Source organism: Morus notabilis, unplaced genomic scaffold, assembly GCF_000414095.1.
Source record: "Morus notabilis unplaced genomic scaffold, ASM41409v2 Scaffold29, whole genome shotgun sequence".
NCBI classification, from domain to species: Eukaryota; Viridiplantae; Streptophyta; class Magnoliopsida; order Rosales; family Moraceae; genus Morus; species Morus notabilis.
This window is the reverse complement of record NW_010363504.1, coordinates 181,798-252,759: the sequence shown is the minus strand read 5'-3', so window position 1 is coordinate 252,759 and position 70,962 is coordinate 181,798. Positions and strand designations below refer to the sequence as shown.

The following is a 70,962-nucleotide window of genomic DNA, read 5'->3' as shown; positions in this document are numbered from 1 at the left end:
GTTGCAAATAGATCATCCTCTCATTTCTCTTTTTGATCCTTTCCTTTTGCCTCTGAAGGAATTGAACATAAGAAAATGAAGTTAGCTCTTATATCCCATTGTTTCGGAGATAAGGTAAGAAAATAAGTAAGGAAGAGAGAGTTACACTGTTTGCATCGGTCACAAATCTTCTGAGTTGACTTTCTAGCACCGGATGGCTCTCCTTCATCACTGTCCATCCTTCGGTAGCTGAAATAGATTTATAATTGTTAACGATTATACGTTGACAAAGTACACTAAGCCTAGCCGCATCACACAGCAATGCAAGTTGAAATATATCAACTACATTCTCTGTGGTGAGCAAACCGTCCTCTAGCCGCCGCTCACATTCTTGCTTCAAGTGCGGAACTACGTAGACATGCGAAAGTACCAGCAAGTGCAAGGCAAATTCCTCCATATCTTCCTTTTCAAAACTGCACAAGGAGAACCAATAACAGTCAAAGGCAAATTCATTTTTGAAAAAGTGGTTTTCTGTAGTTTTTGCAGGCCAATTTTCCTAGGCTGAAAGCATAATATTTGTGACATATGAGCTAGTTTGTATTTGCCATACAAAAGCAATTTATATTTGTACTTCATATCTATATTAATTTTCCATCAACAGTTAAGAGAATAAACCAATATAATATTACATACTAAGTTCTGAATTTTGATCTCAAGGCAAGTTCTAGGCATTTATTACAGGGCAGCAAAATTAGTGAAAGATAAAACTATAAGAACCTATCAAGGAAGAAACTTTTACCAGGAAGAGTATAAGAATCGAACGAAAACTTGAACCGCATCATATGGAACTCCTAATATCGAGATTGATTGTTGATGACCTCTCTTTCTTGATTGCTTTAACATGTCTCTCATCACAGGAGAAGCCATGCCCTGTCAGAAATAACAGCAAGCCTTCATTTGATTACTTTCTTTACTTTTAAAAAAAAAAAAAAAAAAAAAAACAGATATTTCTGGGTAGATCATATTTCTGTTTTCTGAAATCAGCTTAACTAAATGATGTTTAGCTAGTGAACTTACAAGAATGCTAGAATGCGCATAAATGATGCCACCATTCTCTGTTTGGATGAATACATCCGCTCTGTAACCTTCATCAAAGAGGCGATCCCACGAATCTTTCATCGCGGTAGGGACGCAGTATGATGATCTGTTCGTCACTGACCTCTTACAATAACCGGTTGATGCTCCAGACGGCGGTGGTGGAGGGAGAGGAATTTTCTCGGTAACAAGGTCATCAGATCCCCAAAAAACACTTTCCATCTTCATCACTTTTTCTGTGCCGCGATCTGGAAAAGTACAAGAAGAACAATCAAAATAGATTCTTATTCCCAACTTTAGCATATGAGAAATCTATATGACTTCACAAAGATTTAAGGATTGATCATTCAAGAAAATAAAAAAAAGTTAACCCTTTTATTTTCTTGTTAAGGTCATTTAAAAATCAAATGAAATTATATCTCAGAAAAGATGAATATGAAGACTTATATAAGAATGAAATGAAGAGCAACTTGCATAAGCATGATGAGATTTCAATTGCTAGTGCCTAGTATAATAATTAATGGACGTGCCACATACATTAACTGATTAAGATCTTCCAGATAAAAATGCACGGTTCATGACCTTTATGTGGGTCCTAGAAAAATATAAACAGGCTCTAAGAATCAATCAAAATGATTTCAGCTTTGTTTATGCTCGTCAATTTATGATGTCAATGAGCCGAAATTCAATCACGCAAGTTGGGAAAAATAGCGATGCAGCCTTCCCAAAATATCTACATCAGTCACTTTCATGGCTAGTTGTAACAAAATATACAAATAAAAGAAAAATTACTGTTTGAGACCATTTTCAATTCAACTTTGGCGACAGAAAAATGAACCAAGAACAAATATTGCTAATGAAATATTTAGAAGAAAACACTCTTTTGATATTACAAAGAGAGAAAACACAATCAATAATAAATAAATTGTAAGAGACAAAAAAAAAAAAAAGGAAATATCACATACCCTTTGTTGTGTTTATCAAGTGCAGGCCTGCAGACGAGAAGAGGAGAGATTTTGAGGTCAGAACTCAAAATCCTTATTACCCAATGCCAATGGCCAATTCTATATCCAAATGAACTACTAAAACCCGTTATATATATATGTATGTATATATATATAAATATATATCTGCAATAATCTCCTCCAAAAAACTCTTGACCCTTTTGTGGATAAGAAAAATTGAAAATGAAGATGAGGATGAATCAAAAAGAATCTTAATGGGATCTATTCAAATTCAATGTTTCTCTCTTTGGAATGGATTTGGTCGTTAAAAACGGAGCGGTTTGTGATGTTTGCTAATGTAAACAGAGATCTTCTTTTTCCTCTTGTTATTGTCTTTGTAATCTCTTTGCTTTATAATTATGTAGAAAATAGAACTGGTCTTCTTTTTCTGGCAAGAAAACAGAGCAGAAACAGCGTAGCATCTCGTTTTTGGTAAGAGTTTTGCTGAATCGGATCCACCTGAGAAAAAAGTTATCGCCTTTATCCCTTCTGCTTACGCGTTTCTCTTTCTTCTTTTTTGGGTCGGCAACTACCTCAACTGTCGTTTTGCATAATCCTCACGTTTTACACGTCATCGGATCCACCTGAGAAAAAAGTTATCGCCTTTATCCCTTCTGCTTACGCGTTTCTCTTTCTTCTTTTTTGGGTCGGCAACTACCTCAACTGTCGTTTTGCATAATCCTCACGTTTTACACGTCTTTTTTTTTTTTTTTTTTTGAGATTTTAAAATTTTCAGACAAATAAATGTTTTTTTTTTTTCATTTTTGAGATTTTAACATTTTCAGAGAAATACATTTTTTTTAATGGAAACCTCGATGGTGAACACCCATTTTTACTCCACCAGTAGAGTACTACATTTTTAATTTTTGAATTAATTTTTTAATAGTTTAATCTGTACATATTTGTATTAAAAATTTACAATACATCGTATATAATTATTTTTATTATAAATATGACAATTAAAAAAGTAATCTAACGGTCCACCGGTGGAGAAAAATTGGTGTTCCATCATAGAAGTTCCCTTTATTTATATATATATATATATATATATATATATATAACACGGGATTAAACCACAATAAATGTTTATTTTGTGTGTGTGTTCTTTTTATTGAAATAATATTTTTAATTTGTTAAAAGACGAAAATGCACGTGTAATTTTATATAACCAGGGACAGCTAAATACAAAATTAATAGATCGGAGAAAAGTTGACTTAAAACTAATAACTTAAAGGCGCATTTATAGAATAATAAGTAGTGACTTGTCTTTACTTTATTAGTATTTTAGATAGAAGGGGTGACGATTTAAATAGTTTAGTAGGTGAAATGATTTTTTTTTTTTAAAGTTTGGGGCAGTTAAACTAGAGTATATAATTCATGATCTAGAGTATATAATTCATGATGTATCTATAAATTAATTTTATTCAAAAATATAATGTAAAAATTTGAACTAAGAGAAAATACAAAGGATGCTTTTCAAAACAAAAAAAATACAAAGTATGTTTTTGGAAGTTTTTTTAACTTTTGGAGGGAGCCTTTAAACATACATAAGCTTTTTCCAAAGAAGAACAATAATATTTTTTTTAGATTTTTTTTATAGGCCTCTTTAACTATTAAATTTAATTAAATCACATTAAATTAAATATATATATAAAATAAATAATTTTTAATACAGATTTAAATCCTATGGAAGAAACTCATTAAAAAATATTGCTTTTTGTGTTTGGATATCATTGTTTTGCAGATCACGATCCAGCTAGTTTTGGCGTGGCATTTAATTTGCACATTATTTTAATGGGATTTTCTTTGTAACTGTTATTTCTTTTATATTGTTATTGTATTGTTAGAAGCAATGTCGTTCACACACTTGAAAAGAGATGGCATTTACAAAAAAGAAAAAAAAAATATATTGTGAATGGCTATTAACGTCTAAACACTTGTTGTTCACTTCCACCTATCTTACACGTCCTCAACTTGATTTGATTTTTTTTTTTTTTTTTTTTTTTTTTTTGGGATAAGTAATGTATTTTCTTGCTTTGGGCCTCTGGGAAAGTTTGATGAATTTTCTCGTATCTGAAAGGAATTAGGAAAGTATGGCTTGAACGTGTAGGAGCACAGATTAATAAATAAATAAATAAATAAATAAATAAATAAGAAGAACCTTGCACATTTGTCCTCTTAAATTTATAGGATTTTGACAACGTATCCCATGTATTTTTAATTTTGACAACTTAACCCCTTTTGAACTTACAAAATTATTGTAATGCGTTTCATTTTATCAATTTTACTCTTTTTTTTTTTTTTTGGTTAAATTAAGGGATTGAAAGTTGGAAATTGAGAGTATGTGTTATGGTTAGAATTCCTTTGTCACAAATTTAACACGATCATCATTAAAATGAAGTAAATTACAATAGTTTTACAAGTTTAAGTGTTAACTGTCAATTAAAAATTTAGGAAATAAATTGTCAAAACCTTACAAATTCAAAGGGCAAATGTACAAAATACTAAAAAAAAAAAAAAAAAAAAAAAAAAAAAAAAACAATTGTGCATCATCAATTCAAGTCTGTGTGCGTAGTGATTAATAGTTTCTTTTTATTAAGAGAAATTGGAGTCCCCTTTTTTTTTAGTAAAATAGATCCAAGCATTTTAAAAGAAGCACAAAATCAAGATGTTGAATTTCATTATTCATGTATTATCAACAATTCATGGACATACCTTGATTTATGATTCAGTTGTTACCTTCACCAAGAGAAATAATTGAGCCGCTTTTCTTTTTCGATCACTCAATAATTTGGTGGCCACATTATGTCTAATAAAAAAACTTTCAAAATACTTGTCCAATTAAGTATGATAAGATTATATGTATATAATGTATGAGATTATTTTTTTTTCTCAATTTATAAGATTATATTAAATCGATGACAATATCCTATCACATGAAAGATCTCAATCTTTTTTACGTTAAAATAAGGAGTGATTTTAGATTTCAAGTGATTGGTAAGTAGGGAGGGTGACAACGCTACTGATCCTTTTGTTTTCTTAGAAAATTAATCACTTTTTTATGTATTTTGCTGATGAGTACTTTTTAAGAGAATCTATAATACAATGTTATAATTGATGTGTTTATTACGAATTTAGTATTTAAGTGTAAAAGTACTTTTCAATACAATGCTATTTATTGTGTCAAAGATTTGTTATATGCTATATACTTTTGTGGCAAATTTTGCACCAATTATAACATGCAATAAATTTAAAATTTAATTGTTATTAATTTATATGTCTACTTTTTTATTTAACTATGGCAACTTTTGCAAGGACATGATATATTACACTAGGGGTGTGCAACAAACCATTCAAACTAAACCAATTAATAATCGGTTCAGTTTGGTTTAAATTTTTTAAAAATCAATTAAATTGGTTTGGTTTGTGATTTTATCCTTTGGTTTGTGATTTTAACCTTTAAAAAATCAAACCAATTCAATTTATATATATATTTTAAAAATTATATATATATATTTTAAATTATATATATTTTTAGATCTGTAACATATTCATATATAAAAATTACGTTTATTCCAATATTAAATGATTATAACCCTAGAAATTTCTATTATAAGAAATGTTTATCATACAAAATATTAGTATCAGTTACGATTAAAGAGGTTTGAGAAGAGGTTGTAAAATATTAATTCAAACCATTAGAAAAACCAAACCAAACCAATTACAATCGGTTTTGGTTTAGACCGGATTAGATCTCTTAATTGGTTTGTTTTGGTTTGAAAATCTCTAAACCAATTTGTAATTAGTTTGTTTTGGATTGAAAATCTCTATAATTGGTTTGTTTTGGTTTGAAAATCTCTAAACCAATTTGTAATTAGTTTGTTTTGGATTGAAAATCTCTATAATTGGTTTGGTTTGTATTTCACCTAAATAAACGGTTTGGTTAGTTTGCACACCCTTATGTAATGCTAATTCAAGTTTCTTACTATTACTATCAAGAATTCCAATTTCTTATCCTGGAAAAAAAAAAATTTGATTCTAATATTATTAACACCTTGCACAATTCTAAAATACCATCTGTCTTGAATACCCTAACACTCTTAAGATTTATACTGTTTCTTTATCTCAATAATAGGATCTGTTGTTTCTATTTTCATGTTTTATTGACTATTCTTTCATTGTTTATTTATCATGTTATTTAAATTTAACAATCTTACTACATGAATAAAAACTAAATATTAAAAATATTTAAATAATTTATGAGGTGTTAAAATTTAATTAAAAGACAATCATCGAGATAGAAAAAATAGGAGAACATATCTTGACTCTACTAATACTGCTTAGAGTTTGTCGCTTTCAAAATACTTGGAACCTTAGTTATGTGAGAGAGAGAGAGAGAGAGAGAGAGAGAGAGAGAGAGAGAGAGAGAGAGAGAGAGAGAGAGAGAGAGAGAGAGAGAGAGAGAGAGAGAGAGAGAGAGAATTACTGCTTAGAGTTTGTCGCTTTCAAATTTTTTACGTTTAGGGTTGTTAAAAATGGTATATGAGTGTATATTATAACTCTTAAAGAGAAAATTAGTAATAACAACTATTGTTTAGAAGCGTCATCTTATTGAAAATTGGTGTAAACTAAGTTAGGTACTACTTTTAAAGTCTAGTTATATATTTACATGTGTGATTTTTACGCATAATTAAGCTTAATTTCTTCACAACTATGATATATTTGTATGCAATTTTCTAAAACTACTATTCTTCTGAGGGTAATTAGCCATATTAGTCTTTGAATAGTGTATATTGTGTAATTTTGGTTCTCAAACTTCTAATTTTGCCAAGTAACTCTTTGAACTTTTGATTTTTGACCACTTTAGTCGTGCACACTAAAATTGACAAATGACCCCTGAAATTTCTTAAAGATAATCGCGTTGCAGAGCTATGGTAACTAAAATTTTAACAGAAATAATTACACTAAATTAAAAATTTTTTTTTTAATGATTTGTACTAACTGTGAAGAGAATATTTAGTATTTAACGTAACTATTATTTATCTGGGAGGTGACGATTTATCTCAAATTTCAAAAACCCATCATAAATTTTTTAAAAATAAAAAATTTAATAGTTAATTTTTCAGACTAAAGCGACAGAATCAACATAATAAATTAACTCATCTTCCCAGTCACCCCTTGAAACTTTGAGGGGTCCATCTAATTTGCCGTAAAGCCCAAGCTATTTTGGACGTGGAAAGATGAAAGCCCGAGTTTCTACTTGGACCTTACAATGAGGCCCTTCTATGCAGTCCAGGCTGACTGAAGGAATGCAGTTCCTTCTAACCAAATCAGATAAAGTTTTTTTTATCGAAAATAAGTAGAAAATATGCCAATACGAAAAGTTTAAAAAAATAAATAAGTTAATTTTTAGTTATAAAAATTAATATGCTATAACTTGTTAAGTTATGGTTCATAACCAGATAAGTTATAGACAAACTTGTTAAGTTATGGTTCATAGCCAGCAAGTTACGGACAAAAACCGTGAATTATGGACAATAACTTGTCAAGTTATGGTTCATAACCAGACAAGTTATGGACAAAAAGTAGTAATTTGACATATTTATTAACTTATGTAAACTATTGGCCTATTAATTTTAATTTATCTCAAATTTTGGCTTATTTCTCTCTTTCTCCCAAGATTTTATTTATATAAATCACGTCGATCAAACATCATTATTTTACAGAGATATATCAATAACCTATACTTAAAACGGTATCGACATATCAGTAAAATTGTTGATATATATTTTTGCTTATTTATATAGTAACTATTGAACTTCTATAATAAATTAGGGGTGTATTTACTTTACATTAAGGACTTATTTTATTTTATATCTAATTATATGTTTATTCAAATAACTAGTGGTGACGGCATAGCGGTAAAGAACGATTTATCACGCCTCTCTCACATAAGAATCAAGGATTGATTTTCATTGTATGCGGCAAGGTTGAAATTATACCTCTCATTGACCTGTTAAATATGCCTTGCGCTGAGATGATTTTGAACTATGGGTTCAGTTTCGTGTATGGTCTTAGTAAATTGTCAAGTGATCGGGTAGAAGCATGAAGGGGAGCATAAGGACACCGCTTATTCTCTTTTTTATTAGTAAAAAAAAAAATCAAGTGTCTACTTATAAAATCAATAATGAGAATTTAGTGGATAGGGATCCACTAAAAAATTAGAGATTGTTTTCTATTTCACCATTAAATAGACAAGTAACCCTAGAAAGGCAATCAATGATCGTCTATTTTAATGTCGCTTCGGAAAATCACTTGAGCTCTGATACACGTTGCATGCCATGGAGCTATTATGCTTTCTTCAAAGAATGCCCACTTCCAAGCCCACTTCCTGGTTGGCATCGTTCTATCACTTCCTTTTCTATTAAGTAATTGCTTAGCAACCTCAGCATATGATCTGAGTTGTTTCTCTCTCAACGTTGGATCTTAACACCCAAAAATTCGTTTGTACAAATGATCTAGGCCTATATTCGAAGTTTTCCCGGGGCAGCAGTGGCGGAACTAGCCTTTTACTTCAATAAAGGCGTACACTAAATTTTTTTTTAACAAATTATCTTAGTGGGAACATATAAGAAAATATATTTATTTTAGTGGGGGCTTAAGTGTAAAATTTTAAAATTTTTAAAAGTAATATTTTTTTTCAAAAAAATTTGAGTAGGAGAGTTGTACTTAAATCCGCCACTACAAGGCAGTAAGGTGAAATGGCTCCGCCCTAGTACATTGAGTACTCTATCTCAGGCCATCAACAACATATGCTATACTTAAATAGATTTTGCAGAAAACTAACTATATTCGATCTTGATCGACCTTTCAACCTCAATCACCAAGTCACCCCCGTATTTTGCCACACACACGGATTCAGTTATCCAACCCCAGTAGAGCTTTCTTCAATATGCTCATGGCTAGATCGATAAGTATTTAATCGAATAATCAGAATAATTAGGTCTGTGTTTGGTATGAGAATTCATGTCATAGTTCATGGCTCGCTACCGTATTTTCTCTCACAAAAAATACATGTAAACCGGAAATAGTTCTAAATCATGGTTCTGAATCTGTGAACTAAACATCCGATAGAAAATTCTAGTATCGAAAGAGCATACACTTAATGGCTTAAGCCGCATTACTTCACTTTTCCATTTAATCTCATTATCTTTTTTATTACATTCATTTATGGTGTGATGAACGCACTCTAATAGTCTTAGAGGTGGGTAGAGAAAGTTAAGTGCTTTGCCGGTTTTCTTGTACGCATATACGCCAACTAAGCTTGTATAACCTTTAAACCAACACCCCCAAATATATATATATTTTTTATTTTTTATTTTTCAAATTGTGTGACCCAAGCTAAAGTATAAAATTAGAAAAACGGGATATGACCAAGGGTTCTAGTGGTATCCTTTTTCCAAATTGTGTGATTCAAGCAAAAGTATAAAATTATGGGATTAAAGTGAACTTAAGTCTAAAATGGTTGTTATTGAAGTAAATAAGTCACACTAGGGCCTTATTTAAGAGCAAGCTACTTGTAATTTATGATATCCGATGTTTGAATCGCCTAACTTTTACATTCTTTGCAATATTGATGGAAAATAGAGTTCCAACTCCCTTGAATTGGTCAAAACCTCATTATGAAAAGTGGGATTTGAATTTCTTGTAGTTCTCTAACACTACACTTAAACAAACCATGTAAAGTGGGGATATTTCTTTGATAATTTTGCCCATAAAAGTAGCAAAAAAAAAAAAAAAAAAAAGATATCAATGTGTGAGACATAGAGGGAACCTTGACAGAGAAATTTATATTACCTAACATTCAAGTTTCAACAATGGCCCCCATTCAGCATCATATCTACAGTCTAGTGGAGAAGTAGACTTGTTTTGTAACATTAATTTTAGTAAGAGCGAATATTTGGCTAAGTTTATCATATTTGCAAACTAGACAGTTATATCTGAAACCAACTAAAGTACAAGACAATCTCAGCAGCAGCAAAAAAAAAAAAAAAAAAAAAACTATTTACAGTCTGACTTATGGAACCATCACAAAGGGTCTTTGTCTGATTAGTAGATTAATTAAAGAAAAGGAGTTCTGACTTTTTATCTCAAACGCAAACTAAACAATACGTAATGTTTATCTCACTTAGGGACTAAAACCTTGTTGTGCATTCGCGCTACCCTCCACCACTTGAAAATATGATATAAAAAATACTAGTAAAAAAAAAAAAAAAAAAAAAAGGCCAATCTGCAGTCTCATACTCATGAACCATTAAGATGGCTTAATTACATTTAATTTGCTAGATGATAGGTCTCAAGTTCGAGTCTTATAAAAGAGTTTGAGACTAATTTATAAGTTATTATACACCTTAAAAAAAAAAAAGATTAGATATTGACTCATGATAATAGAAGTAAAATGACACGCTTTGTCTCTGAAATCGATATAAGTAACTATGGCTTAATGTGAACATTTTTCAACATGTGAGACTCCTTTAGTCACACCGAAAAGAGATAATTTTGGCTAATCTCACTATTTCACACGCTTTTTTTTTTTTGCCCCCAAAAAAAAAAAAAAGAACTTGACAATCTCACGGCATAAATTTATAAAAGGCCATGGTCTTGAAACCATGATTTTCCCCACCAAGTCTCTGCATCTGTAAGCAATGGAAACAACATCATACAAACGGTCAAACCTAGCTTGCTGACCTTCTTGGGTTTAGCAGATTTATATTTCAGAGTCAAAGGTTCTTAAGTCCTAGCACCAAGACCCAAGCCCTTTGCCACCTACCAAACTTTGCTGACCCCAAATATTTATAGAGTGTTTGGTATAAGGATTCGTGTTCGAATTATGATTCATAACTCATTACAGTATTTTTTTTTATAAAAAATACATGTAAATTGATAATAATTTTGAACCATAATTCTGAATTTGTGAACCAAACGTCCATTTATTTATTTATTTATATCATTTCCACAGCTTATAATAATATTATTAGTAAAAAATAAAAAAAATAAATAATAATAATAAAAATATACTATTTTTATTATGAGTGGGTGGCAACTTTGGATAGAAGAGGAGCGTCTATTTCTCCTCACTCTTTGCTCTTCCTTTCATATCACAGACTGGAGTGGTCCAGCCTTTCACACGTGAAGACGCTCCTCCCTTCCCTTGCAATTATATTCACGTGTATTATCATACTCTTCATTAATCTTTTTTTTTTTGTTTTTTCCTTATTTTCTTCTTCCTCATTCTTTGGCTTTCTAATTATGGCCCAAAACCCTTTCTCTCCCAAAAATCACTTACAATTATGATAGGGACCTTATTGTATATATATGTAAATGGAGGAAGTAAAAATCTTTTTTGTTTTTTGCCATGGTTATTGCTTTTATCTTTTTCTGCCCAAAACTATCACTCAATTGGAAAGATACCCCTTGAAAAAAAAAAAAAAGGTTTAAAAAAAGTAGGGATTAAATTATTGTCATTTGTCATGTGTGTTTGCTTCCATTAGTTGGTGCAAATTCCCAAGTGATTAAGCTCTGAGTAATCGCAATGACTATGGACAATTTGAAGATATTCTAAGTCGTAGGCAATTACTTAAACTAATTAGCATAATTTTATGTGTTTAAATTAAGAGTTAAGCTGGGAGCATTTAAACCGATCTGAGAATAGATTTCATGTTCGGTGAACTTTGAAACAATGACAGATGATTAATCACAATTAACTATTAAATAAGTACCGTTGTTATGAGGATTAGATCCAAGTGACCTTTGATTAAAATTCATTAGTTACTAAAAAATTAGTGAAAGAATTAAAGGACAAGGCAAAAAGATTAACAAGAAATGAGTAAATAATTATCCATTAAGAGCGTAAGTCGCCATTTATTTGTCATAGTAATATATATTCTCATAACTTTTAACAGCTGTATTATATGTCACTTAACCATTTATATTGACAGGCCAGTTTTTGGATCTTGTGTCCTTAGCCAATTTTTTAAAATTATTAACAATTCTTTCAATTCAGTTTTCCCTCTTAAAGAAATATATTTGGGGCAGAAACTCCTGCCCCAGTAAAAGAGTGTTTCTTCATGCTTATTGGAACCTACATAATAAATTCACTAATAGAAATAGAGACTAAGCAAACCCAATTGTCTAACAAGTCAGAAACATAAAAGGGTGGAGTCTCAATGGCAAATAAAGTTGTATTTATTCTCAAAATCCAAGGTGACCAGAGAATCAGTAAATTAAAAGTATCCTTAACTAAAAAAGAACAAAAAGTTTGTTTAAAATAAAAAGGAGACTAGCACTATATTATCACGTTTGGACCACCACCCAAATTGCAAACGCATGTGTGCGAATATATACATGTACGCGTATACATACATGCTTAATAAAGTCTTTAAGTTTGTGTATTATAGTATACTTGCTTTGAATTTAAGGGGCAATTCATTTTAAACTGTTAAATCACGTCATAATCATATTAGATTAAAAAAAATCATAATTTAACGAAATTTGATGAAAATTTAACTATTTAAAACCGAGTCTATTAATCTTTTTTTTTTTCACTCTACCATACGCAAATATAATAAAATTTTATCTATATATATAATAAAAGCATACCCTTAAGGAATGAAACATATACTTTCAGCATTCTATTAAAATTCATGAAGTTCTCTCATATATGTCTCCAATCTTTTTAAGCAAAACCCATCAATAAATACGCTTATGCCATTTTCATGTTGGTGTAAAAATTGCATTGAAATCAAAACAAAACAAAGCAAACGAAATAAAATGGATAATAATGGAATGCAAAAGCAAGGGACAGTTGGAAACAACAGTGACCTATAACAATGCTAACTGCCAATTTTTCCATTACAATTATATACATGATTTCCCTTAGGGCATATCTAAACAATGATCATTAAATTGTTGAATTGGCTTAAACCAACAAGTGATACTATTTTTGCATAACAGTCCTTTATGCTTGACATAGTTAAAGATTTCCCCCAAACTCTACAACAGGTAACAACTCGGGTTCCGTTCATTTCGTTGATTCGAGTTATGCTACAGTAAAAAATTCTCATAAATAATCACATTTAATTTTTTTACTACAATAAAAAATTCTCACATAAAATTACATCTCAACTCGAATTAAAAATTCGAGTCAACCAACAACCCTCTATTTATTTTTATTTTTATTTTTATTTTTTGAGACAGAAAGAGAAAGAAGTGTAGACGGTGATGATAAAGACTACGACCGAAAATATGAGCCCCCTCTTAATCATATGGGACAAAACTTTACAATCCTACAGCTGTCCAAAGTTTGGGAACACCTAAAAGTAGTACAACACCGTGTATCCAATCATCTCCCACCCTGACTTTTTAAGAAATTAAAAATAATGAGAGAAAATCACCACACACACAGCACAAATATAATACTAATATACTATAATTATGTAAAAGAAAACAAATACGTTGCATTGAAACTTCTTTTCTAAACATGATAATAATATCATAACAATATCTTCTTCTTTTTTTACCCTCTAGAATCTATATAACATCTAATAATTGAGATACTGATCTCACATCCCACTAATGGACTGATGTAATCTTTTAGGTTGCTTTCAGAGTTTGATACTTCATAATTTCATTTTAAGAATTTTGTTTAATCAATGTATTGTACGACGTATGAAAACTTAGCTATTTTTTTGAGTAAAATTGAGTTAAGTTTCGTCCTAATGGTGGGCTCTGAAATTTCTAAAGTGACAAAAAAAAATGAAAGTAGTGCAGATTCTACATAGTCAAAGTGAGTTGTAATGTTCGACACCACTATTTCTATATTAAACAGCATTACTCATTAAAATAACAATTCCACTCGTTAAACATGGCATACATATGCATACGTTCTTTTTCATTATTATTATTATTCTTTATTCTTTTTTTTTTTTTAAGGAAGCATGAAATGTATTATTACTGTTTCCAAAACATTTGCAAAATGTTATGGGACGTGGACCACCTATACATACTGTTATACCGTATTTATAACATGTACGTATACTATGTAATATCGTAACCGCTAATTAACTCCCCCCTCTATATCTCATCCGCTTATTTTGGCGGCACCAAAAACGCTGCTACTTTCCCTCAACTTCTCACTCCCCAGATTCTACTCTATCTTTCCCTCTCCTTCTCTCTCTAGAATTTTGCTATTGCTAAAATCTCTCTCTCAGCGATTTAGCAGTTTAATTCCTCTAATACCCATATGCTGTTTTGCAAAGATTTCCATTTTTCTTCCTCATAGATGATGGATTAACAAGAATTGTAATGGGAGACTCCGAGACCAATCCGTTCTGTTTCTCTAGCCTCTTGTGCCAAGAAGATCACGAGTCTTGTTTTACCGAACAAGAAGAAGATGAAGAAAACACATATTGTTATAACACTAATGATAATAATAAGCCATTTTTTGTCTCCGAAGATGATGAAGAATTTGTACAAACCATGTTCAAGAGAGAAGAAGAAGAAAAAGCTTTTTTCGGATCCAAAGCCTCTTCTTCTCCTTCTTTAGCTTCGGATGATTGGAACAGTTCCAGTATAAGAACCCAAAGCTGGTTCAAATCTGCTCGCTTGAAGGCTTTGGAATGGATTTACAATGTTTGTTTCTCTATTTCTTGGTTGTCTTTTTTTTTTTTTTTCCTTCCAAATTTTTGTTTGCTTTGGTTCTGAAAAGTTTGCTCATTTTGTGATGTGAATCAGACAAGAGCACAATTTGGTTTCCACTTCAAAACAGCTTATCTTTCCGTCACTTACTTTGATCGGTTTCTCTCTAAACGATACATTGATGTAAGTCAATACTAAATAATAAACTAATTGGTTCCCAAGTTTTTTTTTTTTTTTTTTTCTTTTCAGTTTTTGTGATGGTAATTCTTGAATGTTGATATTTGTTGTTAGCAGAGTGGGAAGATGTGGGCTATTCGGTTATTATCCGTTGCCTGTTTATCGTTGGCGGCGAAAATGGAGGAATGCAATGTGCCAATGTTATCAGAATTTCGAGTCCAAGATTATAACTTTGAGAGCAAGGTGATTAAGAGAATGGAGCTATTGGTTTTAAGTGCCTTGGAATGGAAAATGGGGTCAATTACCCCTTTTGCTTATCTGAATTACTTCACCAATAAGTTCGGCGGCGAAAATTCGCAACGATTAGTAGTCTCTACTGCTGTGGAACTGATTCTGGCCATGATAGAAGGTAGCCAATTTGATTATATTTGCTAATTAAATCATTTTTTTTTTCTTTTTGGGTTAGTAGATTATATCTTTGTTAATCAATCTGTTTTCTTTGGTGTAGAGACTAATTTGATCGATATCCGACCGTCTATTATCGCTGCTTCTGCAGTATTAGTAGCTTCTGATGGCCAATTAACAGGAAAGACAATGGAGCTTAAGATGAATGTCATCTCATTCTGGCGATCAGAAGACAAAGTGAGTTTTTTTTTTTTTGCCCTTGTTATTATTATTCATTTGTTGCTTGAAAAGTTGACTACATTGAACTCAAACCATCATTGCAAGAAGAGAGCTTCCATACTTGTTATTATTCATTTACTTTCCAAGTTTTTACCTTTACTTTCCTAGTATAAATGGGGTTGACATAAGATATTTAACTTTTTTTTCCCCTCTTTCAAATTTGATTCACAACAGGAAGATATGTATTCCTGTTGTAATCTTTTCCAGGAAATAGAAAAAAGAAAAGTAAAGACACCATCAGAATTCTCATTTTCTTGGAAGAATTCATCCTTCAACTCTACTGAAAGCACCAAGAGAAGGCTTTCTTTCAATGAGCGTGATCATCAAACTAGCCCGGTAAAGAAAGTTCATCGGACATAAGAGGAAAAGATTTGTTCTTCTACAACAAAGATATATTGGGTTTTTAATAGTCTTGATTAGATTACAGGTTTCTTTTTCTTTTCCTTTTTTTCCATTGAAAATGATTTTTGGTACTAGGTGGATTTATAGTTTTAATCAGGGTTCATCACCACATGGCATGATTTGCAAAAAAATTGATGATAGGGGGTTACAATTTCCAATACAAACAAAAGTTTTCAGCCAGTGACAAAAGAAAAAAAAGAGGGTAGAAAAAAAAAGTGAGTGTGTGTAAATAAAAAGGGGATAACTTTAGCCTACAGTAAAGAAGTGAGAAGCTGACTGAAGTCTAAAGGCCATTATGTGAGTGAAGGCCAAGAGTGAGCCAGAAGGCCATTGACGACTTGTTTGTCTATATTGAGTGTTTAGTAGTATTTGCTTTCACAAATGCCACTTTCTTTTCTCTTCTTTTTAATATTTGTTTTATTCCTTTGTTTTTTTAATTATTATTACCACTTTCATGTAAGGAAGAGAGAACATTTTATTAGTCATGTATACATCACTTGCATTAACCCCCTACCTTTTGATGTGGGGAGGCTTGGGATGCTTCCTATGTGTCTTTCAAAAGGCTGAAAGCCATGAGGAATGAGGAATTTGTTTTAGTTTGATTTGATGTATCTGTGTTGCATTTGGTTGGGCCATTGAAAAGTATATAAAGTTGAACATGATTTTATTTTGCTGGGAATGTTGGAGTTTCAACTTTTCATGAGTGGGGTTGCTTCCCCTTTTCACTGTTAATGTTGCACTTTGAAAGGAGTTCATCAAACCACACTAAATATTGACAAAGAAAGAAGAGTGCTCCATTACTGCTGCTTAGGTGTTGCACCAGAAAAAGTGGATTCATTTTTTCCCACACTACTCATATTCTCCTAAATATCTAACTCCCACCTACTTACGACACTCTAATAGATAACTACATTCAGTAACCCGAATATCATTGCTATTAAAGGTAGTATGAATACATTGGTTGGACAGGAAATAAGAAAGAAAAATAGACGACACCCCAATGTCATTGTTATTAGAGGTAATATGAATACATTGGTTTGACAGGAAATTAGATACAAGAGTATTCGAGTTTCGGAATCTATTCTTCAAGTTAGCAAAACTGAAAGCATAATCAATTTAGGGCAATGTTTTGAAATGAGGTTAGCGATGATATTTGCATACACTCGGAGAAATTGTAGGACCCAAAACTATCATGATGGATCTAGCGACCCTTGTTCTGGGGTGGGGGGGTGGGATTCATGGCAAAATGGTGTCAGAAGGCTTTACCCTTCCACATGCCTTCTTAGGGGGTTTCATATCCAGTCTGGCATTATATGGTACAATCCATTTTTTTCAGTCAGTGGTAAGGCAATTACCATGCTGCCAACTCTTAATAACAAAACAGTCTCCCTATTTTATCTCTTATGTATGGCCTATTCTGCAGTGTTCCCTAGTTTAATATGTGTGTGTGTGTGTGTATATATATGTGTATATATATATATAAAAATATATGTACATATATGTGTGTCTGTGTATGAGAACATTGACCAGAGAGACAGATTGACTTGTCGAATACCATAATGTCGACAAGACTTTTAACAGAAATATTAGGAGGAAAGAGTTTTACTATGATCATTGGACGTGAATTTTATAATTCTAAAACTATATATGCTTGCATATTGCAGTTATTGCATTAGATCATTGGTCTTCTCTATTTACTTTGTGGGGGTGTGGTTTGTATTTGTTTAAGATGGAGATTAATGCTTCACTAAACTATTAGAGTTACAGATTATAAGAGAAGCCAAGGCTGCATATTATTAGTTCAGATTCATTAAAATAATATGCCTTAATTTATACTCCTCTGGAAATATTAGTATACTTAAGTCGAACAGAAGTCATAATTGTTTCAAGGAAAATTAAACAGCTACATTTTGATAAGTGATTTTCTAGCAAATTATGATTCTCATTTCTCAGAACCAACAAAGAGAAACTCCTCTGCAGATGCCAAAAGAGCTGCAACATAAGCATCTACTAAGAGTATCACGTTATGGAATTTCTTTTTGGATGCACTGTGGACCCAAATCTTAATCACTAAATATTAGAAAGAAACGACCTCAACCGTTCAATAAAAGGTTTTCAGCTTTTAGCAGAAAAATTTTAGTGACTCTGAATTATTTTCTTTTATCTTAACCGTTGAAACTGAGATGCATGGTGCATCTAAAAAGATGGAATGTAACATTTCTTCATTTTTTTTCCAACTCTTTTTAATATTCTTTTTCTTCATGTTTTAAAATTCCAAATAATAATCAGTCTCAGTTTGCATTTCTCACTTTTGGTATCTGATTACCGTTCAGTTTTTCACCCTTTTTCATTTAGGATAGTTCATTTTTCACTTTTATAATCTGATAGTTGATGGGAAATGTTGATCTTATCTTGCTGTTGATTAAATACGTTACTAGAATTGTTATCAATGCAATTAGAAATGGTGGTTTGATGAGAAGTAAGAGTACACTTAGAGTTCTCTGCTACTTAGCAAAATGATTATTGTCATACGTGAAATTTTTGGCATATTTTGTAAGCTCACGTAATTTTCATTAATAAGTTTCAAAAATTTTCCTGATTCTTGGATTCTCATGGATATGGATGGACCACAGTTTATATCCACATCAAACAGATATATTACTTGTAGATTTATGCTGCGAGAAACAATATTTCCCTTCTTTTGAGAGAAAATGACTATTTAAAGTGATTTTTAGCTATTAGGAAAAACGATGGAAAAAAAATATGAACCTTAGAGAGTCCTATCTTCAAAGAAACCAAAAAGTTACTTTGGCCGTGGAGTGGCATCATATTTATTGTATTCATGTATGATAAATCTCCATCAATCCATTTAGGAGTCATCAGAACCGTGGAATGTGGCATGATATTCATCACTCCATACTCCATGCAACCTATGCTATTCTTCTTTCGTAACTTAGATAGATAGATAAATGGTTTACTGATTTGAGTTTTGATACACTAAAAAGCTCTGAAAAACAGTCACATATAATTTTTTTGTTAATGTAAAAAGTTTTCACATAAAGTCACATATTAACTCAAATTAAAAACTCAAATCAGCGAACTAAATGGGCCTTAGATGTTTCAATTATTTTTTTGTTGGTTTTTAATTTAATATGTATAAATTAAATATTAGGGGATGTAATTCTAAAAAAATATATATATTAGGGGGTGTACAATGGTTGATCTGGGCCTTTTTTGAACAGTTTAATCAATTTTGTCAAGCACAAGACTAACCGACTATAAAATGATTAGCGGTTTTCAATTACTTATACCTTCATAATTTGAACTTTGAAGTTGGAGTGTAAATATTTGATCTGATGCCCTTGAGCATTCAATTTAAGTAATTTGATATTATTCCAATATTTATTTATAAATGAGTATTATTGTTTTCACCATAAAATATTGATTCAACAGTTAAAATAAGTTGATAGTTGATGAAAAAATTAATGATGATTAATGAAATTGGATTCTCCACGTCATCAAGTTTATATATTTGATGAGTACTACTATAAAAATGTAACCATTAAAAACTTAGCTGCATATATATTTGCAATTAAAGTTGACTTTTATTTAATATGTTATAGACATTCTAGAGAGATGAAAGTAGGTTGTTAGAGCAAATACAAATTGTCTAAAATTATGACATACTCTGTATCTTAATAATATATTTTGAAATACCAAAAAGTACGTATTGTACAGTGTTTAAAATTTCTTCTCTCACAAAGTTCCCACCAATAAATCTAAATTAGAATTTGAGTATACTTTCTAAACGAGTCTAAAGATTTCACTTCTTTCTCTCTACTAGTTGCTTGTGTTGCGACAAACTTATTGACTAACAATACAAAAGAAATAAAAATAAAATAAAATAAAAAATACACACTACGCTATATTCATTCCTTTAAAAATTTAAAAGAAAATAAATAAATACATTAAAAAATTTAGACGACGACCATTTGATACCCATCGATCACTAGTGATTGGTGCTACATTGTGAGGAAGGCATACCCATTTACCCAGCGACCAGATTTGCCCCTATAATTGTAAGTTTAGGCTGGGTTAAACGGACCAGCCTGATGTTCAACACTGTTAGCCTTGGTTTGGCCTGGCCCTAACTCTCGGTACAGGTCAGGTTTAGGTTTCAAGCTCGAAACCTTATTCGGGTCGGCCCGACTTGAACACATCTTTTTTTTATTTTCTTAAAAATACCTTGTAAAGTTCAGACCGGGCCAAGCCGACCCTCCTTCTTTTAGGGCTGACCCGGCCCGACCTGGTGAAAATAATGGGTAGGGCTAGCCCCACCCCAAAATTCCCATCCGGATCGTCAGGCTCGTGCCGGATACTCCGAACTTTCACCTCTACTCGCCCATAGCTTATGGTTAATTTCTTGATAAAAGAGAGATTCTTTTCAAAGCTGAGTATTTAAAAGTTATAAATCATTTTTGTTTTACTATAATGCTTTTAATAGTGAGAAAATATACTTATAATAGTAAGATTTTAAGGATGGTCATGTATTTTCATTATTTAAATTCAAATTTTTAATAGTTTTTTACCATTGGAGAGATTTTTATGTATATTGTAAAACTAAAGATTTATTTGTGAAATAAGGTATTTTACACATTTACCTCTGAATTTGTAAGGTTTTAATAATTTTCTCCTAAACTTTTAATTTTAGTACATTGCCTTCTCAACTTGTAAAATTCTTACAAAGTGCCCCATTTTAACGATGATTGTGTTAAATTAATGAATAAAAAGTAGGTTCGATAATTCAAACATCTCAATTCAAATATAACACAAATATTTTAATTTTTTAACTTTTAATCCTCTAAATCTAATAAAAAATTTGAGCAAATAATTTGAAATATTTAGGGCATAAGTTAGGGGGCGCAAAAAAAAAAAGGTTGGGGCCACGACTGTATCAAATTGGCGTTTAGGGGCGAAATTGTACAACTACAATATTTACGAGGGATATAGTGCGATTATTACAAAACAAAACCTCGCGCTAAAAATGTCTCTTCAAATTTCTCTTCAATATATTAAAGTGACGAGCATGTCTTTAATTTGGAAAAACACAGACTAATGGTATCTGAAAAAACATTCGAATCTATAGAATTTGACTTTCAAAACTTTTGCCTTCAGCGTCACAATATCTCACAGCCCGTGACGGTACCATTTCCCGTTGAAAGGAGCTGCCTCCTGTTTTCCCTCCCGTTTCGAAACCAAATAACACACACACACAACAAAAATAAAATAAAATAAAAAGTTTCAAAAAATCACCATTTCTGAAAAGAGATGGAGAAGCAACTTCGATTAAGCCTCCAATCCTCAGCCGAAGAATTCCTTTTATCCGCCACGAAATTTCCTCTCAAATCATCAAGATATGCTCTGAAAACCCTAATTCACCACATCGACGCCTCCTCCGACCTCTCCTCCTCCCTCCCCCTCTCTCTCCTCCGCTCCATTTCTCTCTCTATCCCCTCCTTCCACAACCCTACCTTGCCGGGATCGCCGCCGACCAAGCGCAACCGGAGATCCTCCCGGCTCTCCAATCGCGAGCCTTCCCGAGACCGAGACGACGACGAGAAGCGGAGGATCAGTCAGAGCCTCCAGGTCTTCGCTTATGTCACGCGGTTGTGCGTTTCGCACCCGAGGAATGTCTTTTCGGCGGCGGATTTGCTCGCCGGAGCCCAGTTGCTGCACGATAACCTGATCAGTTTCGAGTCGGACCCGGCGTTGTCGTCGGAGATCGCGAATTTGTGCGAGCAGTGGTGGAAGGAGGATCTTCCAGGGAGAGAATCGCTGATTTCTCAGTCCCTTCCTTTTTTCCTCTCGAGGTCGTTGACGTCGACGACGAAGCAGGATGTGCACAGAGTCTACGCCCTCCGCGGGGCCTTCGCTTTGTTTGATTTCGAGGACGAGAGCATTGAAGACCTCACGCTGTTGATAATCCGGTGCGTGGTCGCGCCGTTGTACATGAAGATGGAGGAAGGTCGGCGATTTGTGGCTTTCGCGTTCGGACTGAGCGGTCAGCTGCTGAAGGAGTTGCTGGCGATGATTCGGTCTCAAATACCGTTGGGAGGAAAATCGTTGCTTGAAGCTTATGGCGACGTCTTGTTTCGCGCTTGGAAGGTAGCCGACGAAAACTCCATAGACCAGATAGAGAATCGGTTTTTGCAGGAGTTGATTGATGGTGCCATCCATGCGAGAACAGAATCGCTGGCTGCTTCTGTTAGGAGGGTTTTAGGAGCGTTTATTAACCAGCGGACCACCATTGGCGTTGAGAAGCTCCTTTTCAGGATTTCTGAACCACTGATATTTCGGTCTCTACAGGTATTCGTTTTTTCTTGTTTGTCCGTTGATTAAAAACTATTCTTTAACTACGAAGCTTGGGATGATTGATTCATCTCTTGGAGAAAAAGAGTGGAAGAAAAGTATGATTCCTTTAAATTAGAGCAGCATCTATGAAGTATGAATTCATTATTGTCAGGCGGTCAGTAATTGTAGTTTCGATAAAGTTTCCTTTACGTTTAGTTCGTCACGTTTAGTTCGTCGATTCGAGTTTTCAATTTGAACTGAAATGTGACTTTATGTGAGGGTTTTTAACTATAACAGAAAAAGTTAGATGTAACTTTTTGTAAGAGTTTTTAATTTTAATAAAACTGAAATTAAAAACTTGAATCGGTAAACTAAACGAAACCGTGCCACCTTGTGGCTCCGTGAGCTAGCCCTCTGGGCCTTGCTGCCTAGATGCCTTGGGCCTAAAGAGAGTCTCGATAAAGGGATCCATTTGCTAAGTGAGCCAATGCAAAGTGTGCATGCGATTACGAGGGTGCCATGCGTCTCCATAAGTCAAGATGTCTTGTGGACAGTATTGGCCTATGGGGCCAATATTGCGGAGGCCTTACAGCGAGGAGGTTCAGCCATGTGCTTTTGGTCCGCGTGCGGAATCCCCCATGCGAGGCACACGGTGAGACATCTAAGGGCCCCGTGGTGCATCCTAGGCACATGAGGAGCCCAACGTGAATTGGCTCAAGGGTCGACCACACTCACGGGACTCGATAGTCAGCAAGACACGAAGGGAATGTAGGATACATGACCCGAGCGGCCTAGTTTGGGGCTGCAAAGTTGGAAATGAGTTGCTTGGACAAGATGCTTGCGCGTTTGGAGCTTGTTGGCCTAGGGGCTCGGCCTAAGGACTTGGGGGATCCTTAGGGCCGTGGTGCACAAGAGATGCGCTAAGGATCGAGACAGATTAGCTTAAAGACATATCAGTTGGCCTTGGGCCAAGATGTCATAGGTTGGCTAGTGTTGGAGGCGCTAGGCCTCAGCACATGAATGCAGCCATGCTGCTCATATGTGAGAGTTAGTTGTGAGCGATGCTCGTAGGTGTGAATCGGGATGCATGCACGCAAGAGCGCTTCAGCTTGGAAGATGGCTTGATTATGAGGAAGGCTGGCCTTGACTCGAGGAGTCTTGGCACTGCACGGTCCTATTCCGTAACCTTAAAATCCCAGACCGTGACAGTCTTCTCAGTAGTTCTCCTATCAGCTTAGTTAAGGAGACATGGCTAATAACAAGTTTAAAGCATCAAATGCAATTTCCGGGCTCGGTCAAGTCATGTCCATTGAAATGCTTCTTGCTTTGTCAAACAATTTAGCGGGATAAAATGCCATTTTGTCACTTTGTGTTAGTGTATGTGTATGAGTGCACTTATCAATGCCTATCTATTGTACTTTCAACTTTCAAGTTTATTAAACCAATCAATATTCTAGCAAAGAGGATCGATCTTAATCTCAAAATTCGTCTTGATTGCGAGAAGTTACACGATAATGTTCTGTTTATTTCAATTGCAGGTTGCAAACTCAAATGTTCGTCAAAATGCACTGCATTTGCTTCTGGACTTGTTCCCACTTGAAGATCCTGATTCCACGAAAGAGGTTAAAGATACATTGCTTGGTAAACAATTTTATTTGTTGGAGAAATTGCTTGTGGATGACTGTCCGGCTATAAGGGTTGTTGCAGTGGAAGGTTCTTGTCGCATCCTTCATTTATTTTGGGAAATCATCCCATCACAAACCATCACAAGGATGTTAACAAAAAATTTTAATGACATGTCTCATGATATGTCTAATGAAGTCAGGCTTTCTACATTGACCGGCGTTATATATTTACTCGGCAATCCACAATCTCATGAAATTCTTAAAGTGCTTCTACCCAGATTGAGGCATTTGATACTCGATAATGTCCTTTCAATACGAAGAGCTATGATGGATCTCCTCCTTGCCATACGGGATATTCAGAATTTCCAGTTTAATAAGGTATAGAAAGTTCCAAAGTTACACTCTCTATCATCATATCTTTCTATCTCTCTTATTGTTGCCTTGGTTGATGGGTTTTTTGTTTTTTTTGTTTTTTTGTTTATTTCATTTCTTACACAGGTGGTGGAGTTAGATGTGTTATTAGACGCACTTGCAAATGATCAACCTGAAATTGCTCAGAAAATTACAAGACTGCTTATGCCTTCTTATTTTCCTTCTAAGGCACCCACTGAGGAGGCTTGTAACCGCTGTCTTGCGCTTATAAAAAGGTCTCCAATGGCTGGAGCAAGGTTCTGTGAGTTCTCTGTGTTAGAAGGGGCATCTCTTAAGTCCCAAACAGAGCTTGTCAAAGCACTCATTAATTCGGCTGTGTCTCTTGATAAGTTGCATGGCAATCACGTTGATGGTTTACTTCTTGCTGCTGCCAACCTTTGCTGTGCGCTTGCCAGCGAGCCAAATTACAAGAGTGCTCTTAAAGAATTCTTTGTTGGCGAAAAGTTAAAATGTTTGTTTGCTAGGGCATCTACTAGGCATGCTCAGTCTTCCATATTCAAAATTGCATCCACCATATCTATCAAGGAGATTGCTGCGCTTCTTGATGGATGCATGGCTTTCATCACAAATTGTACTGGTTTATCTGGAGATGTAGAAAGGCAAGCTGAAGTGAGGTCCGCCCACCATTTATTGCTCTCCTGTGGCAAGCTTGATTGTATGTTTGAAGTCCTAACTTCACTTCTACAGAGAACTGTTGATAATTGTCAGATTCAATATGGTATTGAAGTACCAAAACAGGGTGTTTCTTCTGCTAAAAGAAAAGATAGCAAGTCCTCTAGCAAAATTTCAGCTAAATGGAAACAAGTTGGTGGAAAAAAGGCATCCAATTTTGAGGAGGACTATTCGGTTTGTGTAGGAATAGCCTGGCAAATTAAAGACTTGCTTAAGTTGGAGGATACTAGGAAGGCTATATTGGAATCCCAACATCTGGAATCACTATTGATGGCTTTAAAGGTTATCTCTGAGGTCAGCATTTTGCAGTCTTTGCATTGTGAATGTATAGACATCTCTCCAGTTTTGGCATATACAACTCTATCTTTGCACATGACTCTGGAAAATGTTAGTATAAGTGGTTCAAAAGATTGCAGTAGCAAGAGGAATGATGTGCCTGATTCTTCAGGATCAAACTCGAATGTAAGTGGTATTTCTCATAATTCTTTTCAACATAAATTCTTTGTTTATTCCTTCATGAGGTTAATTTAACAATAGATCTTGCATTTTAAATAATATAATGACGGATCTTACATTTGTTAGCTATTTGTTCTACAAGAAGATATGAATCTTATCTTATATGGAACTATGTTTCTCATGGTACTCTTTGTTTTTCTAAATCTATGCATTTTGAAAAAAAAATTGGAGAGCAATATATTGTATTGTACATTATACTCGGTGTAGCCGACAATCATGATCCCATATTCTTAATGACTTACAAATGAAATATCTCTAATTTTTCGTTGCTCTTAAACCTGTCTGGCTGGAAGTCAAGTAGACAATTCCTTGTGGTACTATTAACATCAGTAAATAATCAGTCAAATTTTTATTGGTTAGTGCATCACAGTAAGTGTTAATCAAAATCCTTAAGATCAAAGTGATGAATTTAAGCATTGCATTTCTGCATCTGTGTCCTGTGAGTGAAAATCATACAGATCTTTTGTCGTCAATCTGCTTGAACTTTTGCTATCCTGATTACTATGTACCTCTTTATGCTAACAACTACCAATTTTATTCTCTGTTCAGCAGACAGTTTTGGAACAGACACTGGTTCACATGCTCAACTGTTCAGAGAAACTATATGGAGCAGGTGACTCTAAAAAATCTGGGAAACCACAGTCAGAGTCTAAGCATTCTAAAAATACTCGTAGACCAAGGCTGAAGGAGCATAAAACAGATGCCACTGGTCAAAGTGATGCTGGTAAGTGTGAAGAAGTGACAAACGTACAACCCCATAATGCGTTTGCTTTATATTTCATTGAATGATGCTCCGAACACTTTTAATAGTACACTCACGCAAATTTTAAGTGAAATTTTGTCACCAGTGAATAATACTTGCGGTGCATTTATGCAGGGTTTGTTATGACTGAACCAAAACGGTTGTCAAATAAGGTGACAATGCTTACCACAGTTCTCCAATTCATGACTGATGCCACTATTATGGGTTTTATTTTTCATAATCACGAGTGGGGCTTAAAGTTCACGTCAGACTATTTTCGACATGTTGTATCCACTTTAAGGCAACAGCCTAATAACAGAGTTCATTTTGAAGATGAAGAAGTGAAGGATACGATTCTGTGTCTGAAGAGCTCTTTCACCTACGCAGCAAAATTACTCAGTTTAGCTTTAAAAGAGACCACAGAAGATTCTCCACCTCAAGCACAAGCTTTCGTTCTCGCTAACGATATGCTTGATATGATCACGTCAGTTGAACTATACTTGGGCACCAGTAACGCTGCGCGGCTTATGGCAGCAGTCAAGCCTTGGCTACCTGATTTGGTTTTGGCATTGGGATCTGGGCACATGAAACAGACTCGGGGAGAACTAGAACAGAATTCTTCAACTGATTACATCAGGCGTTATTTCCCATCATGGCTTTTGGTTTTATCAAAGACCGAGCTATCTGAGCTGAGCAAAATTGGCCTTGAAGAGGATGATGAAAGAGCTTCAGGACTAGAAGAATTTCCTGCTTTTAGGAAACTTATGGAATCGATTCTCCTGTTGGTGAAGAGAAATACCATTGTACTTGATGCTGTCGGCCAAATTTTCTTGATTGGCTCCCTAGTTGGGTTGGAAGGGAAGGACTACAGATTAGTTTTAGGACTTCTACACTTTGTATGCGTGAAGTTATTCAGACACGATTGCAGAGAGAGTGAGACATTGTTGGCTTTTCTGCAAGAAATCTATCCTCAGCTGGAGAGACATATAGAAGAAGAAAGTGATGAAGATGCAAGGCAAATATTAGAGAGTGCAAGGACATTGCTCGAACCATTTTGGAGTAAAACAGAGAACTTATTTTCTGAGGCAGACGATTAGAGTCAATAGATGACACACATCAGGCAAGTAAGGTGGATCAATCGATGATTGTTTGCTAAATCTTTTATCTTTTATCAAAAAAAAAAAAAAGAAAGTATCAGGAGAGAAAATGTGCATAGTTTTACTGACAAAACTGAATGATGTTTGTCTTGCAATGCTAACTGAAGTAGCCAAATTTGAATTTTGATGATAATTAGAAAAGTTGGTCCTCTCGGAGAGCGTGATAACTGTTATTTTCAGTTTCACTTGAAGTAGAATTGTAAATTAGAATTAGTCTTTGAGCCTCTTGTGTTTGGTCCAAATTAATATTGCCTATTTATTTAAACTAATATTATTAACTTGAAAATAATTATCATATGGACGGTGTATTCTCCAAAAAATGCTGATAAATGGACAGGTCTTTTAAGATGTGGCTTACTCAGATGTTAATTCCAACATTTAGTAGAAATAGAGCAGTTACAGGTCAAATAGTAGAAGACAATAAAAATATTCCATTACTAGAAATAGAATATTTACATGTCAGTTGAGTATAATACAACCAAAAAAGAGAATACAATTCCAAAAGGAAAGTGGTTACATGTCGATGAGATTGACTAGAGAAAGGAAAACAAGTTCATTTACAGGACAACTTGTCGAAAATTTGGACTTTGAACATGCTAAACATACCTGAAAGTTTACCATTTTTCTAAGCATATTAATGGCTAGGACGAATGAGAGATTTTAAACATTCAAATTCTCTTCCTCGGTGCTGGCCATAGTTATGTCTAACTATCTCTATCTCTAAGAACGCAAGAAATGAATGTAAATTCAAGAAATTGCATCCAACTTCTGGTTCAAACAGGGATCATCTTCAAACCAGCAGCAACAGGCATACCCAAAAACCCAACGAAAACACTTAGAAACCACTGTGAAAAGGTGAGGGGAGAAGTGTTGGCAAATGTTCCAAGGAACTCGATGATTATGATCTGAAAGATGACGGTGCATGTAAGGACCCCCACGAACACATAGTTGTCCAGTATGCCCTTGAAAACGTTTATTTCCTCCATTTCACGTGAGCTTATCTCATTAAAAACCTGAAAACAAAGAAGGAAAAAAAGGTCACCTTCTGTAAAAAAAAGAGATTCAACATCATCAAAATGAGAGAGAAGTAATTGAGAAAAGAGTTTTTACCTGGCAAAAGACGAATGAGTTGAAAATAAGTGTGTTAAGGATGAGATCAGAATCTGGGCCAACAAGACCAAATATTGCTTTCCCTCTTGCCTGAAGAAACCATATTATCAGAAACTGATACAAAGATTGCCCAAGGATGTTCCTCCACATGACATTACTAATGAAGTTTCCTTTCCTTCCGACGGGAGAACGCTTCATTAATTCATCGGTCGGAGGCTCAGTCGCAAGGGCGAGAGCTCCAAGTGTGTCCATTATCATGTTCACCCACAATAGCTGAACAGCTGTAAGAGGCGCACTCCCTGGAGTAGGGTTCAATGCACAAAACAAAGTAGTTAGAAATAGAGGGAAAATGACTTCTTTGATGAAAGAAAATCGATGAAAGTTCAAAAATTAAGTGGATGAGTTTAGCTTTCTAACCTGTTAAACAAGCTGAAGTGAAGTTCACAATCAAAGCAACAACATTAACTGTCAACTGGAATTGTACAAATTTCTGGATATTTATATAAACTGAACGTCCCCATTTGGCAACGGTCGCAATTGTGGTGAAATTGTCATCCAGGATTATGACATCTGCACTCTCTTTAGCCACCTGCAAGTACAAAGAGTGTTTAGTTTTGGCTTTTCACATTGACGTTGTCGCTTCTTTTTCGATAATAGTACAGTAAAGTTTCACACTTGCAAATTAGTATTCGACCCACCTCAGTTCCAGCAATGCCCATAGCTAATCCAATATCTGCCTCATGGAGTGCTGGGGCATCATTTGTTCCATCACCAGTTACAGCAACAACTTCATTAAATGTGGTCCTCAAGTGTTTCACCAGTGTGTGCTTATCTAGAGGCGAAGACCGAGCCATCACCTACAGAGGAAGGGAAAATTCTAAGTCAGTAATTAGATTGTGATAATCATTATAAATCAAATGGATTCACAAGGATGTTGCAGAATGAAAATAGCACCTGAATCTTTGGAATTAGTTCAACCAATTCCTCCCCTGTCTTCTCTCTAAATTCTGGACCTTCAATGGCAATACCATCATCTGTTAGGATCCCACATTCCCTTGCTATAGCCTTTGCAGTGTTTATATTGTCTCCCGTAACCATTCTTACTGTGATACCAGCTGCTTTACAAACCGCAACTGACTCCTTTACACCAGGACGAACCGGATCTTTAATACCGACGATTCCAATACAAGTATAGCCAGAAACTGGAATAGGATTCTCAGCTGAGAATTCGTTCTCCAGTTCCATATAGGCAAGGCATAGAGTTCGAAGGGCCTCATCGGCGAATTGGGTGATTGTGGCATTGAGATGGTTAATGGATGCTTCATCAAGAGGAACTATTTCACCATTTGAATTGATCACCTTGTCACAGTTAGCCAATACTATTTCTGAAGCGCCTTTAGTGTGCACTCGAAGACCTCCTTCAGGAAGCTCAAGCACCACCCCCATCCTTTTCTTTGTAGAGTTGAATGGTTCAACCTTAACAAGTTTTGAAGCTTGTCTCTCTGCCTGAAAATCCCCACCAAGTGACAAAGCAAACTCCAAGAGAGCAGTCTCGGTAGGTGTTCCCAGTATCTCGCGTTTTCCCTCTTTGTTAACCACTACCTCTCCACCAGTGTTGTTAAAAACAGATTGAAGGAGAAGTTTGACAGCAAAATCTGGGATGTCTGAACACAAGTCCTTACTGGATTTGCTAACATCTTTGACATTCATACAAATGCATGATTTCACAAGAGTCATGTGGTTGGTAGTAAGAGTCCCAGTTTTGTCACTGCAGATACTTGTGGCCGACCCCATAGTCTCACAAGCCGCGAGGTGCCTAACAAGTGCTTTGTCATTCATCATTTTCTTCATGGCAAAAGCAAGGCTCAGAGTCACAGCCAATGGCAGCCCTTCAGGAACAGCAACAACGACAATTGTGACCGCAACAGCAAAGAATTCCAACAGTTCCAATGCATCATCTCCCGACCAGCTCCAGTGAGTCCCTTCACGCAGTTTCCGACTGACCAATCCTTGAATCAAAACTGCAAAAGTCACAACAGAAAAGAAAAGGCCAATCTTCCCAACAAGGGTGGCCACTCCATTCAACTTCACCTGCAAAGGGGTTTCGTCGTCTCCGCTTTCACAAAGCGTCGCCATCAGTTTTCCCCATTGGGTTCTCATCCCTACTGTGGTAACCATCATCTTGCATGATCCATCTTGGACCTTAGTACCAGAAAGAAGAAAAGGGTTTTCAGTACTAACCATTACTGGTTCACTCTCACCAGTTAAACTTGATTCATCAATTAGCACAGAAAATCCCGAAACAAAGAGCCCATCTGCAGGGACTTGGTCACCAATAGAGAGGTGTACTATATCACCAGGAAGCAAGTCGTATATGGACATTTTCTGCCTATATCCATTTCTTGTGACCTGAATAGAAATCTTCTTTTTCTCCTTGTCCAAGTCCTTAAACTGCAAAGATTGGCGATAATCACTTGTTGCTGTCACAACGACAACCAGCAAGATACTTGCAACGATTCCAAGGCCATCATGAGCACCCTTTGGCCAACCTTCCATTGCTATGCCAACAATCAGAGACACAAAAGCACAAACTCCAAGTATCATAAGGGTCATGTCCTGCAGGGCTTCCCAAACGAATATCCAGAAGCCCCGGGTTTGGCTCTCTGTAAACTTGTTGATTCCGAAAATATCTACTCTTCGATTTAGCGATTTGGAGTCAGTGTTTAGCCCGTTATTGATTGATGTCGATAGCTTCTCTGCAATACCATCTACTCCACCATGAAATTTAAGCTTCTTTAGATCATGGCCTTCGACAATAGACCCCAATTCATCAGCACAAATGTCAAAACCGGCGGATTTAACCTCCTCAGGTACAGTGTAGTCACTTGGCTGCACTCCTGCAACACATCATAACATGTCACTAAAAATAACCATTACACATACGTGATGACAAGCATTATCTTCAAACATGATGATGAGTAAAAAAATTATCTTATTGCTGAAGAAATTTACCTTGAATAAATTGAAATGCAGCTTTTGAAACCAAAACAGCAATCCGTAACTTCTCCTATAGAATATAAGACAAACGACAAAGCAATTATAGTAGGGCAAAAGAACTGAAAGAATGGCAGAGGAAATGCTGGTAAAATGTCCTTTTCTCAGAGAAGATTCATGAAATTGTTTAACAATAACAAATCAGTGGCAACTAGAATACACAAATGTAAAGAAGTAAAACTAAAACTATTACAGAGTAGTACTTGTTTACTATGGGAATCATTTTCTCTCAAAAACTACCTATTGGCTTTCCCTCTTGGAACATTCTACAACCTATTCTCATGGCATAATAAGTGTCCATTTTCAGCAGTGAGAAACTTCTGAGATCATTGTCATATAATCATTCACCTATCATAGTTATGCTTAGTACATACTACATATATCACAGTTCTGGTTTTTTAATCAGTGATTAGCTGAAAAGTTTTAAAAAGTGGATGATCAAGAGACTGATTTGTTTATATTTTTCCATCCATTAAAATTCCTCGAACCATCCCTCGATTTTATTTGTCATTCTTGCGTAGGGTCATTCTAATCTTCATAATAATGGTTCTATTTTTATTGGTTCCAAACAAATAAACAACACAAAAATTAATGAAAATATAGAGAACAACAGACACAACACGACTTGATTTTCAAAATTTTTATCCTCATTTGCGTGTAAAAGGGAATAAAAAATTGCCATATATAGGAGGGCTTAAAATTTTGAACTTTTACAATTATATTAAAAATCATCATGCTTTTTTTTTCCTTTTCTTTTTCCTTATGTTGAACTTAAAAACCATCATGCTTTAACATAGCTGAATAGAAACCATTAATCAATTCGTTATTTAATTTTAAAAAGCTGTATTCCCAGTGATGTTTTAACACCATTACTTTATTTCTTATTTTTTTTATCATAACGTGGTACAACGTTTTTAGCAAAGGACATGCAGTTATATATCCATAATATATACATATATATATTATATAATATTGATGGAACCCAAGAATTTGAAAAAGTTAGAGGCACGTCTTAATCTCAAATTTCCAAAGTCAAAACATGACAACCAAAACAATTTACATCAGTGATTGCAGTCTTGGGGATAAATTAACACGTTAATTTGATGTTGTGCTCTAGAAATCGAATATTCTTTAGAAAAAATGAAAACAAAAAGCAAAACAGGACAACACGAATTTCATCAAACAGATTTTTGAGACCTAAAAAATCATTGGGTTCACAAGTGCCTTTCGAAAAAAATACTGTAACAAAAATATTTAAAGTGTAGTTTAAATTTACGAAACAAAGGTACTATGTTTCGCACACGGAAAAAAAATTAAGAAGGAAAGCTAATAAAGTATAAAAAATTAAAAGTTTGTTTAGTTATTTAATTTGTATTGATATGTAATTTAATGTTAAAATTTTTTATTATAATAAAATAATTAAATGTAATTATTTTTTAAATTATTTTATTATAATAAAATTTAAATTTTAAAGTCAAATGTAAAATCGATAGAATGAATGAGAGCTGAATACCTGATTGGTTTTGCGCATAGCAGCAGCTTCATAGCGCTTGGAGAGATTGGCAGTGAATCGAAATCTTCGCTTTGGATTCTTGACAAGCCCACAGACTTGCCTCCATTTCTGTAAAGCCTCGTCCGACGAGTGCTTCGCCTTCACAGCCACAAAATCTTCCTTCAACAAGCTTTCCATTTCATCAATAATATATTCTTCCAAAATTCCTCACTTCTACTACCACTTTATCAATAATAAACTTCTTTTTTACAATCTCAATCGTTTCTTCCTTACGTAGATAGCTAGTTCCAGATGATGACTATATATATACGTGTGTGTGTGTGTGTGTATATATATATATATATATTCAAGAAACCGAACTTGCCCAGAAATCTCTCTTGTAATCTTCAAGAAAAGAAGCTTTTTCTCTCTCTCTCTCTCTCTCTTCTTTGGTATTGTCAGAGAAAAGCATAAAAACGTTTCTGATACGCGTTTATTGTACTTTATCTGACGTTAAATGATGTGAAGTTTCCGCCCCATTTCGCAAGGAATAGTAATTTGGTTTGATGTTGACCGTACTAAACAAGAGACAACAACAAAAAAAAAAAAGAAGGAAAAAGGGAACCAAAAAGTATGGTATGGGTTTGGAGGCTAATTTATTATTGTTTATTTTCTGGTATGTTTTGTGCTTTTGGTGCTTCTGAAGCTTGGAATTCGGAAGGAGAAGAGGAGAGAATAGAGATCCGAACGTTATGGTTGGGGTGGGGATATTACTTGGTAATAATTATAGATAATAATTATAGATAGCCCCATGTAACGGTCTTGCTTTGCTCCTCATATTGGAACTACATGTGCGGGTCAACGTCACCACCTCCTTGATATTTTGAATTTTGTTCTTTCATTTTAGTCAGGTTATTATTATTATTATTATTTTTTTTTTTTTTTTTTTTTGGGAATTGCTCTGGTAAGCACCTAAAAAATAAAATATCAAAAAAGTTTTATTTTCCGTCAGACGATCTACGCTAAAAACTGTTAATTTCGTATACTTTTTAATTTAATTTAATTTTGATTAGATTCAACAGTTTGAAACGGGTCTCATTGATAAGAAGATTCTAACAAAGAAATTCTTTTTTTATTTTAGAACCATGAGACTTTTTTTAGATTTGAATCATAATTCATCATTTTTGTTATAGTTTTTTTCTTATAAAAATTTAAATTTTTATTCAAAATTTTTATTTAGACATGTGAAAAATACATCCCTAATAATTATGGGTTTACTTGAAATTTTATATGCACTTTTAAGCTAAAAATGTAATTAAAAATGACTAATAGTTGATTGTGATAATTGGAATTTGTTTTAGTTTCTTCATCGCAATGAGTAGTGCTACAACAAGAAGCATTTTTTTTAGATAAATTGTATTTCAAAATACATAAATACAAATGCTAATATTGATATAAATGACCTAGTAATACAAGCATAATTTAACGCCCTAACTATTGACCGGTTTCCATCACTTATCATGAAAGCGGGAGGGGAGGAAAACATGCACTAAGCTCCTGCAACGAGAGGCTGATACGGGAAACGACCACACATATGGCTCTTTAAAAATACATCTCTATAATCGATGGACAACTCTGATCAATCGAGTTTAAGATACTTATAGACCAAAAGTCACTCAAGATAATGAGCATTTTGGTTTTGCCATTTGTCATTTTTTATATTTTAACAAAGTACTATTCTTAAAGTAATTAATGATAGTAATTGTTTAATTTTACAGTAAATTTACATTTAACTATGTAATAATTGATCATTGATTATGGCATGTGATAGTAAGAAATGTGCTTCATTTGAAGAGGGGGAAAGTAAAAAAAAAAAAAAAATGCTCTCTTAATATATTAAAAAAAAGGAACTTATATGATAGGAGCACAACAAATAAATTACGATAATTTTTATTTTCAGTCATATATATAAAAAATTATTTATTTTGTATATTTTTTAAATTTAATGTGATATTGTTTATATTTAAGAGTAAAAATTTAACACTATTAATGGACTGTTTGGTTGGTAGATTTGTATTCTGATTCAAATAATGATTCATAGTTCATTATAATATTTTTTCTCATAAAAAATACACATAAATAAAAAATAATTATAAATTCATAAATTAAACGTCCAATTAAATACCTTTAAAAAAAAAAAAAAAAAAACTGGACACGGTCCGAAAAGAAAAAAACGCGGAGAAAGAAGTGAGTGGGGCGGAACGCGTCAACTCGTTCATGTCATGGAAAAAAAAAAAAAAAAAAAAGGAATGATGGCACAATATACGACAAAAAGAGTGAGATCTTTTGTGACGATACCGCGTCGTTTGGAATTAAATGCAGCATGTCATTAGCAAAAACAAAAAAGAAGAGAAAATTACAAAAACCAAAAAGAAAGTGCGAGCATGTCTGCTCTTTTAAATAGTCTAAGGTAAGATTTGAAACAGAAAAAAAAAAAGGGTAGCCTTTTGATCACCTTCTTTTTAATAAATGATTAGAATTTTTAAATTTTAGTCAAATAGTGAAACTTTTTTTTCTTTTGTAAACATTTTTTTTATTGTAGTTAATCAGTGATAAATTATAATTTTTTTTAAAAGAAATGATAAACTATAGTTAATTAATTATAATTCATGATTAATTAATGGTAAATTATTATTAATTAATGATAAATAATTATAAATTAAAGTTAATAAAAAATAAATCACATAATTAATCACTAAATTGATCATTTTTCTAATTTATTAAATTTCGGTCATATACTAAAAAGGTAATATTTATGGTAAGTAAGGTTTTTTTTTTTTTTTTTGTTTGATACTCTACTGGTAAGTATTGTTGTTTTAACTATTGGATTAATTTTTAATAGTCAGATCTGGGATTAGACGCAGTTCGTCGCACTTTAAATTTTTAATATGAACATTCACATATCTAACTGATAAAAACTTAATTTATCGGTTAAAATTACAATACCTACCAGTAGGATAGAAAAAGACTTCCCCACCATAAAAATTTGTCTACTAAAAATACCTATGAAAAAGGGGCCATTTACCCCTAAATCCCCTGGAAAAGTTGCATTACATAAAGACACTGTTTGTTATAATTTTTTTTTTAAATTTTATGTGATTTTAACTAGATTTAATAATTAAAACATATAATATTACTATGACGTCTTACGTGGAGTTCGGATATTTCATTTTAGCAGCTTTAAAGTGCTCTTACCATGAGTGTGGTAGCTTAGATTTAAAGTAAACTTTTAGTTGTGTTACTTATGGTTAAAAATTTGAGTGTTGAGTGATTCTATTTGAAAATCTTATAAATGAGATGACTTTTTTTTATGAAGGAGTAGAGTCCGCTGTTACGAACACCCATATCAACGTCAAATATTGGATTTAAGCCTTAATTAAATAAATAATAAAAAAATAAGGGAGAAAGAGAGAAATATGTCAAGACTTAAGATGAATTAAAATTAATAGGTCAATAGTTTACCTAAGTTAATAAATAAGCTAAATTACTATTTTCGTCCATAACTTATCTGGTTATGAACCATAACTTGACAAGTTTGTCAATAACTTATCTAGTTATGAACTATAACTTGACAAGTTATGACCTATTAATTTCTATAACTAAAAATTGGCCTATATACTTCCTTAAACTTTTCATATTGATATATTTTCTACTATTTCTGAAAAAACAATAGTCGATTACATGACTTACATAACCTTTTCTTTTACCTATAAATCGTTCCCCACTATTTGATCTCAAGGATTTGGATTCAACGTCAAGCAATTTTACAACTCCATTATATGAATTTTGAAAAAGAATAATGGTATTTGGTCTCTTTGAAAGTACTTTCAGTTTTTTTTTTCCTTTTATATATATATATATATATTTTTTTTTTTTTTTTGCTAGAAAAAATAAATTAGACCCCACGCAATCTAGATTAAATATAATAGAAAAACATGCCTATTACAATGACAATGACACTTGTGCTTTATTAATTACAATGATTACAATGACACCCTTCTTACCAAACCTAATAACATCAATACCTTTACTCTCAAACTCTATTAAATTTACTTGAGAAGGGTCAAAACTAACCTTTTTCATATTGACTTTATTTATTTATTATTTATTTTTAATAAAAAAAGGTGTTGTGATATTTTTAAAAGAGTTAATGTAAAAATATGTTAACAAATGTTAATGTGTTTAACTTTTTGTATTATATTTTTTTGTCTTTAAAGTATTAAGTTTAATTTAAGTTTCATTTTTGTTTTATTATTAAGATAAAATTGTCCAATTTACTTTATTATTTAATTAAATTTCATTATAATATTTATTTTAATTGGTCCTAATAATGTCCCAAATATTAAGTGGCTTTTTAATTTAATATGTTATTTTAGTGGATGGAAAGCATTACTAAAACAAAAGACTTTTAGGAAATAAATTAAAAAAATAATTATTTTAATTAAAGTGAAAGTTATAGTTACAAATGTGTAAAATTAACTAAACTCAGTTTTTATGCTAAATAAGGGTAAGTCATTCCAAACATTAACTTTAGAAACATTTTTCCAACACCTTGAGGAATTAAAAACTCGAATAAACGAGTTGAACGGGACCTAAATTTCAAATTGAAAAGTCATCCTGCAGCTACTGATATTCCTAAAATAATCAAAAGCACGTATAAACTTCTTGTGTCATGGCATAATGGTTCTATATTGTACTTTGCTACATATGCAATCTCCTTTTCATTTCAAAAATGCAGGACGCGTTTGAAATTCGTTCTAAAATAATTTTGTTTTTTGTATGAAAATGAAAATAAAAATGTTTTCAATCTCAGACATAAATCATTTTTAAAAATGCGTTTGGTAATTTTATAAAGAGATTGTTTTCAGTATAAAAAAAAACTCATTAATGTCTCTTTCTCTCTCTCTACTCGAGAGAGGAGAAAACGAAAATAAAAAATAAAAAAACGACTAAAAGTCGTTTTTCATTTCTCTCTCATTTTACACTAAACTAAAAAATCGTTTTCATTTACGTTTTTTGTCTTTATTGAACCAAACGCCGTTTTAGAAATTTTTTTTTTTAAAAAACGTGAAAAATAAAAACAGAATCAATTCTAAACACGGCCGCAGTTTCTTTTGTGTATTTGCTAGAAAAAATAATTAAAGTATTGGTTTCCTTGAAAAGTTTGTATTGAAGAAGTATTGTATAAGACTGAAAATTCCATTTCCTTAGAATATACGTCAAGGTCCTCAATTTTCACCATCCATGTCTAGCACATTGATCACTCACGCATATTAAGGTCATTCTATTGTGGAATATTTTCTGTTCAATTTACATCTAGAAATGTGGTGAGAGTCAATATTGATCAAACCTCCGGTAATTGGCAATAAATTTCCAACAACAGTCAAGGCGTATACTATTTTGAAACGTTCTCTTCTTCGATTTTGCATTCATGCTTTGAACAAAAGCAATTTGAACTCACAATCTATGGCCTTTTCTATTGTGGGAACCTCTAAAAAAACTCAGCCGTCAAAATATCATATTTTGATCGTTAGATTAATTTTTCAACAGTTAAATCTGTAGAACGAGCAATTCTATATAGTGCACTGTAAATTTTTAATACGAACGTGTACAAATTTAACTGTTGAAAACTTAATCCAACAATTAAATTAGAGTGTTCTACTAATATATTTTTTTTCTTACCGTAAAGACTCCTATATTCTAGAGATCTAATAGACCAATTCATCTTTCATCAGTACTTTAGAGCCCGTTTAGTTTACTGATTTGAGTTTTTAATTTGAGTTGATATGTGATTTTATGTAAGAACTTTTTACTGTAACAAAAAAGTTAAATGTGATTGTTTCTTAGAGTTTTTTACTATAGTAAAATATAAATTTTAAACTCGAATCAGTGAAATATACAGGTTTAAATTTGCTTTATACTGAAATTTTACTTTTCAGAAATATCGTCCACGGCAAGCCAAATTGGAAATTGAGCAGTTGACTGCTACGTTTGGTTTCTTTATGGTATTTTATATTTTATTAATCAAGTAGTTTTCTTTTTCCTTTTATCTATAATTTATAAGGCATGAAATTATAATTATAATTTATAATTTATGTCACTCTGATGATGATCAATAATAACAATAACTACTAGAAAAATCTTATGTTGGAGCGACACTGAAGAAAATAATTAAGAGCAGTTTTACATTTCAAAGTACTGTTTTTTATTCATTAATCATTATTACTATACCCAACAATTAAAGGGACGCCCTCCTGCTTAAAAAAAAAAAAAGCACAAAAAAGTAAAATAAAACGACAGCCAGGGCATGTTTCAGTAAACGGGGCCACATACGAAGCTACGTCGTTTGATGAGATAAACGGTTGGAAACTCTCGCGTCAGCTGAAGAGAATCACAGCCGTCAAATCAAAGCACAAAATTGAAAAATACCAATTCCGAATCCACCACGAAAATAGAGACTCACACAGTCTCCCACCATTTCCACAGCACCACTCCCCTGAAATCGCACAGATCTTCTCTCTCTCTCTCTCTCCTTCCTCTGCGAAGATGAGCAAGGGACCGGGACTCTTCTCGGAAATCGGCAAGAAAGCCAAGGGTAATTTTCTCTTCCCCACGATTTATCGGAGCTTCCAGGTCGCATTCCAGTTCTGTTTCCTCACGATTCGATTTTTTTGGTTTGTGAAAACTGATCGTTCTCGCTTTGGATTTAGATCTTCTCACGAGGGATTACACCTCCGATCAGAAATTCTCTGTCTCCACCTACAGCGATGCCGGCGTGGTAAGAAAGCTTTCCTTTAATCTGAGTTTTGCTCAAAATTTGAATTTGAATAGATTCATTTCTGCTGCCCCAATGTTTTCTTTGAATTGTGTAATGTTTTCTGTTGATTGAATCAATGCTTGGATCAATTGCTAGGGTTTTCTGATGGCCTCTTTTTTATGTTCCTGATTATTTGGTCGTAATTTGCGATATTTTAATTTTAGAAAAAAAAACTATATTTTTAAAGTGGGTATTTTTTTCACTCTTATGGGTATAAAATGCCATTATTTTGGGGGTGTTTGCCAAAGCCCAAAATGACTACCCTACAAAGTGAGGTTCGTGAAAAATTCTTTTTTTAGTTTTACACTACTCACTCGGTTGCTCAGTGTAAAATCGTTTTTTGAAAGAATTTTTTCGAAAAAAAGCTTTCTATTGAAGTCATTTTTAAAAAGATATACGAAACGTCGAAATCTGTGCTGTGATTTACTTTTTTTTATGAGAAACTTATCTACTATACTTAAAGTTTATGTGTCTTCAACTTGTGAAAACAATGCATGAGCCTATTGAGATTAATTTGGCGATCTGCATAGGTGATGGTTTATGTCCGAGAAACCTTTGAATTACTCCATTTCGATTACTTGATTCAAACGGTTCTAGTTGGATTATGAATCTGATTATAATTTAATTTCAATTCCAATTTATGTCACTCTCCACAGTTGAAAGAATTAAAAGGACTTACTTTTCATTGTCCAAACTCCAATAAACAGATTTCAAAATCATTTGGTGATTTCTGTTTCACGTTTTTGTTTTTGTTTTTTTTACCTCACTAAAACGATGGATAAAAGAAAAGTAATCAGGTAGAAGAGCTTTGACATTATCAACTGATACTCCTTTAAAATTCTGTCATTTTTTAGCTACAAGTGTGATTTTTGGAACTCTATCCGTGGTGAGAGTGCTTTTTTCCTTCCCATTTGCTTGGACGCATTGTTTGGGGTTTAAAAGTAGACAACCAATTTGATCTCAAAGCTTCTTTGTTCGGGATGCAATTTGGTGTATTCAGTTTTTGCAGATATTTCCTGTGGTGATGTTTTCCGATAAATGGGTTAGGAAGTACATTTTGCAGCTTGTTCATTTAATTAGTTCATATTAGTAAAAAGAAAACTATGCTTTTGAAGATAGCATATAGGCGTATTACCTTTTTTATTTTTTAAACAGCTAGAAGGAAGACTGAACTGATAATTGCTGCCAAATTTCAATTCTTGTCAACAATATTTTCTACTGTTGTAATTTTTTATTTGGAATGTAGTGCATCACATAGTATAGAACTTAGAGTTCAATTCTGGATTATTAATTGTTGTAACCTACTTGTTTCTGTATGGTGATTTTATATTTCTCTGTTTCGGATCGGTTAGATGTTTGGAAGTGGTAGAAACCTGACACATTCTTTTATTTTTATTTTTATTTTTTATGACAAATAACATGAAACCTTTTTGTTTTGCTTTTTGTCTTTTTTCTCATATAGGCCCTCACATCAACAGCAGTGAAGAAGGGAGGACTCTCAATTGGGGACGTCGCAGCAATATACAAGTTCAAGAACACTGTTTTTGATGTGAAAGTTGACACGGACTCAAATGTATGTCCTTTCTTTTGTTGAAGATGCTAAAATGAAGCAACTTTCTTGTTTTGATAAGCTTGATCTAACTTCTCTCTTTGTGGCAGATCTCAACAACTGTCACGGTCACCGAGATCTTGCCATCCACAAAGACTATTGCTTCTGCCAAACTACCTGACTATAATTCTGGCAAGGTACCAAGGTTTGGCATCTTTAGGCAATGAAATTCTTTTCTTGCAGGACGTTGTCTTAAACGTGCATCTACGTTTTTGTGCTTGCTGTGTTTTGTGTAGTTGGAGGTTCAGTACTTTCATGATCATGCGGCCTTTTCAACAGCCGTCACTGTGAACCAATCTCCATTGCTTGATGTCTCAGCCACCATTGGTACGCCAGCCATTGCCTTTGGTGCAGAAGCGGGTTATGACACCACTTCCAGCAATTTTACCAAGTACAATGCCGGTATTAGTGTAACGAAGCCGGATTCATCTGCATCAATAATTCTGTAAGCTCTCATGTTCTACTTTTTATCAAATCCAATGATTTTAACTCCATAATTTCAATGAATTTAGTACTTCAATACTAGGTCCCTTACCTTCTCTCTTTTTCTGTAGGGGTGACAAGGGAGACAGTATCAGAGCATCTTATGTGCAGTATCTGGATCAATTAAAGAAAATTGCGGCAGTTGGAGAGATCACTAGAAGATTTTCCACAAATGAGAACACTTTCACTGTGGGTGGCTCATATGCCGTTGACCGTCTAACGCTCATCAAAGCAAAGCTGAACAACCACGCGAAGCTGGGGGCTGTCCTCCAGCATGAGGTTGTACCAAAGTCACTGCTGACAATCTCCGGTGAGATTGACACCAAGGCCTTGGAAAAGAATCCCAAGTTCGGGTTGGCTATTGCGCTCAAGCCTTGAGTGTTGTGCTCACCGCAGTGATGCATTTTGGGCACTAATACCTTGTTCAATTTTTTACGGTGGCTCTTGAAGGGATAACTCGAATAAGTAGTTCCACAGACAAAATTTGGTTCTAGACGACTGTGGATGGTTTGATTTGATGATTCAACTGTTTCTATTGTTATCTTTTCTTTCTGGAATTGTAAGGTAGGTGGTGGAGGCATTTTGACGCTAGCCCATTATATTCTCCTTATGTTGAGGACGCCTTAGTCGTTTTGATTGATGGAATTTTTTTTTCCCAATTCCCAAATGGAGCTTATACTTGACAAAAATCATGTCTTACTATCTATTTCGATGCAGCATAAACAAGTTCCGATAGTGTTCTAGCTGCAAAAGTATAAAATCTTTGCTGTGTTTTCTTTAAAGCGTGTTGGTCTATTCCAAAGTGAAATTTCTACTACTGGTAGAAGCCCTAAAGCCGAATTTATCATTGGTAACTCTGCAGCTGACATATTTTATGTTGTTTATATAAATTATTTTCCAAAATTATAGTAGCAGCATATTTTTAAAACTAAATTAAATTTGAAGACATTTAAAGTAAATAGTAGTAAAAAGTTTTTTCTTATCTCGTACGTGGTAAAAAATAAAATTTTAATTTATTACTTTTTACTTAAAATAATTTAAACATATGCTATTTACTTTTAATTATTTATTGTAAATATGTTATTTACTTCTTTCACCCTTATAATATATATATAAATATATATATATATATATATATATATATTTGCCCAAACTGTATCAAGAGCAACTCAATATTTTGTTCATCAATTGGAGATTAGCAAGTGTGTTATTTTCCCTCTTCACACCGAAAAAAGAAAAGATTAGAAGTTGTTAATAGCCTTGGTTGTTGAATTAGCTAAAGTGTGAACAGCCTAATAATTTCCATTTTTTACCAAGAAAGAAAGAAAAGCATCCTCACAACATAACAGCATCTTCAAGGCATAAAAAAGTGTTTCACCAAGCTTGGGACGGAATCTGGATCGTTAATTGCCAACACTGTTTTTAAAGCGGAGGTAAACGAAAATACAGTATATTCGGCTCCTTGGAAGTGATTTTGTATAAAAACAAGAACATCTACTTAATTCAAGAAACACAAATCAATTACATGCTTAAAAACTTGAATTAAAAATAGGTTTGGCAAGCATATAAAGCAATATCAATGACGATTTGTACCAAGTAGTGCAATCTTATTGAATTATGATCGAATGACTTTAGACAGCGGCGAATCACGCGTAAGACGTAATGACAGTACGATCACCTTTGAACAAAAATCATCCCAGAAAGACTGAAAGAAAATAATGGGCAAATGATTTTATTTTTTTTTGTATGAAAATAAAAATGAAAATGTTTTTAATTTTAGACAGAAATTATTTTCAGTATAAAAAAATTCATTAATGTCTCTCTTTCTCTCTCTTGCTCGAGAGAGGAGAAAATGAAAACAGAAAATAAAAAATGACTAAAAGTCATTTTTTTATTTCTCTCATTTTACACTAAGTTAAAAAATTATCTTCATTTCTGTTTTTTTTTTATCTTTATTGCGCCAAATGCCATTTTAAAAATATTTTAATTTTTTCTTTCTCAAAAAATGTGAAAAATAAAAATGAGATCAGTTCCAAACACGCCCAATATGATTGTTACATAATACCATCAATGTCTGCTAGTCTAGCAAGTGAAAACTAGCATGTCCATAAAAATGGCATGAAAAACTTCTTTTCACAACTCAAATCACAAATTTAAATTTTTATTACAATATTTTTTCTCATAAAAATTAAAATTCAACTTGCTTACTACAATATTCTCTTGTATAAATTTACTTTTTAACTCAAATTCTCTTACTCAAATTGTAAAAAGAACGACCGGATCATCAAATAAAAAATGTCTTTGTCTCCCTTGTGAAGCTTTATATTTCAAAATAACAATTGGGCCAACAAAACAAGTTCACAGAATTATCATAAACCAATGTGCTACTTCTTGGCTAAGATGATTATTACCAAATGTAGAACTCAAAGCTAATCCATTTTTCCCCTAACAACAGCCTTACTCAATTGCAACCTCCCCCAAAAGCACAGAGACAATACACTAGTAAACAGTCTAAAATCATCATGTCCAACATTTTTAAAATAATTTTATTTTCAATATAAAAAAAAAAATTTAAAAATTATGTTAAAACCCAATTAAAAAATGTGTTTAATTAATTAATTAAGAAATTATTTTGAATATAATAAAAAAAATAAAATTGTGTTTAATTATAATTATTAATTTAAATATTATAATATTATTGATAAGTATTAAAAAATTAAAATAAAACAAAAAAATAACTTTTAATTATTTTTTAATTCTTTCAAAAAATCATTTTTATTATTTTTTGTTCTCATTTTTATTTTTATTTTTAAAATATTTACTAAACAAAGCAATATGTAGACCACACAAACACAGTTTACAAATATTTTCATTTTCGTGTCTTAAAAAATGTACAAAAAACAAGTAAAAATTAATTCCAATCGCAACCCTCATTTCTTGCAATACCGCATTGCTGAAGCCACAAAAATAGAAACCACAGACAATCTATAGAGTTGAAAATAAAACTACAAAGTTTACTAATCAATGAGGAAATGAAAAAGAACTAAGGCCCGTTCATTTCGCTAATTCGAGTTTAGAATTTGAGTTTTGTTACATATAAAATTTTCACAAACAATCACATCTAATTTTTTTACTACAGTAAAAAGTTCTCACATAAAATCACATCTTAACTCGAATTAAAAACTCGAATAGCGAACTAAACGGGCCCTAAGCATCCCAAATAAATATTTCTCAAAATATAAAATATTGCAGTAAATTAGCACAAAATCCACGTCTCAAAGAGAACCCTAAACGTTGAGATCCAAAACTTGACACCCAAAAAGAGCACCAAATAAACACCAACCAAAAACCATAGATTAAACGAAAAGTACCTTTCAAATTTTCTTCGTAACAAAACTCTAAAGAACAGTGAAACTAAAAAAAAAAAAAAAAAACAGAGATAGAGATCTAAATATAAAATCTTGAACAAAAACATTAAAAAAAAACCTAATTCGTTCAATCGACGCTCTGCATAATATCCTCGGCGGTGAACTTGGTGCCCTTGTCCTTGTCGGCGGCGGCGCGGCCCTTGGCCTTGCGGTCGAGGAGGGACTTCCGGTCCTTGTCTAGCCTGAGCTTGGTGATCACAACCTTCGAGGGGTTGATTCCGACGTTGACTGTCGATCCGTTGACCTTCTCGCGGGTAATTCGCTCAATGTGGATCACCCATTTGCGACGGTAGACCTGGACGACCTTGCCCTCGCGGCCCTTGTAGGTCCCACGCACCACCTGGACCTCGTCGTCCTTGCGGACCGGCATGGAGCGGACGTTGTACTTGGATCGGAGGTCGCCGGAGAGAGGCGCGCTCATCAGCACACGGCGGACGCTCGACGGCGCCGTGAAGTGGGCCTTCCGGCTCTTGCGGCGGGAGCTCGAGACCCTCGGGTTGAACTTCATTTTTGCTCTCCTAGGGTTTCACTATATTCTATTGTTTCTACTAGTGTTGTCTATTTATACGTGTTACATAAATTGGATTGTAGGGGACTAAAGTGTAATTTTGAATTTGTCAAAATAATAAGTAATTTAAAATATCTAATTGGAAGAAAATTAACATTCAATGTTTTTTTGAGGAAATAAACATTCGATGTTTTTATTATATAAGAAAACATTCGATTTTTTTGGGATTAAATCTTTTATAAGAGAATGTATGATGTAACACCTACATAATTTAGATGAGAGCCAGTTTGACATTGTTGTATTATTGAAAATAAATGTTGTAGTTGTACTATTAGTAAAAATTATTATAATTAGAAGGTTGTAAGTGTTTTATAATTCTTTTAACGTTGTTACTAGTACTAAAAGTAGAATTTTAGGTCTTTTGTAATATTAATATGGAGATATACAATAATTAAAAATTATGTTTATATTAATTTTTTTTTTATAATATTAAAATCAAGATTCCTAATTTTTTACACCAAAATTTGACAAATATAATATTATATTATCTCTTAAAAAAATTTAAAAATACATTAATTTTATTAAAAAATTACAATAATAAATCATGGTTTGCCATTTTATTTTAATATATAACTATTAAAAATATTTGAGTAAGATTTAACATATAATATTTATTAAAGAATTTAAAATGCTTTATTAGATATTATAAATATTTTTTATTTGTTATATAAATAAATAAAATCGATAGATTGTGAATTATGTTTTTCTTATTATAGATATTTTAATAAATTTGAAGTAATAATGGCAAAAGTAGTTATGCAAAATAACCTCTAACATACTTCTTAAATTATGTTGTTGGTCAATAATTTTTAGAATCTGTTGGGTAAAATTAAGGTTTACCAATCGCTCTAATATGTTATAAATTCTTTAAGAATCTATAAGCAACCCCTAAAAGTGATATCTACTCAAAATTATAATTAGGATTATCATTTGTTCATTATTTTAGTACGGTTCTTATTTTTGCTATCCCTCAAACTTTTCAGTTTTAGCAAGAAGCTCCTTAAATTCTTAATTTTGACAATTTACCACAAGACCTTTCTTAATTGTTGCATTGTGTCCTATTTTGTTTGCTTCCTATTAAATTGTGGACTTAAAATTAGAAGATTTGGATAAAGGTTTGAATTAGATTTTAAAAATGTTGTGTTAGAGAAGAAATTTCCACCGCTCACATGAGGCGCATTGTGCTTTCCGTCACTAATTTAACGAAAAGTATTAGAATCTTACCTTAACTAGAAATATTGACACGATTCACTAAATAAGATAAAGGTAATCCTCTCCTAATAAGCCGATTTTACTAGGTTGAGTTAGGCTCAATATCCATTAATTTATGTAAATTTGTATCAGAGCAGACCCAATTTTATAATGTTGTGTCCCCCAATATCGACTTATTCACAGCGGTTTGGCATGGTCCACGCTGTGCGTGAGGGGGACGTATTAAAATCTCACATTGGCTGAAAATATTGACATAATCTACTTAATAAGGAGAGAGTAATCCTCTCATAGTAAGTCAATTTTGCTAGGTTGAGTTAGACCTAATATCTTTTGATTTTTGTAAAAGAACGCTGAGTGGCAACATTCCAACAGTTTAGAAAGTTCAACTGATAAATTTACCATTGTGGGGTTAAGTTGTCAAAAGCTTAAAAGTTGTGGAATACAGTTCTCAGCATTTCAAGAATTCATGACTTCTATATCTATCCTTATTTTTCTGACATTTGTGTGAGTGCATCAACAGATATGTAGACGGCTTATCTTCCAAAAATGGTTGTGCTCTTGAAGAATCACACATGGAACCTTGTTCTAACACCCACCAAGAGGAAAATAGTCGAATTCAAGTAAGTGTATTAAATCAAGAGAAGGCCAGATGGAACTGCTGCGTGTTAGAAGCTTAGAGGTCCGGTTGGTAGCCAAAGGGCTACCATCACACCATTGGTTGACTTTTCTGAAACTTTTAGTCCACGAGTTAAGTAAAATAAATCACCAAAACAATTGTTCTTGTAATTATTGTTTTCACAAAGAATTAGAGCATCAGAAAACTAGACCTTACTCTGCCTTTCTTTAATGGAATTCTAAATGAAGATGTGAATATGCTTCAACCGCCGGGGCTTGAGCATAAAGGAGGAGATAAGGCTTATGTGGCCTAAAGCAAGTTGTGTTTATAGAGTTGTGCATGTTTCTAGTTTTACATTTTTTTGGCCCCGAACAATGTCAAGAATAGAGAGTACTACCATATTCAACCTGAAGGCGTTTACAATTACAATAGGCAATTAGGCATTTGCCCTTGACTCTATATTTTTGTTCTTCAAAAACTGATTAGCAGTTATTTTCTTGATTGAACAGATTGGCAACTATTAAGTAGCCTATGACGTTGAATTGGTGTTCAGCATTAATTCTGGTGTACGAATTTTGGTGTTGCCATTTCTAACAAGAAGCTAAAGAAATGAAATATGGAATTCATTACAATTCTAGGGGTATCATATAATCTGGATTATTCTCATGAATATGGATTGCATCCATACTTCACAAACACAGTCGAGCAGTAAAATTATCCTCCGCCGCTGACAAACAGACTTTGACGAAACCACCGGAAAGGTTGTCACCCCAAGTCAGCAAACAAGGAGGTTCGGACCCAAGAGATCCATCATCTTGGTCTGCCTCTTCAAAGCCAACACCTGAAACGATGGGCTATCTCCTTAACTTTCTATCTAACAGGTCTCTTTGGGGGAAAAAAAAATACACGAGGCTCGTTAATTAAGCCATGTCAGAATCGTGAGACTAGCCTGGTCGCTGGCTACTAAAGCATTTCTCAACATAAAAAATTCATGGCTTTAAAAAATGTTTAACTCAGCTTAGGAAGCTAAAGCCCCAGTGATTGATTGCAACACTGTTTACAATAGAGTGGCAGGAAAATGAAAACACAAATCCAATGACGCCTTTAGGTAGAGGTATTTTCATATGACATGGCTTTGACAAGGATGCAATCTGATAGAATTGTGATTTTGACTTTAGAATTGTGATTTTGACTTTAGAATTGTGATTTTGACTTTAGAATTGTGATTTTCACTTGGAATAACATCATGATCACAATACAGCAAACTTAAATAAGTGACTGACTTCAGCCACGCAAGAATAAGAAAGAAGAAGAAGAACCACTTAAAAGCATAAGCTTTAGAAAAATGTCCAAATTAACCTAACATGGGTTCTTCAAGTCCAACGGAAGAGCCACCCAAAAGCCAAATTTCCATTTGAAAATGACAATTAAAACGAAACCAATACATGTTTACATCAGTGCTTGGAAGCGTACAATTTCAAAATGATTTTGTGCAATAAAACAGTCACCCAAAAAAGTGAAATCCCATCTTTGGAACAACTACTATGAGACTCAATACCAGGCAACAAATGCAACCAAACAAAGAAGACCGATCACAACAAAATCCTAATGCCGTAAAAAGTAGAGATAATGCAACAAGTTAATAATGTAATCACGACATTCATTTAGTACCACATTGCTTAATCCACAATAACTCATCCCAAAATTAATGAGAAACCATAAACAAGATATATAATTGAACATAAAAATGAGGAATTGAAAAAGAGCTAAATCATCCGAAACAGTTATTTCCAGAAATATAGAATATTGCATTAAAACAGCACAAAATCCACGTCTCAGAGGGATCCAACACCAGATACCCTCAAGAGCATCATAATAAACACCAAAAAGCACAAATTAAACGAAAAATACCTTTTTCAGTTCTTCTCAGTAACAAAGACCTAAACAAGAGTAAAAACCTAACTCCTTCAATCGACGCTCTGCATGATGTCCTCGGCGGTGAACTTGGTGCCCTTGTCCTTGTCGGCGGCGGCGCGGCCCTTGGCCTTGCGGTCGAGGAGCGACTTCCGGTCCTTGTCGAGCCTGAGCTTGGTGATCACGACCTTCGAGGGGTTGATTCCGACGTTGACGGTCGATCCGTTGACCTTCTCGCGGGTGATTCGCTCGATGTGGATCACCCACTTGCGGCGGTAGACCTGGACGACCTTGCCCTCGCGGCCCTTGTAGGTCCCACGCACGACCTGGACCTCGTCGTCCTTGCGGACCGGCATCGAGCGGACGTTGTACTTGGAGCGGAGGTCGCCGGAGAGGGGCGCACTCATCAGCACGCGGCGGACGCTCGACGGCGCCGTGAAGTGGGCCTTCCGGCTCTTGCGGCGTGAGCTCGAGACCCTTGGGTTGTACTTCATTTTCGCTTGGTGATGGTGGCGGCTCTGCTAGGGTTTTGCGTGTGTGTGTGTGCGACGGCAAGTGCAGAGGAAGCGTTTTTCCTATGGTTTCTCTGCCTTTATATCTGATGATTAGGAACTAGGGTTTCAGTTTTTTTTTTTTTTTTTTTTTTTTTTTTTTTTTTTTTTTTTTTTTGTGAGTGTTACTTATTAGATATGGGCTGGGACCATTATCAAGCCCAATTTTAAAATTTAAAGGGCTCAGGTTTGTGGACTTGGGCCAGGATATTTTCCAATGAGGCCTTTTAGGGTAGGGAAAAGGAAGTGAAGATGAATGAGAAGGAACAATACTACTATCGAGAAATCTGAATGGATAATTGACTAGTTGATTCTTTAACCTTTTTCTTGATAATTTATTTTTTAAACTTTGAAATTTATTGTAATGTTGGTTAAATTGAAAATAAAGTTAAAAATTTAAATGGTATTTTTCACGTGAGTGTATAATGAAGGTAATTAATATTTTTTTACATCGAATTGATCCTCATATACGCATCATGAGTGAATTTTTTTTTTTTTTTTTTTAAATTGGGAGTTAACCATTTTGGGAGAAAAATTTGGGGGTCTCAATTTTAAAATTTTTTTCATTCATGTTGTGTATGAAGGGTTCAATTCAATGTAAAAGGCTAGAATTATCCTTATTAAACACTTATGTGGTAGATACAGTATAAATTTTTAACTTCATTTTCAATTTGACCGACATTGCAATAAATTTCAGAGTTTAAGGGGTAAATTGCCAAGAAAAAAGTTAAGAGACCAATTTGCTAAACTCGTAAAGTTGAGAGGGTGTCCATGGTTATTGATTTTTACCTTTTACTTTGATTAATACCTTTTTAGTTAAGTAACTATATTACTAAAAGAGTACTAATCAAGAGTAAAGGGTAAATTTAACAATTATCTTTACTATATTATTCTTTGAGAAAAATACACCACTTTTCTCCTGAAGATTTAGAGGACGTTTGGTTCATAGATTCAGAACCATTCTTGTTTTACGTCTGTTTTTTGTGAGAGAAAAACACTGTATAGAACCACGAATCATGATTCATAATCAGGGACGAATACAGGAAATAAACGTCCCCTTAGAGTCTCATTTAGGCATAAAAATGGAACAGATGACAACCTATATTTCAGTGATATTCAATACAATCTACATGAAGAAGTAATGTGACTTTTGTGGAATATTCAAACCTAATTTACACATAAAAGTGATATACTAGACTTTAAAAGTGATATCTGTCTAATTTATGGGGTCCATTATCCCAAAATATGCATAAATTTTTTTTCTTTTTTTTTAAAGCAATCTATAGCAAAAATATTTACTATTTAGAATTTCTCAGAGAAATTCCAGAAGTCATTCTCTTTCCTTTTTTTTTTCTCTGCTCCCGCCATTGCCACTATCCCTGTAGATGTCACAATACAACCCTACATTTGTGATGGAGAACACGGTCCTCACCGCCGAATCACCTGAGATGAAGATCTCTTATATACGAGAGAAGACTGAGATCTTATTATTTTCATAACTCAAGTTACAATTCAAGTTATACTGTTACAGTATTTTCTCTCATAAAAATTTAAATTCAACATTTTTACTACAGTATTTATCTCTCACATGCACAACCTAAATTCTTAACTTGAGTTGTGAAACAAATCTCTCTCACACAGACGCAAGAGAAGTTGATGTCCAAGGCCAATGTTCGTTTATTTATTTATTTATTTATGGTCGTTTATTTATTAATGATTTCCAGTTGTCGATTGCCTGCCATAATTTTCCGGTATTGTAGCTGACAGCAGACTACCCTGAAGTATCACGGTAGGATACTGTTCGTGGCACGATTGGTGAGCGCTTAGCAAGTTGCTAGAATTTTTGGTATCACAGCCAACAATTACACATGTACCACAAGGCTATCGTTGATAGAATTTTGGTATAACAACGCACTATTCCTAAGAGCCCAATAGCATAAGTGTTTGTTGTCAATGGCTACGTGAGTTGTTGTAGTATGATACTATCAAAGACATTTGTGTTATTTACATGTTCGTGTGGCATCTTTTGCAAATATATATTTTTTGATATAAAAATCAAATCCAACACTTCTGAATGTGACATTTGTGTAAAGTCATAAGGCATCTTGTAGTGGTCCAAATCAGGGATTCAGGATTTCTAATATTCGTTTAAATTTCTTAACTTATCTCATTTTTTGATTTAAATATGCTATTAGGCCTCTAAAAAGCTCTCACAAATAATCACATATAACTTTTTTGTTACAGTAAAAAACTCTCACATAAAGTCACATCTCAACTCGAATTAAAAACTCGAATCAACGAATTAAATGAGCCTTTAATGTGATTTTGCGATTGCTAGTGAGTAGTAGTGAGGCTTGATGGTTGTCAATTGGTTACCACCGTTGCCTGCTTAGGTTGTTGTGTACTTTTGTGTTTACTGTTTACCAACTTAAATTCTGCATATGTGATGTAGCGAAAACTTAATTAAAGGAGAAAAGCGAAACAATAAAATAAAGTGGATAGATCAATTAGCCAGTTAATTTACACCAAATATCAGAAAAACCATTTAAAAAATTGTTAATTCACATAGAATACTGAATTAGGAAGAAAATTGAGAGAAAACTCAAAATTTTTACTCAATTGAACTGACTTTTATTGTAAGAAGGCGTCTAAATATATAGGTAAAACAGAAATTAAAAACTAACCTATTCGAAAATAAAGAAATAGTGGTTCTATTCACGCACTCCTTTTTATTTTCCACACCCCATTTATATAAAATTTTCTCATAATAAAATGAACTCACATAAAATGACAAAAAAAGAAAAAGAAAAATTCAACATGCTTAATTATGTGATTAAATTTTATTGTAAAAAGAATCTAATGATAGTTTTTCTTTTTATTATTTTTATTTTGCATCTTTTTTCTTTTATAAATTGTTATGATTTTTTTGTTTTGTTTTGGTTTTGTTTTTGTTTCGTTTTTTGATTTGCTTATTTTGTTTACTGTTTTGAATAAATTTTTATTTTTTCTTTCGCTTTGTATTTTTTGCTCATATCTCAATTCACATCGTAAATTCGTTCAGTACTTATTTTATTTTTTTTACTTATTTTTGAGTTGTTTTGTTGTCTATTTTATTTATTTTTTCTTAATTGTTTCTTTTTTCCTTTTTCTTTGTTTACTTATGAAAAAAGATTTTATACCCAAAGCTTCAATATAACAAAAAAAAAGAGATATAGAAATGATAATATTAAAGTAAAAAATTAAAATGAAATGGCTGAAAATTAAAAAGTTTATGAAAATAGTTAGGGGTAATGTTAAAATAATAAACGTGTACCACCCATAAAGAAATAATTAAAAAATATAAAAAATTTTTCAAAAAGGAAATTTTAAAAAATTTTAGATGGAAAGAAGAATTGAAACTACTAGACACAAGAAAAAAGGAAACACAATCATAATTAGAATCGAAATTTCCTAAGTCAGCATATTACAGTAACAAAATTATTAAAAATGAAAAAAGATGCCATTTTGAGGGCCTAAATAATGTAATTTGCTTGAAAAGCGTCTCACATCATGACAAAGCGACGAGTTTTGTCCGTTGAGCCGTTTCCACTTAGAAAACACATATTTTTTTGTTTAAATTCAACATCGCCAAAAGACTTCATGAAAACCAGAATTTTTGTCTTATTTAGCTTTGCAATGTTCCCAACGCACCATAAAAGTGAGATCCTTCTGCACCACATTAATATTCTCATATGATTAGAAAAAAGGAAAAAGAAATTGCGTATGATATGTCTTCTGTTTTTACTGGAATATAATGTATTTTCAGTTTATAAAGAAAATACATGCACCGTAGAAGTAATGCTTTTATAACTTTTTTTAGGATATTTATTTCACAACAAAAAGAGTATCTAGATCAAGATAAATTAAGATATGTTTATGCGTGTTGACGTGAAAGTAAACTATCTTTTGGCAAATTATTCCCTTATTTTAAATTTTTTTTTTTTTTGCTAAATAGAGATTTCATTCAACCCACAACAGAGCCAAAAACGACAACAAGAGACAAAAAACGGCAACAAGGAACAAAAGGAAACACTCCGAGAGAGAAAAAAAAAATCGAGAGGAAACAACGAAGAAGGAAAAAAAAAGGAACAAACTACAACTAAGCCGAAGACAAGGAAAGAATTGAGGCCCAAAACTAGGGGAACAACTCCTCAATATCCTTGAAAATAGAAAGGAAGATGGAATCTTGAGACAAGAAACCAAAAACAAGGGTAGTCCTGCTCCACTCGGCCAAGTTATGGCTCGCAAAGTTGCACGATCTATTAATTCAGGAGAAGTCTGTGATTCAAACGTTTAAATCATGTGATTCGAACTATTTTCGATTTACGTGAATTTTTTGTGAAAGAAAATACTGTACCGAACCATGAATCATGATTCGAATCAGGGAACGAATCCCTCTACCAAACATTAGTATTATTTAGAGAGACCAAGGACAATTAGTAGCGGAGGCAGTAACACTTAAGATAGCAAGAGCACTATCACTTTCAATGATATTGTTGAGAAGGCTGAGTTGGAGGAAGCTTGAAGGGCGAAGCGAATAGCCTCCATCTCTGCCACTAAGGGATCTTTAGTTTTGATCAGAGAAGTAGTAGCCATAACTATGTTTCCATTCGAGTCCCGGCCAACAACAACAACCGCCGAAGTGGACTGACCTACTGAACAGTCCACATTAAACTCTTTAGAAGCTTCAAAACGGATGATCGACGAGGTAAGAAGCTCATGGTACTCTTGGTATTGCTTCTGAACCTGCCTGAAATAATGCAGCAGGTTGACTTCTAAACCTTAGAACACCAAATCGTTCCTAGCCTTCTAAATCACCTCTAATGCACTCGAGGTGAAAAAGAGGAACTCCGTCGATTGAGGAAGGGTCGAGTCTCCAAACAAGGCAAGCTTCAAGAAGTCCTTTATGGATTCAAGGTTAAGATGTTCGGGTCATAAGCTCCAGGGAGACATGAACAAGATCAGCCTCGAAAAGCTGCAATACAAAAAGATGTGACTAATAGTTTCCCTCCCTACCCCACAAAGAGGGCAAATCTCTTCTCCTATTCAAATTCTTCAAGAAATCTCTGCCCTGACTGGCAAGGCTCCCACACTAGCTCTCCACCACAAAAGCTTGTGTCTCGGATTCAATTTTGACTTCCAAAGAGACTTCCACATCTTCACATCATCTAAAGATCCATGAATTCGATAACTATATTCCAGCCAATACGCCGTTTTGATAGAGAAATCCCTTTTGGAGGTGGTTGTCCAAATCCAGCGGTCCTAGATACTTTGCGTGGTGAGGGGGATAGCAAGAACAGTTGTCGCTTCATCCTCTGAAAAGAGGGCACGAACTTTGCTTTCATTCCAATTTTCATCGTTATTGAACAGATCCGAGACCTTGTAGAACCCAATAGCTTTCGCTTACTTTGGGGAGCTCTTAAAACCTTTAAGAGATGGTACCCATGGGTCCTTCAAGAAGTTAATCCATATTCCATTCCTAACTAACAAACAAGCCTTTTTCTTATGATATCCCTGGTATTGATTAGGCTTTTTCAGAACTTAGAGTCAGAAGGTTTGGCTTCCGCACCAAGAAAAGTTCTCCCTCTACAGTAGTTTTCAGCAAGGACCTTAACCCAGGGCGAGTGAGAATCTCTAAGCATATCCCATCCTCATTTAGCAAGTATAGCTCGGTTCATGTCTCTAGTTTTTCTTAAACCCAGATCTCCCTAAAACTTGGGTAGACAAATAGAATCCCACGACTTCCAAAAAATATGTCAGCCTTTTTTACCTCACCAAGCATTTCTGTAAACCCCATTAAGCTTTTGGCAGATAGATTTGGGAATCAAGCTCGTTATCATGCTATAAGACGGAAGAGCTTGGCCGGAAGAGCTTGGCTTGCTGATTTTAGGATGACAAGAGTACCAACCTTAGAGAGACGTCTAGCCTTCTAGCCATCTACCCTTTTTTTGGGCCTTATCCACGAGATGGTGCCAGTCTTTAGTATTGCTTTTGGTTTTAAACAAGGGGCCCCCGAGATGCACCGCTCTTTCTCGAATTCACTTATTACCGAACACGTCTATGACTTCCATTGTTTTACTGCTTTACGTGTTTCTACTAAAATAAATCGAATATTTTCCAGCATTAACCTTCTGCCCAGACCAGTAGCAATAAGACTCTAAGTACTGCTTGATGGCATTAGCCGTTTGCTTACTCGCACTCTTAAACACCACCAGATCGTCTGCAAAGAGTGAGTGAGTGAGAACTGTTCCTCCCTTGGAAACTTAAACCCCCTTGAAATTGCCCATCCTGCTTTCCCTCTTAAACATCCGATATAACACTTCAGTACATAGAATGAATAAGAATGGCGATAAAGGATCCGGTTTAAAAGAAATGACTACTCACATTAAAAGAATTAGAGATATTATTGTATGGATTCAAAATAATAATCAAAAGAATAAGATTGGTTTAGATTCTTACAAGTATCTCTACCTCCTAGAACATTAACTTTAGATATGTCTGTAAGATAGAACTCAACTTATATTATGCTTCAACAATGCATCCCCTATAAGGATGCTATAATAAACTTTATATGTGCAAAATTAAGAACATGACATATAGACGCATATGATTGGCAAATTGCCGAAATTTTGTATCAATTTTTAGGTAGGTTTCATAAAGTTGCTTTAAAACTCAGTGGAACATATTACCCAACATCACCTTTAGCTTTAGGTGAACTTTTAAGAATTAACATTTTATTTAGTGAATTTAGGGCGGACCCAATCTTAGGAGTTCCTATCGCTTTTATGGAAAAGAAATTTAAAAAATATTGGTCTAAATTGCCTTTATTGTATGGTTTAAGTACTATTTTTGATCCTAGATTAAAATTAGACGGTCTAGAAAACTTAGGTGAATTTTTAGGCATCAATTGTTCTGACCAATTTCCAACAATAAAGGCAAAAATATTTTCGATCTATAGTAAATATGAGAATAGGTTTAGAAACACAAACTCTGGAGTACAAGAACCACAACAATAAGATGAAAACCCGCATACATTCTTGAATGTTTTCGGGTTGAAGAATAAGAAGAAGACGACTCAAAGAGAAGCTGTGAATGGATCTTCATCAACTGGTGGCAGCGACGGCGGCAGCTTCAACGAGCTTATGCCGTACCTCAGTGAGAGCTTAGTAGTCGACGGTACTGGAGAATCGTTTGAGTTAGTTCAATGGTGGAGGGCACAAGCATTAACTTGGCCAATCCTAACTCGATTGACAATTGATATTTTTCGATCCCAGTCTCCATTATTTCATCCGAACAAGCCTTCAGTATGACCGGACGAATACTTGAGGAACGCCGAAACACATTGCAAAGGGACATTGTTGAAGCCTTGGTCTGCATTAAGAATTGGGATTATGCTGATCAACGTTTATATGATATAATTTCGCCGGCAAGTCAAGAATGGATCGATAAATTTAATAGATTAACATTTAATTTTGAAGATGATCCTTTAGCTTCAAATTAAATTGTAATTTGTAAATATGTATTTACTTTTGACATTGTAATTGTATATTTAGACTTTGTAAGTTTATAAAATTTATAATTCGTCACAAAATGATTGCACTCTTTTTTCCTTATCAAGTTTTTATCCCAATTGGGTTTATCTTGGTAATGTTTTTAACAAGACAATCATGAATTATGAATTTAAAAATTAATATACAAAATTAATTTATTAAATTGTGTTAATAATGTGTGTTGAATATTGATTTTAATTTTTATATAATTTTAACACAAAATAACTTAATAATTATTTATATACAAACACAATTACTAAATAATAGTATATTATATAAAAAATATATATATACAATATTATAAAAATATAATAAAAAATATTTTTTAAGCCATTCGGGCGGACTCGGGCAGCCAAAATCAGGCACGCAGCCTGTTCACGGGCTTTCTCAGGCTCAGGTGGACGGTCAAAAAAATTTGAGCTAGTCGGGTCAAACGTCGGACTCAAAATTAGTTTTTTCCGACGATCGCAGGCGGGCCGTCCAAAGTTCCATCAATAATCCTCCCGAGTATTGAGGAGAGCACCTTCTTTGTCTTTGATGTGAATCCAATTTCTACGCACACATGAAAGAAACGAAAGCTCATGTCCCTTTCTTACAGCCATTGAACCCTGGGTTTTTGTTTCTATAACATTTATTCTCTAAGCAAGAGCTCTTCTAGATTCTTCTACTCATCTTTAAGCATATTTAAGTCTTCCTCCGATTCTCCCTACTCTTGAAGACGAGCAATCTCAGTCTGAGAAGTCTGGATATTCTTTTGGATATTTCTGAAGTGATCCCGGTTCCAACCTCGAAAAGCTTCTCTAGTACTCCGGAGCCTAGCCAGTAGTTTATCAGGCTGCCCATTTTTAGATAAAGAATTCCACACTCTAAAAACAACCAAGCGACTTCCAACGTCTCGGATCCAACAGGCTTTGAATTTGAAGCTCCTCCTAAAGCGCTCTTCACCATCAAAATCCAATAGAATGGTAGAGTGATCTAAATACGTGGCTGGTAAAATTTTGAAATTTGCGTGAGAAAATTGGGTTCTCCACACTGGATTAACTAAAGCCCTATCTAAACGAGGTTTTGTCAGGAGCCCATTACCAACCCCATTCGACCAAGTATATCTTCTGCTCCTGGCTTCCATGTCAATCAGACCCAAGGAATCAACAGCTTCTCGGAAGGATCGAGGCGTCACATGGACACTTGCACTTCTTATAGCTGAAAACCTTTCATTTTAACGAAGTGTACTGTTCATATCACCCATAAGTAGCCAGGGCTTTTCCAAGGACTCACTAGCTCCACGAATTCTTCTCTAAAAAGAGTTTTGATATGATCCCTTAGGAGGACCATATATTGCAGATAACAACCAGCGACATGAGCTAGGTCCGTTTGAAACCTAACAACAAATTAAATTTTTGTCTTGAGAAATCACCTCCGCATTTAAGTGATTTTGCCAAGCAACACATAATCCACCAGATAAACCAATAGGCGAAACATAACACCAACTATTGAAATTCCATCTTCTTAACGTTTTACCCACACTATCTTTAGAAATTTTCGTTTCAAAAAGAATAAGAAAGTCAGGGCTATAATTCATGACAAGGACCCTTAGATCTTGAACCCCCGTGTCTCGGGCCAAGCCACGGCAGTTGGAGGCAAGGCACTTCATTGGCCCAATGAAGGGGTATCCGAACATCCATCCGCCTGTTTTGGTGTTTGGTTAAGAGTGAGACAAATACCTTCATTCCCTTCTTCATCTGAGTTACAGTTGGGTTGAGATTTTTCATAGTATGAGATGTTATAAGATGTTATAAGATATTTAATAGGATATTTATTATTTAATTAATAAAAGAGTTTATTTATTATTTTATGTGCATATATTTATAAATATTTTATGAATATCAAATAAAAATTCTGTGATTATTTATGTAACCTTAAACATTGTATATAAGTGTTATATATGAGAGGATAATGTTTAAGGATAATAATAAAAAACGTTGTTCATAATGAATTTAATTAAAGTTCAGAATATTTAATTAAAATATTATTAATACATGTAATTCCCATTTCTCATTTAGAATAGAACGGTGCTATCCGCACTGTTAATATGATGAGATATTGAATGAGTGTATTTCGCATAATGAGATTGTGTGGAACAGGGACACATATACAACATGAATTTCTAATAATTTCCGTTAAACATAGAAATTCTGATTGAGTCTACCGATGGTCATATATAGAATGATCTTAATCCTGAGTTCTTAACAAACTCCTATTTATGGATTTGTGTCTTTTGATTTACTCGGTACGGATTCTGAGACCCTAAATCCTATTCCTTGTATTTTGGAGACATGATGAAATAGGTAGCCGGAAATGTTATTATACGAGATGTAATCCATTCCTTCTTGAGAAAGAAGTAGATAAATAATTCTCTTGAGTGTTGATTCGGTACTTGAATTAGTAAGAGCGCTCTGGTTCATGAATGTATTTTATGAATCACTATCTCATCTATATGCAATGACTATATCAAATGGACACTTCATAGTTTAGAAGTAATTAATGTCTATAATTTCGAGAGTTCAATTCCAGGTTTATAGTGGAGTAACTATTGGAATTAATAGAATTAATTAATTAATTAAAGTGTTTAATTAATTATTAATTTGACTGGAGCTCGGGATTATAGGTCCATTAGTCCCCGCGTCATCCTTGTAATTCTACCAGACACAAAGGGTAAAATGAAAATTTTAGAATTACGGAATTCTAAAATTAAATACTCAAAAAATAATTAATTGATAATTAATTATTATTTAAATAATGTGATTATTTGAATTTGAATTTGAATCATGAACATAATTTAAATTTATCCTTTTAAACTTATTTGATAAGTTGTTCAATTTAGAATTCAAATTAATTTAAGTTTGACTTAAATTCGAATTTGAATTTGAATTAAAATTGGCCTACAGGATAAAGGATGATTTTCTCTTCCTTCTCTATCTGCAATTGGCGCCACACACAGGGATAGGAAACCCTAGGATGGCCGGCCACACAAGGATAAGGTAGAGGATAATTTTTGTTCAAAATTCAAAATAGGAGAGAGAGATTTGATTCCTTCTAGAAGTTGGACTTCTACTCTGAAAATAAGATATGATGAAAAATTGTGAGAGACAAATTTTTAACCTAATTTTAGAGAGGCTGGCCGAAATCCCTATTATAGAGAGAAGGAAAAATTTTTTCTCCCAAAATATTTCCACATCGTGCATGCGTTGGTGTTTGTGGAAAATTTGAGTGTTTGATCCGTTTTAGTCTCGAGTGTGCCCACACACACGTCTACGTAGATTTAAGGAATTGACGTGGAAGACTTTGGTTTTCTAAATACAAGGCTTTGGAGCAAGGATCGTTTGTGGTCAAAGAACTCAAGTTATCATCCGAGTCGGCCTCCAGGTATTTTTTCTAATTGAGTTCTTGATATATAAATTAATGTGATTAATTTATTCGTGCATAAATTAATATAATCTATAGAGTATCTCAAAAATTTTGTGAAAATTTTTGTTATACTTGATCTGCCCTCCACCACGCTTCCGCATTCGAATTCGATTCGGTAACCAAAACTTGATAGGCTTGGAATCTATCCACTGTATCTAAGCCTAGCATGTAGTCTAACACAATTTGAATTTATGATAATTTCCATTAAGTATAGAAATTCTAATTGAGTCTACCGATGATCAAAAATAGAATGATCTTAATCTTGAGTTATTAGCAGACTCCTATTTGTGGATTTATGTTTTTTGACTTACTCAGTACGGATTTCAAGATTGCTAAATCCTATTCTTTATATATGGGAGACATGATGAAGTGGATAGCTTTGAATGTTAATATATGAGATGAAATCTATTTCTCTTGGGAATGAAACAGATAAATAATTATCTCGAGGGTTGATTCGATACTTAGATTAGTAGGAGCTCCAATTCATGAATTTGTTTTATGAATCACTGTCCATTAAAGAATCAATGGTACCCAAGGATAAAGATGTAATTAGAGAGGTTAACGGATTTCACCTAGCTCCAATTATGAATTATTTATGGAGGATTGATCTATATGTAATTGCTATATCAAATGGTCACTTCACAATTTAGAAGTAAAATATATCTACAATTATGAAAGTGCAATTCCAAGTTTATAATAGAGTAATTTTTAGAATTAATAAAATTAATTAATTACTTAAAGAGTTTTATTTAATTAATAATTTTATTGGAGCTTGGGGTTATAGGTCCATGAGTCCCCGTGTCATCCTTGTAATCCTACAAGACACTAAGGGCAAAATGAGAATTTTAGAATTATGAAAATCTAAATAAAACACTCAAGAATAATTAATTATAATTTAAATAATGCGATTATTTAAATTTGATGTTTGGAACACACATGTGGAGGTGTCCACATGGTGTACACACCTATGCAGTGTGAATCCCTCTGGGATTCAATTGCTTTCTCTCTAAGTTATCCAATTGATTTATTTTATAAGTTGTCCAATTGAAATTCAAATGAAATTAAGTTTGACTTAAATTGAAATTTGAATTTGAGTCAAAATTGGACTGTAAGATAATAAGTAAAATTTTACCTTTTTCCCTACTTGCTATTTGCACCTACCACAGGGAGGAATCTCACTGTGGTTGCCGGCCATATAGGATAAGGGCATGAGTGGATTTTGTTTCCAAAATCAATTAGAAGTGAGAGATAATTATCAAGCTTCATCTTGGAGATAAAGTTTAGACTTCTTTTGGGTGTCTGACTACTACTCTATAAATATGAGATTGTAGAAAATTAGAGAACACAATTTTTGCTCTCCTTAGCATAGTGTGGCCAGTTTTATAGTATGAGGAATGAAAAAATTTTCTCCCAAATTCCACGTCGTGCATTTTTTTGGTGTTCGTGAAAAACTTAAGTGTTTATTTGCTAATCTCATTTTGTTTCAGGTGTGCCCACATACACATCTTCGTAGATTCAAGGAATTGACGGGAAAGATTCGGGTATTCTAAACAAGCTTGGAGCGAGGAACGTTCGTGGTCAAATAACTCAAGTTATCGACCTAATTGTTTGCTAGGTACATAAATTAATTTGATTAATTTATTCGTACATAAATTAATGTAATCTATTGAGTATCTTAAATTTTTGTGAAAATTTTTGTCATACACAATTAGCTAGATACACGTTTCCGCATTAAAAATCATTTTCAAAACCAAAATCTCTGTTAACGCCTTCCAATCTATCTGCTCTTATAAACCTATCACCACGCGTGGCTGCTTCTGTAATTTCCAAATTCAACGAGGCATTTGCCTGATCCCTAGGCCTGATCACCGCAACCCCTTCCTTATCAGCTAACACCTTCATGAAGCTATATCAGTGATCCTCATCCCATTGAATAGTTTTTTGCTGGGCATTAAGGTCTGCAGTCACAGACTGTGGCATGACATTATCACAACCCAGATTTTTGACCGGATCATCTGGGTGTACAACTTTCTGAGCAATCTCCTTCAACAATAGCCTCTCTGTCGACTTTTTATGATCCCTCAATTTCACCGGCCACCGTAACTAAGTGTAACCATATGCCTTACACCATTTTCCATAAATCCGGGTCATGTTTCCAAAGCCATCGTCCAGCATTGACGGAGAGGTCAACCTACAAGCCTTCTCATCATGGCTGAGAAGTCTGCACTTGAAACAAAATCTAGGGAAGTCATTCGTATATGAAATAGACCTATTGCTTAACCCCCATATTGTCTCTTCAGAAAAAACCAACTACTAGAGGCTGATCCACATTGATAAGCACTTGGACTCTAACCAACTCTCTAGTTTTGGGATTAAGATAGACAAAACCTCACTAGCTTTCGCGCATACCATGCGCGCGTTCTCTTCAGAAAAATAATTTGGCGGCACCCCGTGGACCTGAACCTAAAATAGGGACCTTTTGAAGGATATCTGTTGAAAAGTGAGTCTTGCTTCCTAATCTTGTAGGGCTAGATGATAACCATTTACTATCCAAGGGCGTTTGGTCATAACCCATATCTTGTCCTTCTTGGATTTGAACGTGAACATAAAGAGGTTTGGGCTATCCTCTTGCAAATACCAAACTGGAATGTCGCTCTAAGCTTTTACAAGGCTACCTCGAACTACGAAAGTGTTGTGTTTACGCGTAGCTAGCATCTTTCCAACAACCTTCCTCTCCAGTGCTAGCGATAAGAGCTTAGGATTGAGAATTAGGTCGATAGCATCATCACTATAGTGAAGAGTCGCCACTTGGTAAATAAGTGTTCGGAAAACTAATACTAACAATTGCGGAATAAGACTTTCCCTCTTTGTGTGCTAAAATAAGATCTCAAATAAAATGTCAACAAAGCCAAACAACCAATGCACTAATTAATCAAAATAAGTAACCACAAATGAAACACCAATTTTTAGCGTGGAAAACCTCTCAAATTGAGAGTAAAAACTACGGGACCCTTAGGCTACTTAAATTTCTTCCACTATATTAACAATGTGATTACAAAGTTTCTCTCTAGAATCAAACTAGAGACTCACAACAATAATATCATCAAGAAATACTATTCTTGGTTCACCAACAATATAGACATCATCATCAAAGATAGATAACAACAATAATACTAAAGAAAAGTTTAGGTCTCACCAAAATAAGAGTACTCAAGAGAGTACTAAAGAGAGGTTAAATGAGAAATCTAGTCCGGTAGATTGGAAGAGCTCGCCACAAGGATTCTCCACGTCAAATTTGAGCTGAAACCGACAATGATTCGCCACCCCATCGTCTTGCACAAGCACCAAAACCCTACCCCTTTTCTCTTTCTCTCTCTCATTTTCTTTCTCTGGTTTTTCTCGACTGCCCTCTTCTATCGAATCTCCTTCTTCTTTTCTTTTTCTCATTTTCCTGGTTTGCTACCCATGTGAGCAGCATGCCATTCATTTTTTTTTGTTGGCATTTGGGCTTAAGGCCCATTATTGGTTCCAGCCCACAAATGGGGCGGAAACCCAACAATAAGCTCCTCTAGTTGCTCTTCCTCCGATTGTGGGCCCCCACTTGAAGATGCCATAATCTACAGAAAAAGGATGCAGCCTCGAGAGACCCACTAATGAGGTGTTCACTTCACCAATTTCACAATTTCAACCACCACCTCCAATTCAAGTAGGAAAATGAAAAAAAGCTAAATACACGGAAATAAAAAAAAATGTATATTACCAATTCCTAATAGTGTTTGTATAATGTTATGCACAAATAATTTTTTTCTTTATAAAATTTTGATCATTGAATTGGTTAATACAATCCAACATAAGCTGTTACAAAACAAAATAGTTCATACATGAATAACTGATATGTGTTTGGCTAACGATTGTTATTTCCACCATGAGCTTGCCACATAGTTTTCACCATTTCATCCCTCAAGAGATCCATCTGTTTTCGACTCGCGGTGTTTCTTGGTCTTTTAGTACTCCGATCTGGGTTATGATTTTGATTGACATCCTCATCTGCGTTCGAGGGGTCAATTTCACTTACCGGTACCCCATCTTGAAAATATTGGTTGATGAAGCTGTCATCATATTGATACATGCGTATGAAGTTATGTATCACATCACAAGCAATAGGTATTTTCACATATTTCCGTATTGGGTAGTTGTTGATTATGTTTAGAATACGGAACCTTACTTTCCACACCCTGAACGTCCACTAGATACAATTCCTAAGCGATGAATGGGTGTAGTTAAATAACTCCCGCTCACTTCAAAGTCGACCTCGACGTGCCCTATAATTTTGCAAGTGGTATGTACAACCACGATAAGGAGTGAAAACAACATGTGTTTGTGTAACCGGAGTCTACTAAATAAAATTTGCCTACATGGTGGGAGCCAAGAATGTTTTAGAAGACTTGTAACACCTTTTCAAACCCAACAGATTGAAGACATGTCAATTACCCATTTCAAGATTTGTGTGTACCTATTGGAGGGAAAGGGAAATTCTTTTTTGACGTGTCAAGTGCAGATTCAAGAACTCGGGCGTCGTGCGCGGAGTCCTCCCACCTGGCAAGTATATACGTGAACTTCATGTCGAAGGAACACACTCCCAAAATATTTTGTGAGTTGAATCCCTTCATATTTCTCCAGACCTCTGCATTTTCTTGCGGTGGTACACAGGAAACGTACGTCCTGTCGAGCTCGCCAACACAGTTCTGAGACTAATATAATGAATGTTATTATGAACATCAAAATATTACATTAGTATAATGTTAAATACGAAAAAAAGAGATATGTCTTACATCAAACCAAGGTCTATACTTGTTCACACTTGCCTTAATAAGTGGATCGATGCGGTTAAAGTTATATGGCTTAATAAAATCATGCTGCAGATGATATATGACATTTAACACTACCATGAAGTACTTTGAAATTGTAGCTCTCGAGTGTTGCCATTGATGTTGTGTCTCTCTGTTACTTTCACTTTGGCAAATAATTGTCAGGAAAATGATCAATTGCTCATCAACGCTCATATTTCTAGTACTCCTCAGTAAATTCTTTTGTTTGAGTAACCAACTTAGTTGCCTAAAGCAATCACTCCCCATCATAATCTTATTGTATATTACCAGCTTGTGCCCATTTAACAAATCACTTAGACGCTGGGTACCTGTGTATTGGTTATTATTTTGAGGAGTCGGTAGCGGATGTTCCAAGTATGCCATACAGAATACCACAGCGGCGGCAACTCCAAGAGTGTAGTCATCCTCATAGTCATATGCATCTAGACCATTATTTTCCGCATTTGATGGTCCACCACTCCACATTCTGTCTGCTACTACAATTCACAATATACACACCACTATGCAATATGAAAGCAACAATGTTATAGTTGTAGATTGAAATATGGAACCATAAAGTGCAAATCCATTGATTATATAATGGAGAAATTTGGCCTCAACAATCAGTTTCATGGCACAAAAAAGTAAATACACAGAACATAAAATTAAAGTTTTAAATCATAGTCTACAATGCAACATGAAACACACTCACAAACTTAACACTGCATCTAAAGCCGGTGTCAAATTAAAATGAAATAAAATCGTTTGAAATAAGAAACTAGAAACTACATCGAATGAAATGAAAAAAGAAATCACGCTTAAAAAAAAGTACTCAACTTAAACCTCGCCAGCCTTGGTTTTGCCAAAGGGGCTGGGTGGGGGTGGGAATTGGGAGTTCATGAAGTTAGGAGGTGGCTGTTGGACACTTGGAGTAGGTTGTTGGAAAAATGGTTGTGGTAGGTTAAAATTAGGGGTCCTTAGGAAAAAGGAGGCTGTTGCTGTGAGAAGTTTTGGACTGGAGGTCTAAAATAGCCTTGAGAACCCATAAATGGCAGAGCGGGGTTCATATAATATGGAAATTGTGGCTGCACCGTAGGGGCTGGATGATTTGCTAAGGTTTTCAATGTTTTCAATGCATAAAGCAGCCTTTGCCTTTTGTTCATGCCCAACAACATTTGTTGACAATTAGGGTTCCAATTTATATACTCCATGAACGAGACCGTCTGTTCATTGTCTAGTAACATCTCACCAATAACTACCTAGGACTTCTCGAATGTTGTATTATGGGCTTCCACAGGCTGAGAAGCACCTGAACTTGCACATGACTATTCTGTCGCTCATTCGGTTAGTTGCAATACTTTTTAAAATAGATTTTGCCTCAGCATCCATCATACGTGCTCCACTTTTACTAGCGCGCTTCGATATAGGCTGAGATGAAGAGGCAATGTTTAGTGGGCAAGTTGATGAGTTTAAAACCCCTATCATTGTGTTGATAAATGCTTCCTCACCCTCTAAAGATTGCCAATTGCCACCTTGAACTTCATGCTCCCCTACTAGCGGCTCAGACACGTCACCTTCCTCATCATTCTCATCCATGCCCGCTTCAAATGCACCATGGGCGCGCCTACTTGCAAACACTTTGTAGTAGAGTTCATAATTCTTAAGGGGATCCTTACGTGCACTCTTCACCCACTTGTGTGTCTGTTGAACACATAAACTAAATAAATCAAAGTCTAGTTACTTTTTCTATAAAACTTTGAAATGATGGAGTAAGTATGCCATATACTAACCTCACAGAAATCATTCCAATACTCGTCAGTGTAAGTTAGGCTATTCTTGACTGGATCCCATCCTAGTCCGGTATTTGTGCGAAGGGTGAACTCTACGTTGAATTTTTTCTTCAGTTGTTCCTTTGCCTCTTTAACGCGGCTTGGAGGAATAGGTGATGAAAAAAGTGGGGACAAATCTATCACCCACTGTTCCTAATCCGTCGATTCGGGTTGACGGCCCTTGTTGTTTTTATTGTAGTCCGCTAGGTGTGTTAAAAGCGTGATTTTTTTGACTCTCAGACCAATAGAAGGTTACGTCATCCTCACTCCGTCGTGACATCTAATACATACAAGCAAAACCACTGATCAGTGCATGAAAATGCACCCTAAATACTACTTTTGATTTATATAATATTAAAATATTTAAGCTTTAATTAAACAATTCCATTATTTTTATTCAGAATATTTTTAATTGGAATTTATCTAGTTTTTGCTTAGTTATTTACAGATAAAAAGTAATGTAAACAGCCACACAAAAATAAGCCATGAAAGCCATATTTTCAACCATCCGGAGCCAAGCCTCTCAGCTGAGCCACATAAGCCATCAGAGAGAGCCGAGCCGATTGAGCTGAGTAGCTGAGCCGGCCAAGTCGCATCAGTCCGCGTGGGTCCCAGCTTTTTCACGTTCCCTGACTCTTCCTCGCGCGCGTCCCCAGCACGCCCACCCCTAGTGAGCGCGTTCCTTCCACGGAGCCATCACCGCGCGTCCAACAACTCTGAAGCGTGGGTCCCGCGGTCAGCGTGACAGCCCTCCGTCCATCCTGCGCGCGCCAGCTGTCGCCGTGACAACCTTCTGCCAGCATACGCTAGCGCCCTTCCTCCACTCCGAGCGCGACACGTGGCGCGTTTTCTCCTCACTGCCAATCCAGCTTCGACAAGTGTCTCTTCTGTGCTGAATTCGAATTCCTTCCCCAAAAATCAGACGAGATTACCAGATTTCTTCCTCAAATCAAATATATGATTTCTCCTAATTTATGTGTAATTTTATTTTGTTTCCTTTTCTTTTGTAATTTTCTATTTTTATTGTTTGTTTCCTTATTTGACAGGTAACCTTTGAACACTATAAATAGAGGGGTTAGCCTAAGGTTTTAGAAAGCTTTTAATATTCAGTTTTCTGTCGTCTTGCTGTCACTCTCATATTTTCTCTCTAGAACTTGTGAGAATGTTTTGCAAGCTAGGCTAGAGTTTTCTTGGTGAGGTTAGAGATGAACTTCTGTTGAGTGACCCAATTCGGGGTTTTGATTCCTTGTGCTGTAAAGTTCAACATCTGAATGAATTAAATCTCATCTATTTTTCTATTACTTTTCAAAATATTGTGTGCCAATTTTTATATAAGTTCAGTCACGCTTTTCTTATGTAATTCTATCATGCAATGTTTTGTTATTCAAATTATTTTGTAAATTGTCTTTTACTGTAATATTGTCAGATTGATATATTGTCGATTTTAGATAACTTGTAATAATAATAATTCCGGAGTCAACATAGAGATTTAATTTATTCGGTTATTTTATTTTGTGAATCAAAACTGGAATTGGTGAATGAAACATTAGGAATTCTCGACACCTTACCGTTTTTATTATTGAATTTTCTTCATACAAATTCCCTCATTTCTATTTTATTTGCAACAAAATCTAAAAAACTATTCTTTTTCTTTAATTCACTTTTCTTTAACACTCTTATTCTATTAGTCTTTCTTGTTATTTTGTTATCTCTCTGTGGATACGACCGCCCTTCTGTGCTATAATTGACCGCTTGTGAACATTACTTTTGGGCGTTAATCAACCACCAACCACGAGAACAAAGTGACATATGCAACAACAAAGAAGAAAGAGGATTAAAGTACATAATCTACTGATTGTCTCAGATTTGGTTATAATCTTATCATCACAGTTTCAGACCATTATCCTCCTGGAATGGCACTTATGCTACCAAACCACATAGTAATAGGCCAGGGATTTAAAAGCATAGGTCATAATGCAATAACAAACGACAACACCATGACATTCAATCCAACAAAACCTAATTACATGCAGTAGAAACTGATAAATGCCAGAAACCAAGAGGATATCGCTACAACGAAACTAATATGCCAAAAAAATCATCACTGCCAAAGTATTAAATCCAATAAGAACAAAGAGTTCATCTGCACAACATATATGTACAGAGGGAGCAATATTAGGAACAGAGACATGGTATGAGCATTATTGAAATATTCAACATGCCGTATCTATTAATATGTTTAACATATATGTATGTATATCTCTATAGTCAGTCAAGTAAAGTATCTCCACAGTTGTATAACTAACAAACAAATCCAACAAATTGTATACTGGTGATAGATGCTATTGCCTTTTTAATTACATGTTTTGTCAGATTAAAAGATGTGCCTTTTGAATATATACAACCATGATAAAAGGACAAACTCTTAATGCATCATAAAAGGACAAGCTAAACATGAGCCATTAAGGTACTACCTCATGTTATTTGGTTGGAGGAAAAAGTGAAGGAAGAGATATGGATGAGAAGATTCATTCAATCAAGGATATACCTTAGGGAACCACATCAAACTATCATAGTTGAACAATTATTCAGTATGAGGACAAAAAAGACAAGGATATAGCTTAAGCAGCAACATCAAACTATCAAAGTGCTTGAATTCAAAGTTTCTCGCAAAAACAGGAATACTAGAGGAAACATTTAAGAAGAATAAAAGAAAGATCATCTATTTTGTTGTCCGCTTAATAATACTACGCCATGGGAAACTG

General features: G+C 34.1%; 7 protein-coding genes across 9 annotated transcripts in view; 3 read left to right on the top strand and 4 right to left on the bottom strand.

Moving 5' to 3' along the window:
• LOC21392735 (BTB/POZ and TAZ domain-containing protein 4) overlaps positions 1-2,543 on the bottom strand; it is a 3,246-nt gene extending 703 nt beyond the window's left edge. Inside the window, exons 1-6 of one of the 2 annotated variants that reach the window (XM_024169687.1) lie at positions 2,040-2,543; positions 1,057-1,322; positions 779-909; positions 367-452; positions 146-228; positions 1-52 (exon numbers count right to left, since the gene is read on the bottom strand). The exon at positions 1-52 is cut by the window's left edge and continues 262 nt beyond it. In XM_024169687.1, coding sequence (XP_024025455.1) covers positions 1-52; positions 146-228; positions 367-452; positions 779-909; positions 1,057-1,302 — 598 coding nt within the window. In that variant the 5' untranslated portion in view covers positions 1,303-1,322; positions 2,040-2,543. Of the gene's footprint in view, positions 53-145; positions 453-778; positions 910-1,056; positions 1,323-2,039 lie in introns of both variants that reach the window. The other variant, XM_010104471.2, reaches the window with a different exon arrangement.
• Positions 2,544-14,340: 11,797 nt separating this feature from the next.
• Positions 14,341-16,708, top strand: LOC21392734 (cyclin-D5-1). Its single transcript, XM_024169706.1, has 5 exons — positions 14,341-14,768; positions 14,871-14,957; positions 15,069-15,360; positions 15,460-15,593; positions 15,810-16,708. The coding sequence occupies exons 1-5, from the start codon at positions 14,442-14,444 to the stop codon at positions 15,993-15,995; spliced, it is 1,026 nt and encodes a 341-aa protein (XP_024025474.1). The 5' UTR covers positions 14,341-14,441; the 3' UTR covers positions 15,996-16,708.
• A 4,576-nt stretch (positions 16,709-21,284) lies between these two features.
• Positions 21,285-27,641, top strand: LOC21392733. Of its 2 annotated transcripts, none has more exons than XM_024169697.1 (5): positions 21,285-22,403; positions 23,927-24,391; positions 24,512-25,579; positions 26,186-26,357; positions 26,511-27,641. In XM_024169697.1, the coding sequence occupies exons 1-5, from the start codon at positions 21,366-21,368 to the stop codon at positions 27,470-27,472; spliced, it is 3,705 nt and encodes a 1,234-aa protein (XP_024025465.1). In that variant the 5' UTR covers positions 21,285-21,365; the 3' UTR covers positions 27,473-27,641. The 2 variants fall into 2 exon arrangements, with proteins under 2 accessions (XP_024025465.1, XP_024025464.1); XM_024169696.1 differs by having other exon boundaries at positions 26,183-26,357.
• Positions 27,642-27,940: 299 nt separating this feature from the next.
• Positions 27,941-33,805, bottom strand: LOC21392732 (calcium-transporting ATPase 2, plasma membrane-type). Its single transcript, XM_010104468.2, has 7 exons — positions 33,210-33,805; positions 31,655-31,709; positions 29,597-31,539; positions 29,341-29,499; positions 29,060-29,231; positions 28,643-28,941; positions 27,941-28,545 (listed from the first exon to the last, which is right to left on the bottom strand). The coding sequence occupies exons 1-7, from the start codon at positions 33,384-33,386 to the stop codon at positions 28,306-28,308; spliced, it is 3,045 nt and encodes a 1,014-aa protein (XP_010102770.1). The 5' UTR covers positions 33,387-33,805; the 3' UTR covers positions 27,941-28,305.
• A 5,890-nt stretch (positions 33,806-39,695) lies between these two features.
• On the top strand, positions 39,696-42,816 carry LOC21392731 (mitochondrial outer membrane protein porin 2). Its single transcript, XM_010104467.2, has 6 exons — positions 39,696-39,843; positions 39,959-40,026; positions 41,528-41,638; positions 41,725-41,811; positions 41,911-42,119; positions 42,229-42,816. Exons 1-6 carry the CDS (start codon positions 39,795-39,797, stop codon positions 42,533-42,535), a joined length of 831 nt encoding a protein of 276 aa, XP_010102769.1. The 5' UTR covers positions 39,696-39,794; the 3' UTR covers positions 42,536-42,816.
• A 2,670-nt stretch (positions 42,817-45,486) lies between these two features.
• LOC21392730 (60S ribosomal protein L26-1) lies at positions 45,487-46,140 on the bottom strand. The gene has a single exon (XM_010104466.2). It carries the CDS (start codon positions 46,091-46,093, stop codon positions 45,653-45,655), a length of 441 nt encoding a protein of 146 aa, XP_010102768.1. The 5' UTR covers positions 46,094-46,140; the 3' UTR covers positions 45,487-45,652.
• Positions 46,141-49,748: 3,608 nt separating this feature from the next.
• On the bottom strand, positions 49,749-50,472 carry LOC21392729 (60S ribosomal protein L26-1). Its single transcript, XM_010104465.2, has one exon. The coding sequence runs from the start codon at positions 50,387-50,389 to the stop codon at positions 49,949-49,951; it is 441 nt and encodes a 146-aa protein (XP_010102767.1). The 5' UTR covers positions 50,390-50,472; the 3' UTR covers positions 49,749-49,948.
• Positions 50,473-70,962: the final 20,490 nt, after the last annotated feature.

What these genes read in the sequence shown, in the direction of transcription:
- LOC21392734 (XM_024169706.1), top strand. Translation starts at nt 14,442, where the DNA reads ATGGGAGACTCCGAGACCAATCCGTTCTGTTTCTCTAGCCTCTTGTGC. An exon ending in CTTTGGAATGGATTTACAAT is followed by an intron (nt 14,769 to 14,870) that starts GTTTGTTTCTCT and finishes GATGTGAATCAG; the next exon opens with ACAAGAGCACAATTTGGTTT. An exon ending in TCTGGCGATCAGAAGACAAA is followed by an intron (nt 15,594 to 15,809) that starts GTGAGTTTTTTT and finishes GATTCACAACAG; the next exon opens with GAAGATATGTATTCCTGTTG.
- LOC21392733 (XM_024169696.1), top strand. Translation starts at nt 21,366, where the DNA reads ATGGAGAAGCAACTTCGATTAAGCCTCCAATCCTCAGCCGAAGAATTC. An exon ending in TGATATTTCGGTCTCTACAG is followed by an intron (nt 22,404 to 23,926) that starts GTATTCGTTTTT and finishes TTTCAATTGCAG; the next exon opens with GTTGCAAACTCAAATGTTCG. An exon ending in CTTCAGGATCAAACTCGAAT is followed by an intron (nt 25,580 to 26,182) that starts GTAAGTGGTATT and finishes TTCTCTGTTCAG; the next exon opens with CAGACAGTTTTGGAACAGAC.
- LOC21392732 (XM_010104468.2), bottom strand. Translation starts at nt 33,386, where the DNA reads ATGGAAAGCTTGTTGAAGGAAGATTTTGTGGCTGTGAAGGCGAAGCAC. An exon ending in CACTTCAGCTTGTTTAACAG is followed by an intron (nt 28,942 to 29,059) that starts GTTAGAAAGCTA and finishes ACCCTACTCCAG; the next exon opens with GGAGTGCGCCTCTTACAGCT. An exon ending in ACTCATTCGTCTTTTGCCAG is followed by an intron (nt 28,546 to 28,642) that starts GTAAAAACTCTT and finishes CTTTGTTTTCAG; the next exon opens with GTTTTTAATGAGATAAGCTC.
- LOC21392731 (XM_010104467.2), top strand. Translation starts at nt 39,795, where the DNA reads ATGAGCAAGGGACCGGGACTCTTCTCGGAAATCGGCAAGAAAGCCAAG. An exon ending in AAGTTGACACGGACTCAAAT is followed by an intron (nt 41,639 to 41,724) that starts GTATGTCCTTTC and finishes TCTTTGTGGCAG; the next exon opens with ATCTCAACAACTGTCACGGT. An exon ending in CTGACTATAATTCTGGCAAG is followed by an intron (nt 41,812 to 41,910) that starts GTACCAAGGTTT and finishes TGTTTTGTGTAG; the next exon opens with TTGGAGGTTCAGTACTTTCA.
- LOC21392730 (XM_010104466.2), bottom strand. Translation starts at nt 46,093, where the DNA reads ATGAAGTTCAACCCGAGGGTCTCGAGCTCCCGCCGCAAGAGCCGGAAG.
- LOC21392729 (XM_010104465.2), bottom strand. Translation starts at nt 50,389, where the DNA reads ATGAAGTACAACCCAAGGGTCTCGAGCTCACGCCGCAAGAGCCGGAAG.